Source organism: Humulus lupulus, chromosome 9, assembly GCF_963169125.1.
Source record: "Humulus lupulus chromosome 9, drHumLupu1.1, whole genome shotgun sequence".
NCBI lineage: Eukaryota > Viridiplantae > Streptophyta > Magnoliopsida > Rosales > Cannabaceae > Humulus > Humulus lupulus.
In genome coordinates, this window is record NC_084801.1 from 178869027 (window position 1) to 178941115 (window position 72089).

General features: G+C 30.5%; 2 protein-coding genes, 1 non-coding gene and 1 pseudogene across 5 annotated transcripts; 1 reads left to right on the plus strand and 3 right to left on the minus strand.

Annotated features, from left to right (window-relative positions):
• The first annotated feature begins 7579 nt into the window (after positions 1-7579).
• On the plus strand, positions 7580-14025 carry LOC133801332 (transcription factor LHW-like). Its single transcript, XM_062239500.1, has 11 exons — positions 7580-7826; positions 8118-8652; positions 9355-9552; positions 9898-9991; positions 10086-10127; positions 10242-10298; positions 10483-11679; positions 11792-11893; positions 12609-12755; positions 12856-12981; positions 13197-14025. Exons 2-11 carry the CDS (start codon positions 8552-8554, stop codon positions 13284-13286), a joined length of 2154 nt encoding a protein of 717 aa, XP_062095484.1. The 5' UTR covers positions 7580-7826; positions 8118-8551; the 3' UTR covers positions 13287-14025.
• Positions 11965-21408, minus strand: LOC133801333 (ultraviolet-B receptor UVR8-like). Of its 3 annotated transcripts, XM_062239501.1 has the most exons (11): positions 20999-21406; positions 20317-20390; positions 20137-20224; positions 19805-19936; positions 19434-19664; positions 19018-19257; positions 18855-18898; positions 18380-18562; positions 16381-16471; positions 14088-14131; positions 13071-13782 (listed from the first exon to the last, which is right to left on the minus strand). In XM_062239501.1, exons 1-11 carry the CDS (start codon positions 21201-21203, stop codon positions 13657-13659), a joined length of 1458 nt encoding a protein of 485 aa, XP_062095485.1. In that variant the 5' UTR covers positions 21204-21406; the 3' UTR covers positions 13071-13656. The 3 variants fall into 3 exon arrangements, with proteins under 3 accessions (XP_062095487.1, XP_062095485.1, XP_062095486.1); XM_062239503.1 differs by lacking the exons at positions 13071-13782; positions 14088-14131 and adding an exon at positions 11965-12249 and having other exon boundaries at positions 20999-21408; XM_062239502.1 differs by lacking the exon at positions 14088-14131 and having other exon boundaries at positions 20999-21407.
• An 18212-nt stretch (positions 21409-39620) lies between these two features.
• LOC133801334 (tropinone reductase 1-like) lies at positions 39621-41001 on the minus strand (annotated as a pseudogene).
• A 12786-nt stretch (positions 41002-53787) lies between these two features.
• Positions 53788-53894, minus strand: LOC133802722 (small nucleolar RNA R71). The gene has a single exon (XR_009877467.1). It is a non-coding gene; the product is annotated as a small nucleolar RNA R71 (small nucleolar RNA).
• Between the last annotated feature and the right edge of the window lie 18195 nt (positions 53895-72089).

Below are 72089 nucleotides of genomic sequence, written 5' to 3' on the forward strand. Positions count from 1 at the left end.
GGGATGATCCTTACTTGTTTAAATACTGCCCTGATCAAATAATTAGAAGATGCATTCCAAACTGTGATCAGTCTAAAATCATATCTTTTTGTCATGATCATGCATGTGGAGGACATTTTAGTGGTAAGAAAACAGCTGCTAAAGTTTTACAATGTGGTTTTTATTGGCCTACTATCTTTCATGATACATATGTTTATTGTAAAGCTTGTGAACGTTGCCAAAAGTTAGGAAGTTTAACTAAAAGAAACATGATGCCTTTAAATCCTATTCTTATTATTGACATATTTGATGTTTGGGGCATTGATTTTATGGGACCATTTCCTAACTCTTTTGGTAATCTTTATATTCTTGTTGGAGTCGATTATGTATCTAAATGGGTTGAAGCTATTGCATGCCACACTAATGACCACAAAGTTGTGCTTCGTTTTTTGAAAGAAAATATATTTTCCCGTTTTGGTTCACCACGTGCTATAATTAGTGATAACGGTACTCACTTTTGTAATAAGCCATTTGAACATTTGATGAAACAATATGGCATTACACATAAAGTCTCAACACCATATCACCCACAAACTAGTGGTCAAGTTGAAGTGTCTAATAGGGAAGTTAAGCACATTTTAGAAAAAACTGTGAATCCAACTAGGAAAGATTGGTCCTTAAGACTCATTGATGCATTATGGGCGTATCGTACCGCGTACAAAACGCCCATTGGCATGTCACCCTACAGACTTGTGTATGGGAAGGCGTGCCATTTACCTGTTGAGTTAGAACATAGAGCCTTCTGGGCAATTAAGCAGTTAAATTTTTCTTTAGACAAAGCAGGTGAGAAACGAAAGCTTCAACTCAATGAACTAGACGAAATTAGGAATGATGCATATGACTATTCAAAAAAGTATAAGGATCGCATGAAATTTTACCATGATAAAAATATTTTGAGAAAAGATTTTTATCCAGGTCAGAAAGTCCTTTTATACAACTCTCGTTTGCATTTATTCCCGGGAAAGTTACGCTCTAGGTGGTCTGGTCCTTACATTGTTCGTATTGTTTTTTCACATGGAGCTATTGAAATTGAAAATCCTAAAAATGGTGATATATTTAAAGTTAATGGACAAAAATTAAAACCATTTTTGGAATTAAAAACTGATGAAGTGGATGAGATACTCCTTGAGGACCCTGTTTACCATGCTCTTTGATTCCTGTGTGATCTTGATAACTTGTGTTTTATTTGTATTGTTGTTTTATGTGCGATTTAATTTTTGTTAGTTGTATCCTGTTCTATCTTGTTCTATCTTCGCAATGCACAATATCGAGGTACGACCATTCTAAACTTTACACTCTTGTCAATTTTAATTTATATTTATATTTTGACACATTGAGGACAATGCTTAAATTAAGTTTGGGGGTATCGAGTTTTATTGTGTTTGTTTTGTGTTTTATTTATGTTTGCTTTGCATTGTTTTTAATGTTTTGTGTTTTATTTTATGTATGCTTGTTTGAAAAGAAAAAAAATGTTTGTTTGAATTTTTTTTTATTTATTTATATGTTGTGGTTTTGTTAATTTTTTTTTTTTATTTGTTCATTTTCATAAAAATTCAAAAAAAAACAAAATTAAAAAAATTATTTACAAAAAAAAAAAAAAATTTGGTGATATTTTTCATTTTCAATGATAAAAATTCTGATTGAGTTTGAAATTAATTCTCTTAAAAATATGAATAATTTTTAAGCTTTGTTTTTAATTATAGGGTCAATTTTGCTTGTAACAAAAATTACATTTTTCATAAAAACTCTTATTTCCTATAAGTTTAAGTGAAAAATAATTTTAATAAAAACATATTTTCTAAAAGCAAAATTGACAATTTAATTAATTATATAAGCTTAACTTTTATTCATAATAATTTCTGAGAGTTATTTTCATTGTGCAATTTTTGAGAAAATCATTTTTATATCACCAATAAAAAATATATATATATATGTGTATTTTAATTTTTCTTTTGCTTGAGGACTAGCAAAAATTTAAGTTTGGGGGTGTGATAACTCTACAAAATAGAGTTATTTTACCATGTTTTACATGCTAATTGTTGCTTAGTTCATGAGTTTTTAATTAACTTATTAAGTTTTTATGTAATTTTTAATTTATTAGTCTTATTGTAGTTTTCTAGATTTTTATATGTTTTTATAGATATGTTATTATAATATGTTGTAGTTTAATTATTTAAAATTAGTATTGTTAGTTTGAATGCTAAAAATATGATTTTATTGAAATTAAATGTTATGTAAATTAAATTTTAATTAATGTTTTCATGGGAGTTATATGATATATTTTATTAATGAAAATATTTAATTTTAATTTAGTTTATAATTTATTGTGTAGGAAAATTATTGCCCTTGAAAAGCAAGAAAATCAAAGGAAAGATGGTAATTTTGAAAGAAAGTAACAAGAAAAATGGTGTTTCTCCAAAAGCCCAACCACGTGAGGCCCACTCTAGGCCCAACCCGTGGCCCCCCCTCCAACACCCAACCACCACATTGCTGCCATTTCCCTTATTGAGCCCAACAAAAATGCATTTTGTCCCTTTGTCCCCTATGACAAAAATGCCAACTTTTTACCCTTTTTCCTACACATTTTCACCACAACATCATCATTACACCCTATAATTTACCTCTACATACCATATTTATTTTATTTAATTAATCTAATCAATTTAATTAATTTAAATTGATTATTTTAATAAACTCACTTTGGCTATAAATATGGACTTTCAAGACCATTTTTGGGGTGCTTAATTTTTTGGTTACCATCTTTTTCTCTCATTTTCTCTCTACCATTCTCTCTTCCATTTGGGTTTTTCAAGAGCATTTTGCAAGTATGTATGTCATTTATTTTGTAATTTCTATTCTAGTTATGTGCTTCTAATCTTTTTCATAAGATTATTAAGATCATGATGAAGCAACTTGTAACTAGGTAATATTTATGTTGTATGTTGATTTCCCTTGTAATGCAACAAAGTCTATGGATTTTTCTTCTTCATATATTTCTTTCATCTTAAATATCTTGTATTTTAGATTGTTAGAACATTTTTACACTTTGTTCTTCATTAGTGCATAAACATAATATTCTTTGTGTAAGATGTGTCATTAAATTGTACACATCCATGCTTAGAACAAAAATATTATGTTTTGCCTTATAAATAATGTTCATTGATTTATTTGTTATTTCATTAAATTGATTTACACTAAATGCTTTGAAATTATAATTTTGAAAAGTGAAGAAAAATCCTATCTTTTTATAAGAAAATTGTGCTTAAAATTATAAATATTTTTGGAAAATGATAGTTTAAATTATTTTAACTATCACTAAAACTTGGGAATCAATATACTAATAAATATTATTAAACTTACATTTTGTGGATTCTAGTATCTTAATAATCTTTTCTTTTAATACTTATTTTCAACTCATTATTGGTTTATTTTCATTATCTTAAAAAGCTTTATTTTTCAATATTTCATTTTATGTTCATACTATTAAAACTCATCAATCTTTGGAACTAGGTTAGAATTTATTACTTTTGATTTAAAATAGTTTCATTTTCGATTTTAGACAACTCCTTTGGGTTCGACATCCTTGCTTACGATCACTATTCTATATGGACGATTCGTGCGCTTGCGATATATAAATTTTTAAACATACCCGTTTAGGGTCCATCACCACCAAATCGATGAGCCATTGGTTGTAAATGGGTATTCAAGGTGAAAGAGAATCCTGATGGCTCGGTTCAAAAGCATAAGGCTAGATTGGTGGCTAAGGGTTTCAATCAACAATATGGTTTCGATTTTACTGAGACTTTCAGTCCAGTCATTAAACCAACAACTATTCGGGTCATTTTCTCTTTAGCTCTCTCTTCTGGCTGGCCTATAAAACAATTGGATATCAATAATGCTTTTTTAAATGGCCAGCTCCAAGATGAAGTGTTTATGACCCAACCTCCTGGTTTTGAAACCCAACATACTCCTCCATTGGTTTGCAAGTTGAACAAGGCCCTCTATGGCCTCAAACAAGCCCCTAGAGCATGGTTTGAAAGGCTTCGGGCAACATTGTTTTCTCTGCATTTTCACAACTCTCAAGCTGATCAATCCTTATTTTTGCGGTTTGACAATGGGTCACCTATTTTTGTTCTAGTGTATGTTGATGATATCTTGGTGACAGGTAGATCGGCTACTCAAGTGCATCAATTGATCACTCATCTGAATTCTGTGTTTGCTCTCAAGAACATGGGTGATGTTCATTATTTTCTTGGCATTCAAGTGGCCAAAACATCTCAAGGATATCACTTATCTCAGTCAAAATATATCACAGATTTATTATGCCGATCGAAAATGCAATTTGCTAATGGTCTTCCCACTCCTATGGTTGGTGGTGAGAAACTCTCTGCTTCGGGTAGTGATCCTGTTCAGGATCCAAAGCTCTACCGCAGCTTAGTTGGGGCTCTTCAGTATGCAACTATCACTCGTCCAGAAATCTCCTTTGCTGTTAGCAAAGTTTCACAGTTCATGCACAATCCACTTGAGTCACATTGGAAGACTGTGAAGCGCCTGCTCAGATACCTCAAACAAACTCTGGATTTTGGTCTTCATTTTCAAGCTAGCCCCTCTGTTGATCTAGTTGGCTTCTGTGATGCCGACTGGGCATCGGATCCCGATGATCGTCGATCAACCTCTGGCATGTGTGTTTATCTTGGTCCCAATCTGATATCCTGGTCTTCAAAGAAGCAGCCAACTGTTTCTAGGTCCAGTACCGAGGCAGAGTACCGAAGCTTAGCTACTCTTACTGCAGAAATCACCTGGCTTCAAGCTCTTCTTTTCGAGTTGAAGATTGCCTCACCGCATCCTCTTGTGCTTTGGTGTGATAACCTTAGTACTGTTCTTCTCTCTGCTAATCCCATTCAACATGCACGGACCAAGCATATTGAGCTTGACCTCTATTTTGTCAGGGAGAAAGTTCAGAGAAATCAAATAATTGTTCGACATGTTCCTGCTCTGGATCAAACTGCTGACATTCTTACCAAAGCTCTCTCTCATTCTCGGTTCTTTTTCTTGCGGTCCAAACTAAGAGTTGTCTCTCTATCCACTCTTAGTTTGAGCGGGGGTGTTAAGACTGGTTATACTTGATGTACATATTTGTATATTCTGTTTTTGTACAGCTAGCAGTTAGTTATTTATGTTAGTGTTAGCTGCAATTCTGTTAGTTAGTTAGATCTATTTCTCTTCTGATGTAATCACTATATATACCTCTGTATATTCATTCATTCATTCAATAAGAGAGTGTATATACATTTTTCACAGTCATTGTCAAAACCTTTACATTACCTCGGTAGCTCGTCATAGAACGAAAATAATAGAGATGCTAACAGTAAGAGTGAATCATCATATTATTGGAGCTTCTCACTTTGTTGATTGTTTGAAATTTTTTCATTTTTTGAGAAGTTCCAATCAGGTTGTCCATTGTTGAGCTTAGCATATTTTAAAAAACATTATTGGTTGTTCTTGAGAAGTTACCCCATTGTGCGTATGCTAATGTGTCACTGCTAGAGTTGCCGTGTATTTTCGAAAAAAAAATAATGTCAAACATCTCCATAATATTATTCATTGACATTTTTTTAACAATTATAAATTGTGTTTATTTCCTAAAAGTCAAAAAGAAAAATAAGTAAAGAGTTAATCAAATTAATTTAAGAAGTTATTATCCCTCGTCTCCCTTTGATTTTGTAAACAAAAAAAAAAAGTCATATAACTCCCCATTTAAAATAAACAAATAAATATATATATATATTAAGAAAAAAAAGGTACAAAGTCATTATTAAATTAATAATTTGCACAAACTTCGTAGATAGCACTAACAAAAAAGCGTTTCTAATTTTAATTATTTTGTCTTTTAATTCTCTGTTGATCATGTTGTGTCGTAAACGTAAACGACGACTCTTGCATTAAAAAAACAAATCATTGACGATGTCGTTCTGTTTAGGTAATCATCTTCTATTCATCATTACCAAAAACACATAACAGGAACACGTGTCCGTCTTCACCAGCACACTACTAAAAATAAATAACTCTATTTATTAATTTGCAATTGCAATTCATTAATATTAAAATTAAGAATTAGTTGCTTTCGTATTTAATCAAAGATACTTTTTTAAGAACTTATATATACTAATTCAAATATACAACTTTACTTTAAAATATATATAATGTATGTAGTAGTTAATTATTAGTTTAATTTATAATGAGATTGATAAGTTACTTAATACCACACAAGAATGTGACATACTGTTATTAGTGTAATTTAATATTATGTCTCATACATTTAAATTTAATGAATATTATGGGATATTCTTAACCAATTATAGAGTGTCACCTCATATAGGTTAATTATTAGTTTAATTTATAATGAAGATTGCTAAGGTATCCAATTACACACAAAAATGTGGCGTATTATTATTGATGCAATCTAATATCAAATTTCACATATTTGAATTTAATAAATATTATGAAATATCACTAATTAATTATAGAGTGCCACCTCATTAGATACTTTAAGATATCAACACTCATTTACAATATATATATATATGCTATTTTTAACTCACTCTAGATCATAATGTTGTAATCGTTTACTAAATTTTTTTTGAAGTGTTGTATGATATGGATATATTTAGTTTCAATGTTTATTATTTTGATATTCTAATTACGTATTTTGGAAGATCTATGTTTATCAAACATGTATTAATTATTTATATATTTATTCTAAGATGAAACTTGTTATATGTTTTATTTTTATTAATAAAAACTTTATTGAAAATAATACATACCATAAAAAAGAAGAAAAATCTTCTAACTTAATAAATTTTTTGTTGACTCTAAATATGTGCACAATTAATGCACGAACAACTTTATTAGCTGAACGAACATAAATTAAAAACACTCAAAAAAAAATTAGACAATAAATTTACAATTTCTCTAATAAAGATCCTACTTCATTGAAATATGAAAATTTCTTAAAGAAAACAAAATCAACTTCTAAACAATTAGTTTCAACAATATGGAAATCAGTTTTAAAATTTAAGAAAGTAATAATGACGTATTTTCTTTGGGATGCTTTATATTTAGAAAAAAATTCATTGAAGTTTTAATTGCTACAAAAAAAAAAAATTAAAAAGACATGTGCTTTAAAATTTTAAACATAATTAATTAAGATTAAGTATTTTCTTCATAACCGAAAATAATTTAAATCTGTCTAAAGAAAAAAAAAAAAAAAAGGTTAAAAATATAAAAGGAGTGGTGGGCCCGGAATCCTAGTGCATATACGGGAGTTCTGAAATGTGACTTTGGAAGATTTTGAAATCCGAAGAAGAAAGAGATGTGTGGGAAGGCATTACTGTAGTAGCTACGCTACGACATATTTATTGTTTTTATTTTTATAAAAAAGTAATAGTAATAAAATGGGCCAATGGGGTTCTTCTAAAAATAAAATAAAATAAAATAAAATGGGGCAAATGAGGAGGGAGGGGCGGGTGTGCAGTCGAGTGGTATATATATTATAAAGTGGATAGTAACCAGAGAAAAGCCGTTTTGTGCGCGTATTTTGGACTTTGGAGTGCGAAAAAGGCCGTATTTCTCTCACTACTCACTCCCTCTGATCTCATCTCAATCTCTTTCTCTCTCTCTCCGAACAAATTTTCTCACTTCTTCACAGCTCGGAGATGGAGGCCAACGAATTCGACCACGACGAGAAGTGTTGATGCGAACGAAGCTCTTTTCTTCTTTCAGTAAAGGTATGTGTGGAGTTTTCCAAAGTTTGTCATTGACTTTTGGCTCTGAATGAATGCGTGTTTTAGATTTTCTGTTTGGTTGCCGAGCAAATGAGATACTGCTTGTTTTGTCTATGTGTGTGGTTAGTGGAGCTTACTTACTGTCGAATTTTGATTGTTCTAATTGTATTTTTCGAGTTTCTGTTTGGTTGCCGAGAAAACGAAATGAAAAGCTTCCTTGATTTTTCTTCGGCGACTGATTTTGACGTGCGAGTAAGCTAATTTTTGGTTTGTTTTATGTGATTTATCGAGCAGCGACGCGAGTTTGCAAGTTGGAAAGGCTTGTGATTATAATTTGCATTTTCAAGAAGGATCATCGTTTCGCAGGGATAAAGGAAAATAATCTGATTATTCCGAGTTGCTATTCCTATAAGTTCATGGAAATTTTACTTCATTTGGTCCAGGAAAGAAAGCTCGCGGCATTTACTTACTCTTTTGAACCGATTACAAAGTCTTGTTAGCTTAAGCAGTGTAGTCATAGTAGACCAAGGAGAGAGGTTTCAGCCATGGTGTTTTTGTTGCTTGGTTCGAAGGGGCCACCTATTAAACGGAGAGCGGGACTACGGATTAAACAGGCAGGGAGAGGCTCATATAGGGGTAGTTAGAGAAGGTTTTCTGTTTGCAATTTGGGCTTTGATTTTTTGTTTGTAACTACGAATTTGTGAGTTTGTGACCTCAAAAGTTAGCGAATGGGAACTCATCATCCTTTGAGGCAGTTTCTGATGAGCCTTTGTGATTATTCGCTCTGGAAATATGCTGTTTTCTGGAAACTCAATCACCAGAATCCTCTGTGAGTATTTGTTTAAGATTATGGAGCTATTGATTTACTTATTCATAGATGTTTTGCTTGTACCCAAGGAAAACTGATTGTAATTTTTTTATGCACTTTTCAACTTTCTTAAATCTTGAAAAAGGAACGGTTTCATTGGTGTGTTCAACTTGGTGTGACCGTGTAATAAGCACTCTAGAATGTTATTAGTTACTTTTCACAATTCACATAAACATTTTAATTTTTTGTGTTAAGCTACACGATCAGGTGCATGGATTTTTTTATTATTATTATTTAAAAGAAATTAATGAAGCATAAATATTATTGCTGTATGTAAAAATTGCGTACGGTGTTGCTTTAAGACAGTTCACTTTTCTATGCATTGTGCTGAACAGTGTCACATGACTGAAATATACTTGTATCATTATTTCATCACAGTTGCTTAAGAATACTGTCAACTTTTTTTCTTTTTTATTGTGCCTTTTTTTTATTTTTCCTAATTAATAATTGAGTTTCTAAAATTTGTTCCATTGTTTTTACGAGATGACCAAGTTCTGTTAACTGGTCAAAACTATGTCCCATTTTAAAACAATTTTAAGCATAAGGATTTTTTTTTTTTTGGGAGGGGGGTTTGACATAAGGCAGTTTATAAATCGTCCCCACCTTTTCTCAACCATTGAATTTATTGTCAAACTTTCTGTATGATAATGTTTTTATCTTCAGGATTTTGACTTGGGAGGATGGGTACTGTGATACAACAAAACCAGCAGGAAGGAACTCAGATGACAGTTATTCCAATGAAACAGAGGCATTATCGTTTTCAGGCTGTGAAATGACCACGCGTGATAGTGGATTTGGGGGATGTCCAATTGAACTTGCAGTGGCTAATTTATCATGTCTTCAGTATGCCTTAGGCGAAGGGTAGAGATTTTATTCTTTGACTTTTCGCATACCAATGATTTTATTCCCATGAAATTTTAGGATCTGTTTAAATAATGTGTTCACCATTTAGAAATGAGAAAAAGTAGTTTTTTGATCTGTTGATATTTTTTATGGGAGGTATGAGGATGGAGCCTCAAGGATTTGATCTTGAAGGCAACTTCCTTTAGACTCCATAATCGCCTCAGGCCACCATCATTTATAAAATTATGGTTGGTCACCAGTAATCTGCAGCTATACTGCTAAACAGTGAGTCAGCTAATAAGATTCTTATATTACTTTGAACTATAAGAAGTGGCTGACAATGGACTTTTAAATGATAATCAGATTGGTTGGTGAGGTGGCGTACACAGGGAACCATGCTTGGGTTTTCTTCAACAATTTCTCTACCAGATATTTCTACAGCAAGTTAGTTCCTGATGTAAGAATCTAATCGTGATAGTTACAAACTGTTAAAGTTGGTTCTTTAAGTGACGTACTTTGTATCTAATAAATGCAATTCTTTCTATTGACAGTGGACAGATGAATGGCTTCTCCAGATTTCATTGGGTGTGAAGGTAAAATGATTTTAATGATTCATGTCTATGGTTTTTTATAAAAGTTTTGTATGGTTATTCATTGTAGACATGCATATGTAAAAGTAATCTCTCAAAATTATTTTCTCGATGCAGACAGTCTTGCTTGTACCTGTCCCTGATGGGGTATTGCAACTTGGCTCATTGGAAATGGTGCGTGTTTTGTTGCAACCTAGTCTGATATCACCATAGTGGTGGTTTGTTTTGTTGTCTTTGTGCTTGCCTCCAAACTAAACAGTTGACTTATATGCAATCTGGCTGTCACGATGGTGGCATCTATTGGCACTTGACTATTCATTGTACTTATGTGCGGCATCCATTTTCTTTAATGTTTCAGATTGCTGAAGAGATGGCAGTAGTTGATCTAATCAAGTATAGGTTTGATGCTTTTCATACCATGATGGACGAGAATTTTCCTTGTATGTCAACACGGGATATTCAGGATCAATCATCATTATCACCATTGTCTGGTCCAATGGAGAACACAAGTGAGAGTACAAGTCTTATCATTAGCCAACTGAAAGCTGAGAAAGTGGACAATTTTGACGAAATGAGAATGAAGAAATACAGTTTGTCTGCTTCAAATCAGTATGGGCCCATGCAAACTGTTCAGCATATGCCTATTAGAGGAACAGATGTTATCGAAACTACAACTGAAGATGGGATCCATTTTCCCGAAGACTCAACTTTTCCTTGTCAAACTATCAATGCAAACAATTTGGATATGATGGACACTAAGATGTTTGGATTGTCCTGTCTAGAAGAAGAACTACTGGCTTATTCTTTATCTAGTGGTGACCATGTGGAGGAGCTCTTTGGAAAATCCTTTAGCGGACTTAATTCAGTCTATGATGGAGACATGGCAGCACCATTATTTGGAGACAATAATATTTATGATGGAACTTACGAAGACATGAACAGTTTCTTCAGATTTTCTGAAGATTATGGACTACACAATGCAATTCCACCAACTAGTCGTAAAAGAACTAATGAGCATTTGTGGGACACATCTGTATTGAGTGAGGATCCATGCATTAACAACTCAAGCATGCTCTACAATAAAGATCTCATGGACATCATTGAACCTTCATGGTTCACTGGAGTAAGTGATGCCGGACAAATGTTGGAAGCTGTTGCAACCGAATTATGTACCTTCTCAGATGATGCTTTGTCTAGTCCATCTGACAGTGTACGCTCATGTACAACAAAACAGTCCTCTGCTTTTCTTCACCCACAAGCACGATCAAATGTAGATTCTCGGACGAGCAATCTTTCAATGCAACAGAACCTTACCACACCTGCGTTTCTTGCCAAGGTTGATAGTTCAACTTCTCTCAATGGGACGACCAGCACATTGACCGAAGAAGGTCAGCAAGATAAAGTTCGTGTTCAATCTGGTAAGGGAAAAAGGTCTACTAATTTCAAAACTAACCGTGCAAGAAGTGGTAACAACCAAAAGCCAAGGCCGAGGGACAGACAACTGATCCAGGATCGGGTGAAGGAACTGCGGGAACTCGTCCCAAACGGTTCTAAGGTGGGTTTCTTTTATTAGTATTTTTTGAAGGGAAAAGTTGCTATGTTTTTAAGATGTAGTTTTCAATCGTTTCTCTTCCACTGACAAAGTACGTTTGATATGGTGAGTTCAGTGTAGCATTGATGGCCTTTTAGATCGTACCGTAAAGCATATGCTGTATCTAAGAAGTGTGACCGACCAAGCAGAGAAATTGAAGGGCTCTCCACATCAGGAGGTATAGCAACAATGATTTTATTAACTGAGATTGCTATAGATATCTACTTTGGCCACTCCAAATCAGAGTGCTACAAATAAAAACTTCACAACAACAACAAGGTTTTATAAAATTAGATGCAGAAGTCAGGTCTATTATCCAACTAAAGTATTGAATCACTAAATTAGTAACATTAGACGCTTCTGACAAGATCTAACAATAGTTCTCCATTGACTTGACCTCGGTTTTAGATTCGTTGACTCAATGTTTTTTCTCATAAATTAAGCTTTAAAAGATGCTCTAAATGAATATCTAGTGGTTTGCTTCCATATGGTCTGATCTGAGGTTTAAATCTTTCTTGGATACAATGACTGAACCTACAAAAATTAGTAATTGGGGCAAATTAAAAAGTAATCTTCAGTTGAGGCAAACTAGAAAATAACAATGGCGATATTATTAGAAAAAAGTCCTTCACGAGTACTAAAATAAAATAATATAATTTTTACATGTAGTAGAATTAGAAGCAATTTTCTTATGGTGGCCAACGCCCCTACATGCCTTCCTTTCCTTTGTTTGTACTAAAAAAAATTATTATTGTATTAATCTTAAATATTACAAGATTCGATGAGAAAGATTGTTGCTTTTTTGGGATATAAATGAATTAGGCGATGAGTTAGTTAAATCCTACTAAGTGGGTTATTGTTGCTCTCAGCTGAATCAACTTCTTGTTTTGCAGGTGGTCAGTGACCAAAACCGTAAATTACACAATAAGAGCGAGGGCACACAAAATGGTACAAGCTGGGGTTTTGAATTAGGAAACGAGCTCCAAGCTTGTCCCATAGTCGTGAAAGATCTTGATAAGCAAGGGCAAATGCTCATTGAGGTTTTGACAACTCAAATTTTCTCACTTTTGGTAACCCAACAAAATAGCTTCCATTATAATCAATCAAATCACTTATTTTATCAACTTATTTAAATTGCAGGTACTGTGTGATGACCACGGCCTTTTTCTGGAGATCACTCAACTGATCAAGCGGTTAGATTTGACTATCTTGAAGGGTGTGATGGAAAATCACTTAGGGGACTCGTACGCTCATTTTGTTGTTGAGGTACAGTTTTGCTGATTGCAAGTTTTTATTCAGTTTGGATCGTGGATTTTCTAGAAAGTGTAGAAAGAAAAAGAGAGAATATGATCCAATTTCACAAACAACACTGAGAATCTAATTAATTATCATTATCTCTGTTCTTAAATTCAATAAGTCTAATGCTAATAATACAAATAAGTTACATTTTCTAAAGCTTCTGTTTCATTGGTATTTTTCAGACTACCAAGGGTTTCCACAGAATGGAGGTATTTTTACCTTTGTTGCATCTTCTACAGCATGCAAGAAATCGCATCTCGAGCAAGATTTGATCCATCAGAAGGGTACACGAGTCCGAATTCGAATCGAGGTTAAGCATAAGGAGAGGCGAGAGAGTACACGACCCCGCTCGCTGCTACACTCTTCTTTAGCTGTACTTTTATATGTTTTGTGAGCAAATCAGAGCATATGCAGTGTGCCATTTGAATGAGAGAAGGATTAAAAAAAAAAACAAGAACTAAGCTTTTCTGAGAAGAATAATTAGTATGTACAATATTGTTACACAAGTCCAAATGTGTGCGAGAAAGAGAGAGAGAGAGAGATGACAAACCAATCTGAGTATTGTGTCTTCTAATTCTAGCAAAACTGTCCAGTCGCGTCATTTGTTTTTTTTTTTTTCTCTTTAGCATAATCAGCTGTAGCTCAGTTGGGTGTTTCAGCCAGCATCAAGGTGTGCCACCAACCGCATGCAATGTTCCTCGGCACAACACCGGAGATTCTGGTGACTTGCGATGGGGTTCCCCGGTCTACTGAATCGCCCAGGCCAAGCTACATCCAAATAGAATGACATAGCTTTTTAGAAGTGATCGAACTCGTAGTAGTTTGGTCTCTCGGTAAAACCAGAGATCTCAAAAGTAATAGTTTGGTCTCTCTCGGATAAAATCAATATGAAAAAACCTTCATGTTAGATTTTGATCACACTCCTTGTTATGACTTTATGTTTGCCTTTTTAAAGTTTGGTGTGCCAAAAAATGAGTAATCAAATGTAGGACTATTTGCAATTTCCTCTTATAGACTCGTTTAAATGACTTCATTTAACAATGGTGGGAGAAAGTAAAGTTGAAGGGTCATACTTGGCCATATTTGTTCCAACCCCAGCTAAATAACTCACCATCCTCTGCAACCACCATAGCAATAAGGTCAACATTCATAAAATTTGCTTCGAATTTTTTGTTATTTTATTAAATTGAAACAAAGACATTGAATTTATGTTTAAAGTTTTGCTTGCCAACCTTATTATGTTTCAAAAAATCATAATAAAATTAAAACAAAAAATTATTATTATTATTATTATTATTATTATTATTATTAACATTTACATAAAAACACAGATAGAAAATAGAAAAAAGAATACACGAAAACTTGAGCTAGTTGGGTGTGGTGTGGGAGAGGTCGATGTTCGAACTAATTAATCTAGCTAGGTTTGAACCCATATCTTTTTTCTGATTAGGGCTGAACATTGGTCGGTTTGTACGGTTTTTTTCTATTCTAAAATTCAGATTTCAGTTTTTAATTCAGATTGGTGCAATTCAAAAACTGACCGACTTACTTACAAAAAAAAAAAAAAAAAAAAAATCGACCAATTTAGACCGCAGTTCGGTCGGTTAAAACCACCCAAACCGAACTTGATTTTTTTTTAAAATATTTTTTAAGGAAATTTAAGTTAAAAAAATGTAAATTATTGGAATCTATTTTTTTAAGCTTTTATTTTAATATGAAATTGATTCATTTAATTTGTTAACTTAAAGATTTTAACTTTATGATTTTTAAATCTAAACACATGGTTACATTATTATATCCACAAATTTGGAACCCAAGCATATTCGGTCGGTTTTTTTAGCTTTTTATTTTAATATGAAATTGATTCATTTAATTTGTTAACTTAAAAATTTTAACTTTATGATTTTTAAATCTAAACACATGGTTACATTATTATATCCACAAATTTGAAACCTAAGCATATTCGGTCGGTTTTGGTTTGTACGGTCGGTTTGCGACCAACTTATAAACCGACCAATTTAATATCGGTTTTCGCCAAAGCGGTTTCAGCAGTTTTTAGTTATGGTGGTTTCAATTTTTTCAGTGTTCAGGCAGTCAGTTTGAGCGGTTTATTCAATTTTTTAGATTTTTCACACAACCCTAATTCTGACAACACAAATGTTTACTATTTTAATTTGGGAAATTTGAACATCTATGCTTTAGAAGACTCCTATTACAAAACCATCACCCACATGTGAAACATTTAAAAATTATAAAAAATGTTGGTTTTGGACTAAAATTCTCATTTCATTATTCAAATCTCATTCTCTCTCAAGCTAAACCCCAAATCTCCCACATCTACAAATCTAAAATTCATTTCATCAATATTTATTTTCGTCAAATCACTGCAAAATGACATAAAGATTCAAGTAATCCAGCTAGAAAATATCAACATTTTGAATGCTTAGACTTTTTTTTCAATGGATAAGTACTTCCCACCTAATGTATTGATAGATATAGCTTTAAAGTATGTTAGTACATATTCTGAGTAAATTTTTATTGCATTTTTCTGCATAAATTTTTAATGCAAATTCGATGATAAATTAATTTTGATGTTCTTGGTTGTTGTGTACTCAATTCAATAATTTTCGATATATGAACACCCATTGAACGAAGAATTTTTCTTTAGCACAATCATGCTAATCGTTGAAATGCCATCAAAACTATATCAAAAGTCATCAAATTAAAAACACACCAAGAACATTTAAACTAATTTAGCAATAAATCACCATCAAACACTATCTAACCACCAAACATTCATTGAGTTTGCTTTGAAATTTTTACGCTATAAACGCAATATAAAACCAGAACGAAAAGAATTCAAAAAAATTAGTAAGAGTAACACAAAAATAGAAACAGATTTGCTCAAAATGTATACTGCCATACATTAAATCTATACTCATCAATTCATTAGGTCTGGGCACTTATCCATGAAATTTTCTAGTAAAATATTAGTATTTTTGTGAGTCTAAGTTGCTGAACTTTGAATTCTTAGCTAAGCTACTTGAATATTTATATTATTTTGCTGTAGAAATAGCAAAAATATTGATAAAATGAGTTTCAGACTTGTAGATATGGGAGATTTCGGGTTTAGTTTGAGGGAGAATGAGAAGAGAGAGTGAGATGAGAAAGTATTAGAATAGAGTAATGGAAGTGGTATTTTATTCCAAAACGAACTTTTAACCATATTGTTCAAATGTTTCATGGAACTATTTTGAAAACCTAAAACTATATACATCCACTAAAGTCGTCAAGTGATATTTAACTCGAGGTAGTATTATTCGATTATAATTAAAAAGAAAAAAAAATGATCAACCAAGTGCTTACCTGTGCTTATGATACTGTGACGAGCTCCACAGGATACCAATTTAGCATTCTTCCCTTCCAAGCATGAAGAATCCAAAAGCTTGGGTACACTCTTAAGAAAGTGAAAGATACGTTATGGTCAGTTTCTGCAATTCCTCCTCTCAGAACTAATTTTAACAATAAAATTTTTAGACGAGAGAGAGATGTTAAGCCAAATTTTAAGCACCAAACATTTGATAATAAAACCAGACTAAAAACTATCCCCTAGAAAAGTAAGATTGCATTAAGAAATATAATAGGAAACCCAAGTAAGAAAATAAGTTGATACAAAGTTTTATATATTTTTTTCCTTGCATGAAAATGATAATTAAATAGGATAAAATTATTCCAAATTTTTAATAGGATTAAGTTATCCCATGCTAAGTGGATTAATTAAAGAGTCGTTCGGTACGAAGAGTTCACAATTTTTATATTACCGGGCAAGTTGGAGAAGATAATATGATAATTTGGTTGTGCTCTGTAATTTTTTTTTTTATGATTCCTCATAATATCACTTTCTTTGTTCGATTGTACAATTTTATATTTTCATAAAATTAATATAATAATATAATTTATCAAAATAATAAATAATATAATTATAAATATCAAATGACAATTTAAAAAATTACAAAAATCTTCCTTAGACTATAATTTATAAACAATTTACTAGTGAAATATTTTTTTAACAGAATTAAAAAATATAGTTATTAATATTATATTCAAGTATAATTTTTTGAAATAAAAAAACACATTTATTTTATTTTTTAATAATATTTCATTTGTTATTTTAAACTAAAGTAATGATATAAAAGCTTTATACATCAATTTATTTATATAAACAAACATTATTTATCATTTTATAATTTGATATCTCTTTCACATAAAAAGTATGTAGATAATATAAATTTTTAGTTTTAACGGTTTATTTTGTTCACTTTAACTAAATATTTAATAGAGTATACCTTTAACACTAATTAAAAATCGATAATTATTAATTATATTCAAATTCAAATTCAAATTTAAATGATATAAAATATTACTATTATAATAATATATAATACAATATTAGATATTTAATAATTATTTATATTAATATAAATTTGAATGTTATAAAATATTATTATGATAATAATATATAATCTTAATTTCTTACTAATTATATTAATATAAATTTAAATGATATAATATATTATTATTATAATAATATTTAATAATTATATTAATATAAATTTAAATATTATAAAATATCATTATAATTATAATATATAATATATAATCTTAATTTTTATTAAAAAAATATTATTTATATTTAAAAATATTATCATATTATATATATATATATATTTTTAAAAATCATAAACAATGTTTTGGTTGAATTTTTTATTTAATATGTTTATAACATTTTTTTTATAAATAATGTTTATTTATTTTAAAGTTATATGATAATGATATAAATTAAATAAAAATAATTAATAAATTCTATCAATAAAACTAAACAAATATGTCTAGTCCAATCCTTCTTTTCAAACATGACCTAGGAGTGTAAACAACCATTTGATGATAAAAGCAGAATCATGGAGCTTTTAATAAATGAATAATATGAACTTGGAGTTATCTCATAAGAGTGTAGACAAGGAGCTTGGATTTTTCTTTTCATGCTCTGATCGAGCTAGCCTCTGATACTTCCAATTAACAAATTCGATTAATAATGTTATTGAAGAGCTGATTTTTTTTAATAAACGAACTCAACTAAGACACGTGACTATTTCTCTACAATGAAATGCAAAGAAAGAGGTCTTCTCTGATTCTTCCTTCTTTTTTTTTTTTTTTTTTTTTGCAAAGTTTTATAGCGTTTGACAGGTTTCTGTTATATATATATATAGTGCGCAACTAAACAGGCAATTCAGCGGTTTCATAATTTGAATTATCCCAGCAAATTATCAAAAGAAGAAAATGAAATGGAACAAGTTATTGAAAGTACCTCAATTTGGTCAGTGCCGGTCCCCAACTGTCCAAACTGATTACCCCCAAAAACATATACCCGGCCCTCATCAGATACACACAGAGTATGCCATAGTCCCGCAGCTATCTTTTCCACTCGAACAGTCGATAATGAATGCACATATGTTGGTCTTAGCTGATCATATGTACCACCTTGTCCACACTGAATTAGAGATGCCAATCATAAAATAAGTAATTAAAGGAAAGTACTCATGCTCGTAAAATGAAATTGAAGCCAAGTATAGGTATTTAGCTGGCCCAAATGCCCATGTCTCCATGCATTATGTGTGATGCTGGAAATAACCGTCCACTGGATTGAGTTTCTAATATGCATAAGCTATGTAGAATATAGACAAGTCATATTTTCCCGGCCATGAATTTTATTAGAGAAAAAAAAAATGGAAAAGCTTTTCATCCAATGCAAGCAATAAAATCACCATAATTCTCTGATTTACCTGTCCGTACAGCCCCCAGCCAAAAGTGAGCAGTGCCCCAGCATCTGCATATTTAAAGAAAACAAAACACCTAAAATACAAAAAACCATCCTATAGAACAGAGAGCCATCTCTGTCTAGCTTTTCTAGCTATTTCCACTCAGAGCTAGCCATGAAAAACATACCAGTTATTATTGCACTGTGCCGACCACCACAAGCAATTGCCTTCACAAAACTTCCAGGAATTTTAGAAGCTTGGGCTGAAAAAATCTTGCTATCTTGCGGAAATGCTGGAGATCTATCTTTTCCAGAAAGAGGTGGGTCAATGCAAGGTATGAGATGTGGAGTAGACACCATCTTTACCCGAGAACCCAAGCCTAGCTGTCCTTCGCCTCCATAGCCCCAACCCCACACCTGTCCCATATCTGAAACTTTTATTAATATTATGATATGATTCATCATGTCTTTCCCTACATCAAAAATCTTCCATAGCTTCGTACTTCATACAACCTACAAAACTATATGGGGTGACCACAAAGAAGACGCAACTATCCTGAAACACGGCCTCTGCTGACCCATGAGCCGTGACATTGTGGATTACCTGACAATGCTAAAGTGTGCCTGCCACCAGCAGCAACTGTGATTATCCTTATTCCAGAACCTAGAGTTACAATACTAGGTGAAACTGTGAAGAATTCTTCACTAGATATCAAGTTTTCAGGTTCTTGTTTAGCTTGAGTGATTTTTCTTTTCTTCCCAACTTCTCCAGCCTTTTTGTTTTCATGAGAAACCGCTCCAGCTGTCAAACTAGAGCCTTGAGAGCTTAGGTTACCTGTAAAACGTTAAGTCTTAAACATATTAGTCCCCTACAATTAGCTGGTATTCCTGAATGATTTTCCAAAATAATTAAGGTTTCAGAAAAATAAAAAATTGAAGGGGTAAAATGATTCAATAATTAACATAAAAACCTACCTTGTTCTGGTATCATTGAGCTTTGTTTACCGACTGTATCCTTCTGCAAACATCCTACAGTAGCCAAATCACAGATAATTTTCCCAGATGGAATGCATTCTTTCCAGCCCCATGTGAATACTTCACCAGTCTCTGAAAATTTAAGAGAAATCATTATCTAGGGAAAAAAAATGTCAGAAGTCAATTAGTAGATCTATTCATTACAAAAAAAATAGCACTATGCCAAATCAACATTGTCTAACTTTTCAAATAAAATACAAGTGAAATGCTTCTGGTATCAGGTATGCGAGGCATATAACCAAAATACTACCAACTTAAAAACCAAAAATTACCTGTAACCGAAACACAATGGGCCCAGCCAGCAGCAGCAGCCTTAACTACCGAAGCCTCAGTTGGCAGGGGAAAGGGTTCGGGAGTTTCCTTAACAAATGCGAAGGATATAAAATATCCAAAATCAATTTCACAGACTATAGTTATCAAAAACCTGACAAATTAAAGGGCATCTAAGTTACCGAATGCTTCCCTGAAGTCAGGTAGATTTGGGTTTCGTCCTCCACAGAACCCCACGTCATGAGTTTCCCAGTCACTAAATCCACACACAATCACAGTTCATAAAACCCATGTCAATCACCATTATGCAAGCATTATTTTTAAAGAGAATCAGAAGATAAAAATTGAACTGAATACTCATAAGTCATAAAACGACATGACCAGCAAAATGAAATAAGTAGTACACTCAAAACTGACATGTAAGATACAATAAACCATGGAAATTGTTTATAGCCAAAGAAAAGAAACAAATTTGTTTAATCAGATACTCAAAATTCTACTCAAGCTAACGTCAAATCATATATAAAATCAATTCAGAATTTAAATGTAGATTTTATTATGAACTTTATATCTATCCTTTATTTTTTAAACTTCAACAAGTAGCAGTTTCAAAAGTTTCTTTGCTCTAATTGGTCCTAAATTATTTTTGTCATATGACATGTACTTTTACCCTCGTATTTTGGTAGCGATAGATCCAAATACATCATAATTGTTTACTCATTTCTCAGTACAAATATATCACTGTTCATCAAGGATTGTCGAGATTCAGGAAGAAAAATAAAGTTACTCATACCTAATTAGCTATTTAAAAGAAAATTGAAAATTGCAGTAATCGCAACAGGAAAGTAAAGATCAAGAATCAACCAGAGACAGCCATGGCAAATCCACAGCCTCCACCACAAACGTCTTTCCAAGAATCTCCACCACCAGGTAACCGGACCGGCATCGGTGATAGTATCGGAGATTTATCCGGCGAGGCTCCCGGTAGATAACCCCACATATACACCGCATCTTCCTTACATTCCTCCATTTTCACAACTTCTCCTCCATCTACTTCATTGCCGTTCATCTCGCTCAGACCTCTAATTCGCACAAGCACCGGAAGCTTCTTCTTCTTCTTCTCACTCACTCTCTCTCTCTCTCTCTCTGAGCTCCAAAAGCTGAAAATCAAGCTCTGAAACGAAGCAGAAGCTCCGATCTCTCTCTCTTCTTTTTCTCTCTCTAGAAAAATAAAAAAAATTGAAAAAAATGTTTTCTAGAAACTTATTGGTTTTTACTGGAGAGAATATTTTGGACAAACCATAAATGGGGCCAAGCCGAATCAATTACAGGCAAATAACGGATGCCACGTCATAACCCACGTCGGATACTGTACAGGTGGCGCTATGTTGACCACACAGAAGGATTATTTTTGTGAAGTCACGAGTGAACTAGAACTTTCCGGAAGAAAGACTTCCCGGTAATCGAGGCTGCCTTATTGCTTGCCACGTGGCATTTGTTAAGTTTTAATCAGGTTTTGATGTGACTGCTTATTGATTTATGATTTCTTTAATATTATTTGAGTAACAATATATATATATTAAAATTATAAACTAAAATATTAGAAGCTCTTATAAAATAAATTTAAATGATTAAATAAAATTATTACGTTAATTTTGGGGTAATATTTTTGTGCATAATTTTGGTGCATATATTATTACTCAAATAATATTAGTTGCAGCTGAACCAATCTGGACCATTGTCATTTACATGCTTTGATAGTTGGGTTAGCAAATCGTCATAATGTCGGACTTTAATTAACATTTTCCATCGAAAACAATTATTATTTGCGGCTTATACCATTACAAATAGCTTGACATGTATCATATTTTATGTGTGTTTTTTTTCTAAAGAGAACATTCATTCAATAGTTAAACGAGATAAAGCTCTACAAAACAGGCAGAATGAGAGCTGCACAAATCTCATATAAAGATGACCAAACAAACATCAAATCACGTCGATTATAATAAAAGAGCACGACAACCTAAGAATAGCGACATCCAAACAATGAAAGATAAACGACATGACAGGGTCACGACCTTAGCAACAAACCACACATAACAGAAGTTCTCCTTTGAAACACCTTACAATTAAGCAACAACATTCCAAACCGCCTCAGCGACACTTCACCGGTGAGAGCAAAACTAGGGTCAGACCACATAAAATTGGTACAAAGTCAAAGTCCCAAGGATAGAGTGATACAACACCATTAATACAAAACAAAACTAATAACATACACCTCAAACCAAACTAAAACAAACAAGAAAATAAAAAACCTCAAAACAAGGACACCAAAAAAGTAAAGATGACTATTGTCGTCGTTTTTCGTCAACTTAAAATGTAGAGTACGCAAACAATAAAACTATGGGAAAGATGAATAATACAATAGAATAACGAAGATTTTTTACGTGGTTCAGCAGTTAACTCTGCCTAGTCCACGAGTCTTTCTTATTAGGACTTTAGAGTTTTCTGGAAATCCTTCAGAGATGAATTCTCCAGAGATTCTCTCAAGATCACAAAAATTTGGTCCATTTTTGAGATCTCAGAATCCAATCCCACATGTTTCGGGAAGTTATTATAGAAATTAATAAATTTAATTACTTTAAAGTTTATAACTCCTATATACAAGGAAACGTCCCTGAAGACCAGGAGACATATAACAGATTATTTAATATCCCTTTAATGTAGGGGAGTTACAACAATAAATATCTTTTGAACGCACGGACTACGGCTCATCAGATGACTCACATTGCCGTTCGAGGTCAGCAATCAGCACCATGTCAGTCTAGGCCTTTAAACAAATTACGGGCTGTATAACTTTCCCCAAGACCAGCTTGGAGTAGGTAAATACCACCGAGGTCATTACACTCCGAGCTTACACTCTTGCCAAGCTCGGGCAACGTGATCCAAAGACACCCGACGACGGACATATTTCGATACTATGTCTTTCGAGCTTAGTAATAACTTCGAGGTTACATATCTTCGAGATTGCCACCTTGCTTCAAGGTTTGGCACCTGGACCACGACCCATGCAGTTTAGGTATTGCGAGCTCACACCTGACGAATCCAGCTTTCGAGGTCACAACCTCAGGTCTCGAAATCTAAGTGTAACAATGACAAAAACCATCACTAAGCACCAAGCAACACGAAACAAGAAGCCCTACCCCAGAGATCCACCGTCCCAGACCACAACCCACACCTAAGGCCCAACCCTTGTACTGTCGCTATAGACAACATCACAAGGAAGAGAAACCACTGCACATTAGAGTTGCAAGGAAGAAGGGACAACAAACCAAAGCTAAACAACGCCAGAGAAGAAGATCCACCACCTACGTTGCTCGCGCCAATCTGCAGAGGAGAGAAGGCCTCTCAGCTGAAGCCTACCACAACCTCAAGGACAGCGGCGACACTTCGGCCGAGAAAGCCCAGTCTCTTTAAGAATGAAATCCTAGATCGGGAGGGGAGAGAGAGAGACGAGAGAGAAAAAAGTTTCTATTTTATATTTTGTGTGGTTTAAAGTATATGTTATTACACCTTTAAAAAAATAAGTATATATTTTTTTAACAATAAAAGAAGTGTATATTATTACTTATTTAATTATTAAATTTAATAAATGACACTTAATTATAATTTAATCCATATTAAAATGTTATTTGTTGTGGTGTTGTACACTTTAAGACGCATTATAATATTAATAAATTAATATATATTTTATCGGGCCTCCAACCTTAAACCATCTTCAAAGCAATATATAAAAAATTATGTTAAATTTAGCACAAAAAGTTAATAAATAGCATATTTTGCACAACCTCTACAATTTCACTCCAATACAAATAAAAGTAAAAATAAAATTTCAATTAATGATTATTTAATATTTATTAAAAAAATAAAAAATAATCATTATCTTTTACATTTTTTAAATGTCAATAATAAATAAGATAAAAAAATTAATAGAAAAAATAAATAAAAAATAGATCATTTATTGCTGATCAAATTTGAATAAACTTTTAGTATAGGTCAAATTTGACATAATTTTTAACACACCATTAGAATTTTTTTTTCTAAGTATGTTATATTTTAGTATTGCTTCAGAGATTTGCATTTCCAATGAAAATGCTCTTATTAAGTTCCAAACTATTTTTAAACTATTTTATATATGTAGTATTTCGATCTCTAAATTTATAATTTCGTATCTATTCCCCTTGTTCAAATTACACAGCCCAGATTTAGAGATGTCATTTATTTTTTAGCCACTTTTTTTAAAAAATAATTTTATATCTAATATATATTTGATAATATCAATTATACCATTCAGACATACGTGAGTTATATGATTTTAAGCAAGGGTATGAGAAATATCATTATAATAATGTGTAAAATTTAGCAAATTTTATTTAATAGCTAATTTTAATTAACTAATTCTAAAAATGAGTACTTATTAAGTTATCCCATTTTCCTTAAATAATTTATTCAGCCCAATAATTATAAAATGACATGTGTTATCCAAGAAAATAGGAACCTAATGCATGTATATAACACATAAAGTCCATTGACCCCCTCACTTTTGCTAATAGTATGCTTCTGCCTTATTACTTTTGACTCTGCCTTCAAATGCCCCATAAATTACAAAATTAATATTATTTCACTCTCCCCAGCTAATTATCTTAATATGATTTTGCTCCCAAATATTTTTATAATTTCAATTATTACCTAAATTAGTAAAGTTGTTACACTTTTGCCCTTAAATTTTACTTTTCTTATGAATTTAATTTTTCAGCCTTGATTATATATTATTTATTTTTTTACTCATAACACATGCTATTAGAAAACTATCAAAAATAAAATTTGTTACACGAATATCTATTTGACTTTATGCTACAATATATGAATAAATAAAATTTATTCAAAACACGAAACATAGTAAATTAAATTATAATTTTATTAGTCATCATAAAAGTAATTAATTCACCTTATAAAATTATATCAATAAAGAACCAATCAAACAGTATAAAACTTTGTAAATTCCTCAAAGTCTCAACATTTTTTAAAGAGAGATGATAAAGAGCACCATAGGGTGCCCCATACCTTATAACACTATTGGTGCAAATAAAAATTGAGATCTGGTACTAAATTGTACCAACAACGATATAATATATTTTAAAGTAATATCTTATAATAATGTTCTTTTTTTAAAATCTCTATTTTTGTGTATTACAGGCAATATTTTACAACCCTTAGATGAAAACATGTGATCTAAGGACTAATTTGATACAAAATTATAAGTGCTACAAAATTAGTTGCTATAAAATTGCCAACTTCAAGTGCTATTTACTCATATTTAATTTAAGGTTGGAAGTATGAAAAAATAATAATTTTTTTATTGATTTTTTTGTGTAATTTTTCAAAATAAATCTTTATTCTGCATTATAATTGAAATAACTATTTCATATATTTTTAACACCTAAAAAATGGAGCAAATTGCAGGTGAATACAATGAAATTAAAAAAAAATCTTAATGCTCGAAATTAAACTAAAGGTGAATTAAGAGGAAAAAAAATTATATTTAAATTTGGAATTACTATCATTTAATTTTGTTAGAAAAAAAATTATTTCAATTTCCCGAATTTAATGGTTAATTAGGGATACAAATAATATTTAAAAATTAAAGTTTAACTTGAGATTTGTGAAAACATGTAATGGGATTTTGTTAAAATTATAAAAAATAAATAAACAATTTAGTGTCACCTTATAATATTTTGTCATCATTTAATAAAGGGAAAAATACTATTTGACCCTTATGTTTTTCTCAAATACGCGATCAACTCCTGTGTTTTGTTAAATGACAATTTAGACACTGTGTTTTACAAAAGAATACCTTAGATCTGATTTTTGTTAAAATATTTGCAATTATAAGATCAATTCTCGAGTAGTTGGAAATGAGATGGGTTCAGGGTAGCAGAGAACGTGGTCAAAGAGTTGAGAAAAGAATAATGTATTTGCAAATATTTTGACCAAAATCATGTTTATGATACTATTTTAATCTATTTCATAAAATATAGGATCAAAATTATCATTTAAAAAAATTAGAGACCAATCACGTATTAAAAAAAAATATAGAACAAAATAATTCCCTAGATTTGATTTTGTTAAAATATTTTCAATTATCAAATAATTGGAGATAAGATATGTTCATAGTAGCAGAGAATATAGTTGAGGAGTTGAGAAAAAAAAATTGTATTTGAAAGTATTTTTACCAAAATTAGGTTTATAGTACTATTTTAATTAATTTTATAAAATATAAAATCCGAATTATTATTTAAAAAAATTTAGAAAACAATCACGTATTAAAAAAAAAATAAAGGAGGCAAATTAGTATTTTTCTTTCAATAAACTCTAAAAATGATATATATTTTTTTAATACTAATTATTATGTGGGCATGCATAGGATGGAATTATGATTGGGTGTGTAGATCATTCCAAACAATAAATTAGGTGAGATGCCACCAGACTAAAGCCTCTGATTAATGTGGGCCATATCCCATCAGCTCATCACGGTGGTCCTACTTGAAAAAAACAAAACATTATAATTGTACCTAATAACTGTGTCAGTATTTATATATAGGTCGGCATTCAATTATTATACAAGTCACACCGTTTCTTTTTTTGGAAAACTATTGATCATTATACTTAATAATTGGTGGAACCAGAATCTAGATCTTTTGGTTCAAATTAAAAAATAAATAAAGATATGTCGGTTCTATATGTATTTTAAGAGTAAAATAAATTTTTTTTATATACAAAAATTTAATATTATTTTTATCTTAAGTCCTTCAAGAGTATTTGATATGAGTAGTTAAAAATTTAAGATAAAAGTAATATTAAATTCTTGTGTATAAAATATTTCAAAAAAAAAAAATTTGTGTATAAAAAGTTTCACTTTATCTTTAAAATAGATATAGAACATACATAAATTAATATATAGAAATTGTTTTAGATTTTTATTCCCACTTTTATTTTACCTTATACCAAACACCCTCTCAATATTTTCCAAGATAACTCAAGTATTCCAAACAAACTCCCCTATTTACATAACATTTAAAAAAAAAAATGAGTATTTATATATGTCGGTATGTAATAATTATATAAAATTTAATTTAATAGTTGTGATGTTTGATTATTTTTTTTTAACAAGTCACTAAAAGTATTAATTCAACATTTAAAATTGATAATATGAATAATTGCTGTATAAATATTAAATATTTGTTGGTGTTGTGCTAAATACTCATTTTTTTTAACAAAAAAATATTCAACACTGCTGTAGCTTTCTACCTGGTAATTGTTACCCTTTGTTAGGTAATATGTGTCACGTTGTAATTGGTTTAATTTTTTTTTTTATGTTGTTATTGTGGATGTTTTGGCTTTTAATTTGCAGCAAATTGTAAATTTTTGAGATAGATTAAATTAGACTATTATTATACGGCTAATTTTTTTAACATAATTTTATGCTTGCAAAATAATAATATAAAAAATTAAATTAATAAATATATAAGGGTCTAATTGATTTGTAATTGGAAAACTGTATTTTAAAAAAGTGTGTTTCTGGAATAAAAATCTGAATTTATAGTCTGAAAATATGTTTTTGAAAATATAATTGGTTCAGTATCTAAAATCTATTTTTGAGTTTTAAAAAATTGAATATGTGATTGGTAGAGAATCTGAAAATATAAAAAAATGATAAATTTGTAGGATTTTATGATACAATGATTTAGAATGAGAAAACATGATTTTATTGTTTTTTATTTTAAACTACAAAATTAAAATACTGATTTTAATTTTATTTAAAAAAATATATTATATCAATCAATTATTATTGTAGGTCAAACGATTTTTAATTGAATTTGTATACTATACCAATCATACCATACTACAAACTAAAAAAAATGAGTGGGCCACCAATTTCATTTCAACATAATTAGAGATGGAATTCCTACCTCAACTTCTTCTCCATCATCCACTAAAGAAAAGTTTCATCATTCAAAGAGTCGTCTCTTACTCTTTTATTAGATATTCTCATAAGAATTATCTCTGGGCCATGTTTGGAAAAGTGTATTGGGATTGAGTAGTTTTTATCTTGTGCTTTGATTATGTAATTAGAGAGTGTATTGAAAATAATAGTCCAACCATGCAATTAACCTCTTACAATTTTAAAGGAAAGAAGAAAATGTGTTTGGCAATATCAGGCATACTACTAATTAATCCACTTAGCAGAGAATCTCTTTTCTTCTTATTATCATATCCTAATCCCCAAAAGAGATCATAATATGTAGGGTTGTTTAGAATGATTGTTATACATTTGAGTTATTAACAATATAAATAGGTTAGTTAGTATCTTACAATGACGGAGCTAGAGGGACTGGAGTGACCATGAATCTCCAACTTTTTTATTTATATTTTCGCACAATTTATTTTTGAAATAATTTAGTATAAGTATATGTAAAATGTTATATTATTTCATATAATATAATATTAGATTAAATAATGTGACAAAATGTGATTTGTCACACCTTGTAACATATTATTGAGAGTCACAAAATTAGACACATATGTGTCCAAATGTGACATATTTTGGAGTTACAAAATCAATTACAAATTTGTAACTCCCAAACATTATCCAATAATGTGTATATTATATGTTACACATTTGAGATTGGATTTCACAAAGTCATGATGAAATATGGTTGTTGGAGACATGTTTTTAACTCCCAATAGGTGTTTGGAGGTTACACAATCATGTGGGAAAGGATTTGGGACGTTTTGGAAAAATGACTTTTTTTGTGCTGAAAATAGCCTGTGGCCGTGGCCTGGGGGACAAAAGCCAGTGGCTGCGGCCACTAAAAAGTCTTGGCCGCAACCAGTGAGGCTGACAGCCTATTTGGTTTTTCAGTTTTTTCCAAATTGAAGGGTTTTAACATCCCAAATAACTCTCAAATCTCCATTTTTATTCCATAAACATCCAATTAAACATTGGTAACAGCCATGGGGTTGGTGGAATTTGAAATTCAAATGGGTATCTCAAATTCTATAAATAGGAGTCTAATGCTCACTTGTAAGACACACAATTTTTCATCCACAAAGCACTTGGCTAGAAAATACACCATAGAGGCTTGATAATTTCAGAGAGCTATTTCCTAGAGAGATCCCTTAGTGCTTAGAGAATAGGGGGAAATAAGCTTTTGGACAAAGGTTTTGAACCTTGTTTAAGTTGGTGATCCCCACTACTCTATACTTTGTTTGAGTGTGAGTTTGTGTTTTCCATTGATCTTTTCATTCTGTTGTTTTTCTTGTATTATTAGTGTATTGAGTTTGTAATCCTCTTCTCTTATTCTTATTTACATATTTATTGGTATATTTTGTTTTAGGGTTTTAGTTCTTATAATTCTCTTCCTTCTCTTATTTCTATTTACTTGTATTTTGAATAATTGAGTTGTAATATTTATTTAATCAATTATCTTGTCTATTGTATTCTTTGCATAGAATTATATTTTGGTTTTTCTACTTTTCCATTTAGCAATAAAATATATTCTCTAACATAAAAATATATGTTGGCCCCTCTAAAATTAAAAAAAAAATTATACATTTATATATTTTGTATATATATTAGTATAATCTCCGTTAATTTTTTTTGGCCCCGCTTATATTTTAATCCTGACTCCGTCACTGTGTTGCACAATGTCATCAAGCATAGAAAAAATATTAACCATTCAAAATATTTTTTGTTTTTTGCCATTTAAGATGGGCAATAGGATGATATTTCATAAAGCTTATTGTCAAGCACATATAAGTGCCAAAGAAACATACATGAAATGTTAATTTAGTTTAGAGAGTTACACAGATACAAACATATAATAAAGTTAGTGTTCAACTTGAGATGGGTTTGGGAAGCCATTGACAGTAAATCCACCATCAACACAGATAACTTGGCCTGTCACATATGAAGCAGCAGGCAGACAAAGAAAAGCCACCACAGAGGAAATGTCATTAGGCTCTGCTTTTCGCCTCATGGGAGTTCGATCAATTAATTGGCCTACATGATAACTTTTTTCTTTATTATCATCTTCCTGTGTTGAAAAAAAAAAAAAAAAATTATTATCAAGTATGGGATGTATGATATGAGTTTTAATAGATTTATCAAATCATTTTTGTGTTTAGACTTTGTTCTCACAAAATACACAATCCCTTTAAAATTAATTTCAATGACCAATAAAAATATATTTTTGAAAAGACATAACAAATAATATAAAGTAGTTAGTTAGTGAATATAAAATTTCTCTCTTACTTGTGAGGTTCAAAATTGCATCTCATGGTAATTTTTATTCAAATTCAAATTACTCAATTTTTTTATAGGCATTTGTTTCTTTGAGCTATGCGTGATTTAGAAATTTATATAATAATTTTGGACAAAAAAGATTGTATGGCATTGCCAAAATAGAAAATTAGAGATCTTGCTACTTTGGTAATATTTTTCATAAAAAAATAGTAAATCACATACAAGGATTTAATTGCTAATGTTTGGGGACTTAATTACTACATTTGATAGTTCAGAGACCAAATTGTTAAATCAAGTACAATTCAAATTAAGGACAATCATGCTAAATACCCTTAATTTTTTTCTTTTCCTTTTTGTGACAATTGTTTCAAATGGTAAATAATCATTTGGAATTCTGTGTTTTATCGAAATAAAGATTTAGTACCTTATATTTTCAATAATGCTCATTTGGTACCCTGTAATTTGAAATCGTACACATTTGGTACCCTTACATATAACTGAGGACAATTTGGTCATATTAATAAAATTTTACTGATCAAATTTGAGTCTAGGGTACCAAATATGTACAATTTCAAATTGCACGATACCAGATGAGCATTATTGAAAACATAGGGTACCAAGTATTTATTTCGATAAAACACAAAGTATCGAATAAATATTTACCCTCCAAAATAATATTGCTATGGAGTGGGGGTTTATGAATTTATCTTGCCAGATAATCAAAATTTATTCACTTATTTAATTAAATTATTATGTTTCCTGAAACTTTCAATTTTCATTTTTATTGGTACCATTTTCAAAAAAAAAAATCTGATGTCCCTATTTTCTTGTCCCTTTCATGTCCTACCAATTATTTTAAGATATCTCATTTATTTAATATATATTTAAATTATTTACAACTTTCTCTTTTCCTAACTATATTAACACTATATAAATAAATGAGGTGTCTTACAATAATTGGTGGGACATAGAGGAGATAGAAAACTGGGAACGACAGATTTTTTTTCCCATTTTCATGCAAATTTCTTCGAGGAAGAATGTGCAATATTTTGGGTGTGATTAATTATGGCATATTACATGAAATAATATTGTGTCATCATATTTCCTTATTTCCATTTATCATAATAGAAACCTTCAGTTACCAAAAGTTGTAAATTGTGACCTTGGTTTAATTTCTTATGTCTATTTTGGAAAGATTTGGTTACTCAGTTTAATTGTTTTATTTCTTTATTGGAAGAACTGCAGAAGTGTGAAGAAGATTTGGGTAACCATCTTCCTTGATAGAAGCTTGGGAGTCCATTTTGGTTCACTCTCTCTGTGAACCATGTAAAAAAATTGAGTCTCACTTTTTTCTTTCTCCAGGTTTATATTCTGTACTTGTAACTAATTAAATTTTTAGTAATACCATAAATGTAGATCTTTGTTTATAGAGACATAGTTCTTAGGGGCATGGTGCAAAATGACTTTTAATGTTGTGTGAAAGTAAGTAAATGTCCATGTTTTTAATTTTGTAGTAAAATAGCCTAATCATCTATTTAATATCACATATTACCAAATACACCTTTTAACAAATTACTATTTTATTCTAAATATTTTAATATTATTGTATATGTATATTAGTTTTGTTTAATTAGTTTTTATTTTAAAGTTATTTTGATTTTTTTTTCGTTTTTTATGGGTTGTTGAATGATATACCATACCACAAAATATATATACTGAGTTGAAAAATAATATACCATCAAAACTTACAAAATTATTACTCAAAAATGTATATACTATACTAACAAAGTTATATACTACCATTAAAATGTATATACCATGATATAAAATTATATACTACCACTATGTATAATAAAATAGAAATTAAATATCACAAAAAAAAAATTATATACCATACCACAAAAAATATATACACTAATTGAAAAATAATATACCAACAACCTATAAAAAACTTAAAAAATCAATATAACTTTAAAATAAAAACTAATTAAACAAAACTAATATACATATACCACTATATTAAAGTCATACATTCCTAAATAAATAAATAAATTATAAAAAATGGTAATTTAGGTAATCAACAATGTAAAATGGTCATTTATCTACAATTTAAAAAATGAGAATATTAACTTTTTTATGACTTTATTTTGGACCATTTCTTATAATTTATCTAGTTCTTATTGTGAGTAATATTTATCATGCATATGTTTCTCACGTGTGATTGGTTCCAATCCAAACAGATACTTAAAATATAAATGGGCCTACGTAATAGGCTATTTTAAAAAACAAATGAAAAAAAAATTTTGAAAATCAAATAGCATTTACACTTAAAACTAAGAAACCATACTTTATCGTTATTTATAAATCCACAACTTTTAGACTCAAAACAAATGGGACCCACTTTTATTTTAGATATAAAAAGACAAACCAATAAAAAGTTTGAAATGTCAAAATATTATTTTTAAAATAGGTCTTTTCAAATTAAATTAACAACAAATATATTGTTTTTTAATCCTCAATCAATCAAGCCAACGTATTTCTTAGAATTGGATAGTATTTTTAAAAATAAGAACAAAAACCAAAATTTGTAGTTTTTAAATAATAACAGCTTTTTGGTTAATATTTTTTAAGAAATTTTATTTTATAAACAAATCTTAAATAAAAAAATTAATAAATATATGTATAAAGAGGAAAGTCTTTTAAAAATTTAAATAATGAGATAAAATGTAAAAGAAAAAAATAAAGAAAAATACAAAGTGAGAAAGTAACCAGAGAAGAATTGAGGAGATAAAAATTGAGAAAATATAAGAATAGAAAGCGATGTAAGAAAAAAATAAGAGAGAAAAATTAATGAAAAATTAAATACAAAATTAAATAAGGATATAAAAAATGAACCGATAATAAATAAATGAAAAAAATGAAATTATCATCCACTACATAATTAATAATATAAAAATGGTGGTTGTATGCACACTGGATTCAATTTAGTAATATCTCTTTTATATAATAAGTTCGTAGATAACGAAATTTTTTTGTTTTAATGATCTTTTATTTTTGTAAAGTTAATTTTAACGGAATATTATAATATTTAATGGAATATTTTTATATTTAACAGTAGTTTGTAAACACTTAAACTTAAATAAAATAAAAAAATTAATTAAAAAAATTAAAATATGATATTTTTGAGATATTTTACAATGATAATTATTTAAAAATGATAAAAAAATTAAACAAATTAAAATATGATATTTTTAGATATAAAAAATAATAAATAATTAAATAAATTAAAATAATATATTTTTTTAGATATTTTACAATGATAATTATTTAAAAATAATAAAATTATATGTTTTATAACTTAAATAAAATTTAATTAAACTTAAACTCACTTATTAGAATAATACCATATTAAACATATACTATAATCCACTGTCAATTAGCAACAAAATGTTTTTTTTTTTTAAAACTAGCAAGAAATTTAAATTTAAAATTCACATATATTATTTAATATTACATTAAATATATAATATATAATCTTTTGTTGTCATTCACAAATTCAAAAACTAAAACAAACATAAACTTAAACAAAAAAAAGTAAATTATTTTATTAAAATAAGATATATATTTTAAATTTATATGGCATTACTATAAATTTAATAAAAATAATTAATGAATTCTATAAATAAAACTAATTAAGTATGTTCCTTGTATCTAGTATATATATATATGACAATTCTTTTATAGGGACTTCACTTTAAGCCCTACCGGTAGGGTTCTCACTGTTCTCGATCTGTGAATAGTTTTTGGCAATATTTTTTTTTCTAACCGTGTATATTGTAGCTATTTGGAGCTTCCTGTAAATTTTCAGAAAATTCCGAATAGTTTACAGTACCGAGAATTAGGTTCAAAAATGTTGTTTTCTATGCGCATAAAAAAATTAGTCACGCGTGCAACAACATGTTTGAGCTTAGTTTTCGGTAATGTAAACTATTCGGAATTTTCTGAAAATTTACATGATGCTCTAAATAATTACAATATACACCGTTATAAAAAAAATCGCGTCGACAAACTGTTCACGAATCAAAAACACTGAGAGTCCAATTGATGGGAGTTAAAGTGAAGTTCATTACCCTATATATAAATTATTTATTAAATAAATTGTTACTTTCCCTAGATCACATTAATACAAGCCCTGAGATCATACTGGGTGTAGATTTAGTTTTTGCAGAAGAAAAAAAGTGGCCAAATTTTTACTATTCACTACTGAAGTTAGCCGCTATGTAAATCTAATAGAAAAGACCGAAAATTCGAAATATTACGACTACGAGGCATCATTTGTTGTGATGTGGAAAGCATAGTTACCATAGTTAGATATGTATAATTTTAATAATGATTGAGAAATAAAAATATAACAAAAGAAAAAGAAAAAGAAAGAAAGTAGAAGAATACTTACTGGAAATCCATCCAACATGGTGGTTCTAGTAAATCCAGGAGCAACTGTGTTCACACGAATGTTGTCCTTTGCCCATTCGCAGGCTAAGTTCTTTGTAATTTGATTCAATGCTCCTACAAATTGTTAAAATAAATTATGTTGAAATAATAAAAATATAAATGAAATAAAATAAAATAAAATAGGGAATTTGTATGTTTAGTAACTTGTTTTTAAGTAAAGTATCGTTATGATACCCTTTATTACTTATATTACTAATTCGTTATCATCAATTTTGAAAATCAGTTAAAAATGATACATTCACCTCGAATTTGGTCAACATATTTTTCATTATGCCCATAATACTCTTGATTATAATAAGTTTATTAATTTTAATTATTTTTTGTTGATTATAAGTATATTTAATTAATAAAAGACACATAATTAGATTTAACAAAAAAAATTATAAGCCTATACACAAATTTTATTCTATAAATTACATCCTTCAACATGATTTGAAATTTATTTTAAAAAATCACCTACAAATAATTATTTATAAGTTTTTTAATCTGTATCTTATAACAAGTTTTTTTACTATTTTTTTATTTCTTCAAATCTATCACTTTCTAGTTTCTCTTTTTTCTTTATACCATCTTCCCCAAAACTTAAAAATAAAATTCTAGCAACATCGCTAGTGGTTTGGGCTCACGAGTGGTATCATCGCGACCTACTATTCAATATTGTCATTTTGATATGTGGGGAGCAAAAATTTTTAGCCGTTACCGGAGAAGATGACCGGAATTAAAAGTAACCTTTTAGTTTCTTTTATATATTGTTAACCAATTTTTCTTTATTGTATTTAAAAAATCACTATGTAGTTGCTTTCTAATTTGGTTAAACAAAAATTCATAATAAAAAACCAAAATGTGTAATTTTTTTTATAATACGAAATTAACTTTTAAGTTTATTTTTTGTTTGATTAATAAAAGAAATACTATTATTTACATATAAATTATATTAGTGACTAAAACGTGAATTACAACTTTTCATTTAAAAAAAGAATATATAGTATACTAAAAATAATTTTTGATAATAAACTATATAACAATTTGTTATACTTTATTGTAATTCATTAGTTCCTAAAACAAAATTGAAAGTATTGTAAAAATATCTTAAATAATAAGACACTATAATATAACCTAAAAAAACTAAACAATATTTTAAGATAAAAAAATTTCAGCAAATAAATTTTTGAAGTAACCAAAATGTATATAAAATAATATACTTTTGAAAATAAATATTTTTGTGAAAAAATAACTAATTTGCAACTTATCATAATTATAAGTAACCAAAATATTATTTTTGAAAACACAAAAAAATGGAAAATTCAGAATTTCGAAAATGTTCCCAATTCAAGTATATTATTTTTTAAATATGGTATTTTTAGAAGATGGGGTAATGTATTTTTGTAAATAAAATTATGCATGTGATTTAAGTGATTATTTTATGTTATAAGTAATATAATTGTAAAGATCTCAATTTCATTTTTCAAAATTGGTAACAAAACAGATCTAGAATTGAGATTTTTTTTCTATACCAAAACTAGAAAGTGAGGATTTGATTGTCCCCCATCTCCTCACCATCCCTGTGCCACCTCCATAGTTGACCAACTAAGAATATCAACAAATTTAGAAACAAAATCCAGAAATTAAAGCGCAGCATACCCTACATGCAGGTATAAAGCTGCAACTTTACTTTTTCTTTTCTATTATTTTCTACTTTTCTTATTTCATTTAGTTTTTTTTTCAAACACTACACTACGTAAAATATTAAAATTAATAAATAAAAAAAGCCTCCAATTCTTACTTTTCACTAATCAATTTATTAGTATTAAAAAAGAAAACAAAAAAACCCCAAGAAAAATGGATAGATAGAAAAAGTAGGAGAGAGATATGATAGAAAGAAAATGTATTTTTCTTATTTGGTATAAAGAAAGATAAAGAAAATAATATAAAAGTGATATTGCAATAATAATTTTATAGGAGTTTATTTTGAATTAAAAATAAAAATAAATAAGTAATCTAATTCAGACACATATTGTAAAAAAAAATTCTATACTTTTTTCTTTAAGTGAGTGGTTGAAATTTTTTGGTGGGATTCACTTATTCTTTTTCTATCTATTTTTATCTTTTATTTTTTTTTTCTTTCCAACCAAACTAGCAGAATTTTCTTTTTCCCTCTACTTTTTTCTCCTTTTTTTTTCTCTTCGACCAAACATAGGAGCTAGCTCTCAGCCACATCTCCCCATATCTCTCTTTCTCTCTCAAACTCATCTCTTCATCATTAATGACATTAGATGTACAGCTGAGTGACAACATTTGTAGAACTGTAGGAGTTAGGCCAACAGCAACCGAACAGAATCACCAAATTTTTTGTGATTTTACACCAATTGTCTTCCAACCAACCGAAGGTATATTACACAATATATATGCTAATATATACACTAACCCCTCAAATTTGAAGTGGCACTATAAACCAGGACAAAAAATTATTTAGTATATTTTTTTACTTTTTAAATATAATACTAATAAAACTTGTTAAATGTACATGTATTATAATTATATGTTTTTAAAAAATAATATAATAATAAAGAATATATATTTTGGTGTAAGTTTTGGTGTTGTAGTTGGAATAGAAAAAAAATATGATGCTAAAATTCTTTATAGTTTTGGTATTGGTGTAACACCATATATAGTGTTATGAGTTGGATATGCTCTTAATCTCTGCATGTGGTAACATTCAGTTGCTGGCGTCATCTGTGTTTGGTGTAGTACAAGACTAAGGGTATGTCCAACCCATAACACCATATATAGTGTTACACCAACACCAAAACTAAAAATTTTAGCATTATATTTTTTTCCATTCCAACCACAATACCAAAAATTAAACAAAAAAATATATTCTTTATTATTATATTATTTTTTAATAAAATAATATTTATAAGATATAAATATATTTATTTTTTAAAAAAGAGATGTGATATATATATTAAAATAAGGAAAAAACAATCTTTTGCTGTGTGAATAGTGCACACAACATATATGCCGTGTCATTGTTCAGATACAACTAAATGGTGTATAATATGAGGTTGGGTTGGAGACTATTTAAAGGAATATCAACATATATATATATATGTAGTTTTGGAGTTGAACTAAAATAATTCTTTTTGATAAATTTGTAATTTTATTAAATTAATTTTTTACTAAAAGAAATAGTATAAATAAATATTTTAAAATAAATTTAAAAAAAAAAATTCTTGAAACTAAATAATATTTTAAAAAATTTAATGGTAAATATAATATAAATTTAAATATTTAAAAAAACAATCAAAATAGATAAAAAAAATAAAAATTTATTTCAATAAAATTTGATGGTAGACAGAATTTATTATTTTTAAAACTAACTTTAAAATTTATCATTTTTAAATAATATATATATATATTAAACAAACTAGTTATAAGAATAAAAAAAAACAAGCCATCGCATGAGACTAAAAAAAGCAAGTTAATGTAGTCCCCCTTTTAAGGGACTCAATTGTTGCTTGGACATAAATGTCCAGTCCAATAAAACTTTAAAAATTGTGCAAATATAAAACAAATTTGAACGGCCCATCAAAATGATTATTTGAATATTCAGTTCCTCAGTTATTTAATAGTTACTTGTTTTAAGGGTATATACCTTTTTGTACACATTATTTTTTTTATTATTTGTTTGAATTTTATATTTTCAAAAATTAATTTTTAGTTCTTATATTTTGTAAAATTGTTCAAATAGAGATTTAAACTCAATTTTGATAAAGAAAAAAAATTAAATATAATAACATAATTTTAAAGCAGAATAATTTTATTTTTGTTCTGAATTATTTGTGAATTCAGTTAAGAAAATTTTGACCAAAATTAGATTTAGGGTTCTATTTCAACCAATTTATAAAACATAAAATCCAAAAAATAATTTATCAAAACACAGAGTTCAAATAAGTAATGAGACAAAACAAAATGTTCAAAAAGTATAAACCCTTATTTTAACTCTTAGATTATGATCTTCAATTTTAAAGTTACATTTCCTGTCCCAATTTGAAAAAAAGATTTAGGTCTTTTTGATTATATTCAGGGCAATATTTCCTTTTAGCTATTGTGGATTAGTACAATGTGATTGTAATATCATTTGGCGTTGTTGGATTAGTAGAACCGCTATTGTGATGATATTGCTTTTAGCTTTTTGTGTTTGTTTCTCCTTCTTGCATGGAATACTTTCACGTAATAACTCCTATCTAAAACTTAATGACATAATAACTTTTGACATCTTTCTAATTTATGTCAGAATCTAATATGGCCTTTACGTAAAAGTTTTTTTCTTTTAAGATATTAATTTTTATTAGATAAGTTTTATCTAATTTGATAGTATACAATTAGTATATACATGTGTGTAAAAATATGTTTTTATGAAACCTATTCCAAATATGTACATATTTATTATATGAATAATGATATCTGCACTCAAAATATGCACAAAAATATTACACATAGTAACGTGTTACTACTTTTTAAAATAACAGGTCACAGTTTTAATAAATATGATTGGCTAGACTAAACTGCCATATCACTGTATGTAATATTTATGTGTATATTTTGGGTACACATATCATTACTCTTATTATATACCTTTGGTTGCCCCGTAGATAGAACAAGCTGGAAGAGCCGTCACTCCAGCGATGGAAGAATTGAAGACAATGCTTCCATTTCAGAAGCTTTAAAAAGAGGATAACTCAATTGTGAAAAATGGAAACCAGACTCAAAGTTGGTTCCCATTACAGTCGAAATATCTTCAGCAGTGAAGTCTGTGGAATTCTTTTGTATTAAAACCCCTGCATTATTTACCTGAAACTCAAGAAAATAAATTGACAAGAACAAAGATAATTGCGTTTTTATTTTGAGTCAAACTTGACATTCAAATTTTAATAAAATTCCAAAATGATCTCTATGCCCAACTCTAGAGGTTTCTTGCCAAAAAAAAAAAAAAAGCCTCTATAGGTGTAGGCATTAATTTTTTGACACATTAATAGAAATGTTATAATAAACAAATTTATATATGGCTTTTATTTTAAAAAGGACAAAATTATTGAATTTTTTTAGTAAGGATATATGTCTTTTCCATTAATTTTTTTTTTTTGAAATAGTCTTTTCCATTAATTAATTTTGATTAAAAGTAAATGAAGTTGTCATGTCATTAAAAAAACAAATGTAGGAAATGTACAGCCAATAGTTATTGTAAATTATATTAGGAAAGTAATAGTATGTTTCAACCGTTATATATTAATCAAAATTTGAAATTATTCAATTAATCAAATTTTTAAATCATTATTTGTTGTGATATATAGTAGGGGAGTATTCTTTGGGAGTAATATGATTAATGGTGACACATCCTATATAACATTATTTTTTTCTTGTATGGTTTGCAATAATTATGGATCACACTTACAAGGATGTTGAGCTTTCCTTGGAAAATAGAAGACACAGTTTCCATAAGTTTCTCTCTTTGGTCTCTGTATAAGACATCACACACTGAACCAGTTACTTTGAAACCCTTCTTTTTCCACTCTTCCAAACACTGCTCCAACTCACTTTCCTTGCGACAACACGTGTGAACTATGGCTCCAAATCTTGCTAGTTCTTCCACTATGGCATGCCTAAAACACAAGTTTTGTATTTATATTAGTTCAGCACTAATATATACTATAGCCAAATTAATCATATATATATATATAAATGTATATACATATTAAGTTACATACCCTATGCCACGAGATCCACCGGTGACCAGAGCTGTTTTCCCCTGAAGACTCCATCTCTCACTGGCACAAATGTTCTTTGCTTCAACTTCGGCCATGGTCTATATCTTCTCAAGTTTCCAGCTTTGCCTTTCTTTCCCTATCGGGTGTGTATTTATTTAGCTATCTATATAGAAAATAATTAATATACCTGTTAAGAGAAAGAGAAAATAGCAGAGGAGTTAGACAGAAAGATGGAGACGGCTGCACCAGAGGAGATCTGGGAATGAATAGGGTTTTATGAATAGGGTATTCTATGTTTTTTAAAATATCATTTTATTATTTGAAATAGTAGATTTTATTTTAAAATCATACATATTTAATACTTTAAACTCAGATTTGATAAATAAAATTTTATCAATATAACCAAATAATCATCATTTATATGTAATTAAGTAGTTAAATTTAATTTTAGAACTAGGGATGTAAATGGGGCGGGTCGGTTCTGCCCCGTTAAAGATCCACCCCGACCCGCTAAGCTTATGCCCCGACCTAACCCGCCCTATTAAGGCATTTGATGCGGGTCGGGTCAGACCCGCCCTGGATGTGATGGAGCGGGTCAGACCTGACCCAGTAAGGTTTTTTTTTTCTTTAATAGAAGAAAGACTAATTTTTTAAATATATTTTGTCTTATTTATATATATATTTGGATCATGAATCACCCTAAATAGTGGTAGTAATTAGATTTAAAAAAAACTCTTTATTACAAAAAAAAAAAAACAACAACAACCGACTCGGGTCGTGATCCGATCCGCTTCAATTGCTAGCGGGTCGGGTCGGATCTCGACCCATCCCGTTATTACCCCAGTTATATTCGGATCAGGGGCGCCCCGTCGGGTTAGGGCTCCGACCTGCCGGATTTTTTTTCCATCTCCATTTAGAACTCATATAATTAAGAGCAACTTGATTAAATTGACAAAATTAATTAACTAAATTTGAATTTAAGATATCAAATATGTACGATTTCAAAATAAAATGTATCAAATATGTATGCTTTTAAAATATATGATATCAAATGAGCATTATTGATAAACATATGGTACTAAAATAATACTTTACAAAAATACAAGGTACTTACCTACCCTTAATTTATTTATTTATGAGAGAGGGTTGTAAAAGAAAAACCTATAGAGGAGGGAGTGAGATATTTTTGGGCAATTGGCTAGTGCATCTTATGTTTTTTTTTAATACGCAAATATCTCACGTCTCCCATAGGGAGATTATGAGAGACATGGCCGGGTTCTAATATCTTCTTCTCAGAGACTGAGAGAGGTTCATATAACAACTTCCATTCTTTTGTCTATATTATATTACTAGTCATTAACATAAATTTACCAAAAAATATAAGATATTGTAGGAAATCATTAAAAAAAAATTAGTTTGTTAAAGGAAAAAAACATTATCTCGATAAAATAAGCTAAAAATTAAGAAAAGATATTATCGGTAGGTTCAATTTTAACAAGATAATATTCATATATTGACATACGTGTAGTAGTTAATTGAAAGACACGAAACTTACTATTATTATTTCCTTGTTCTAGAAAAGAATTGTTGTTTTTGTTGTGTACAATTGAGGAAAATGTACACTATCAAGTCAACTTTTGTCTTATTTGAGTATGGTGGTGTGTTTACTTATAGAATTGGGGAAGGGTTTATATTAGCAAAAGTCCCTAATTTTTTTTTAAAGTATAAGTTAGGTCCCAAACTTTATTTTGTATCTATTAAGTTCACAAACTTACTAAATGTGTATCATATAGATTACATCTGTTGGAAAATAATTTTTCAGAATGTACATCGAAAAATGATTTATGACTTAGTACAGAGTAATTTATGATCTAGTTAGTTTTTTTGTGATTAACTGGGTCATAAATCATTTTTTGTTGCACATTATATAAATTGTTTTCCAAAAAAAAGAATCTATGTGATACACATTTATTAAGTTTGGAGACCTAAGTGATACAAAATAAAATGTAGGGACTTAAGTGATACTTTTAAGAAATATTGGGGAACTCTGCTAATATAAACCCATTCAAGAATGGAGATAGGTAACGAGAACAAAGACCTCGACACTCCTTCAATCTTTGCAGAAAATGGCACCGTAGGCGGCCGACTGAACATCGTATTTGTGTAAAAATATAACCGACAACGTAAAAAAGAAAAAAAAACTTTGTTAGTTCGTATAAATGAAAAAAAAAAAAACTAATATGGTGTACTATGTAATTTTCTCAATTATATATTGTCACTTATACCCTTATATAATTTAAAAAATTAAAATTAAAATATTATATATATTTTTTTTATACAACAACATATTTGGCTAAGCTTCTATAAGCTCTTTTTTTGCTTCTACAATTAAACAAGTCATTTTGGAAGTGTGGGTAAAAAATAAAAGTCATTTCCAAAAGTATTTTTGAAAAGTTATTTTTTAAATTAGAATAATTTTCATAATTCTTAATTTACTCATAAAAGATATTTTTTCTTATGCTTTTAGTTACAAGCAAAATCATAAACTTAGTCAAACAATGTCATAATCTAATAAATTAATAACTGAAATATTTAATATTTATCATATTCTTTTTTTATTCTACTCAATAAAAAAAAATATAATCATTAATTAAATATATGTCATTTGAAATTAGTATTTTTTTATTTAATATTCCAAACACTATAAAAAAAATTAGCATCATTACAGCTGTATTTTAACCTATCCAAATTTTAAACCTATAAATAATACGCAAAATTTTAGGAGGGGCTTAAGCCTAACTTCTTTATTGGCTCCGTTCTTCTCAAGTCACTTGTACGGATCAATATATTCATCGTTTAAAGAAGGCAATTCTGTATGACAAGTGAGGATTGTAATTTTTTTAATAGTATGGCTTGGGCCACGTGATTTTGTCAACATAACCTTTTTTTTTTTTTTTTGAAATATTGATAAGCAATAATACAACATTGTGAATTATTGATTGGAAGAGACCAATCTCTCTTTGCAACATATGCTGATTTTCATAGTAGATGGATAGAGTCGAAAGAAGAAACTGTGGTGGGAGTATGTATAGTGGTTGATTTAGTTTATTTCTTAATGTTTTGTTTGTTGTTATTTGTCTATAGGATTGATTAGGTTAATTTTATTACTCTTTGATTAAGTTGCTTTTGTTATTTATTTTGGTTTGTTAGGTTGATTTTTTGATTGTTTAATTTTGTGTTTGCATAAAAAAAAAAAGATTTTGTGTTTGATGTTTTAGGTTGCTAAACTAAATCAACACCAAACTTTATTTTTTATTTTTAAAAAAAATATAGAATGGTATAAATTAAAAACTATATTTTTGAAAAAAATTATGTTATACCCGTTTTTGGGCATGGTAACTTATCAAAGAGTATCAATGACTAGAGTTGCCAACGTGGTCGTTATTTCCTTCAGAGAAAAGATGAATAGAACTTATAACAATCTTGTTCTCACAAAGCAAACTACCACGTGCTAAGAAAAGAAGCTTGATCGCTTCTTTCACCTTTATATCCTTGTTCGCATAATAAAACTTGTAGTATGCAAACAGAGATACCTGATCGTGAATCCTTGTTAGCTTATTTATGTTCGTTCATGATAGGCTACCAAACGCTAATGATAACTCTACAAAATAGAGTTATTTTACCATATTTTATATGCTAATTGTTGCTTAGTTCTTGAGTTTTTAATTAACTTATTAAGTTTTTATGTAATTTTTAATTTATTAGTCTTAGTGTAGTTTTATAGATTTTTATATGTTTTTATAGATATTATATTATAATATGTTGTAATTTAATTATATGAAATTTGTATTGTTAAGTTAGAAGTTAAAAATGTAATTCTTTTGAACTTAAATGCTTTATTAAATTAAGTTATAATCAATATTTTCAAATAATTAATATGATTTATTTATAATTGAAAATATTTGATTGTTATTTAATTTATTTTTATCTTGTAGGAATTATATTGCATGCTTGAAAGAAAGAAGAGAAAAGAAAACAAAAGTGACATTTATGTAGAGAAAATAGCAAATTGTGGCAGCCATATCCTTCAGCAGGCCCGCCAGGCCCACTGCCACCTTCGGCCCAGTCCAGGCCCGAAGCCTCCATTTCTCCCCCATGCAACTCTCCTTCAGCACCCCACTCGGTTCAGCCTCAACATCAATGCTTCAGCTGCCTCAAGCTTCGCCAGCTGTCCTCAAACTCCTCCACGGCCAGCTGTGATCAGATGCCATTTCCTCCTCCACGCCAGCCCAGATTTTGGGCCCAACTCCACCTGCGCCTGCCCAAGGCCCAATCCAAAAGACACTCTCCAACCGTGTGCTTGCCACCAGCCCCTTTATTTTTCTTGAGCCCATAAATAACTCAAGTGTACCATTTGTCCCATTGTCTAAAAATACTACATTTTTACCCACTTTTCTACACATTTTTCACCCAAAATCATCATCACTCCTATAATTTACCCCTATTTACCATATTATTATTAATTTAATCAATTTACTTAATTTAAATTGATTATTTTAATAATCTCATTTTGGCTATAAATAAGGGTTTTGAAGACCATTTTTGGGTGCTTAATGTTTTGGTTACCATCTTTTTCTCTCATTTTCTCTCTACCATTCTCTCTTCCATTTGGGTTTTTCAAGAGCATTTTGCAAGTATGTATGTCATTTATTTTGTAATTTCTACTCTAGTTATGTGCTTCTAATCTTTTTCATAAGATTATTAAGATCATGATGAAGCAACTTGTAACTAGGTAATATTTATGTTGTATGTTGATTTCCCTTGTAATGCAACAAAGTCTATGGATTTTTCTTCTTCATATATTTCTTTCATCTTAAATATCTTGTATTTTAGATTGTTAGAACATATTTACACTTTGTTCTTCATTAGTGCATAAACATAATATTCTTTGTGTAAGATGTGTCATTAAATTGTACACATCCATGCTTAGAACAAAAATATTATGTTTTGCCTTATAAATAATGTTAATTGATTTATTTGTTATTTCATTAGATTGATTTACACTAAATGCTTTGAAATTATAATTTTGAAAAGTGAAGAAAAATCCTATCTTTTTATAAGAAATTTGTGTTTGAAATTATAAATCTTTTTGAAAAAGGATAGTTTAAATTATTTTAACTATCACTAACACTTGGGAATCAATATACTAATAAATATTATTAAACTTACATTTTGTGGATTCTAGTATCTTAATAATCTTTTCTTTTAACACTTATTTTCAACTCATTATTGGTTTATTTTCATTATCTTAAATAGCTTTATTTTTCAATCTTTTATTTTATGTTCATAATATTAAAACTTATCAATCTTTGGAACTAGGTTAGAATTTATTACTTTTGATTTAAAATAGTTTCATTTTCGATTTTAGACAACTCCTTTGGGTTCGACATCCTTGCTTACGATCACTATTCTATATGGACGATTCGTGCGCTTGCGATATATAAATTTTTAAACATACCCGTTTTGGGTCAATCAAGTTTTTGGCGTCGTTGCCGGGGAGTTGCAAGAAAAAAAGAAACGAAAATTATCTCAAGGTTAGTAAATTCTTCTACTAGTTATTTTAATTTTTGCACTTAAAAAAAAAAAAAAAGCTAAAAAAAATATATATCTATAAAATGATATTCCACAATAGAAAAATAAAATGGAACGAATTTACCGAACAAATTTTTCTGGCTGAGTCGCGGACAAAGTCGCTCTCTTTAAGACGTTTCGCGGCTCTGCCCTAAGTGTGCACGGCAGTCTATCAACCACGCCGTCCCCAGGATAAAACAGCCTATGTACGAATCCTCCCTGCACCGAGAGGATCGTTCTTGTACACCCTTTATAATATTGCTCTCTGAGAAATTTCGTAGAACCAAGAACTCTGTGTTTCTGTTTTATATTTTCCAAAATGGTTCTATCTTATTTATACACAGAGAAATCCTCAAAACGGTCATAAACGTTTTTTTTCTTTAATAAATCAGAGGATTAAAACGGCTAAAAAACGTTTATATTCAATTAATAAAAATAAAACCGTTTTTGGTATTATTAAAAAGAATGTTTTTAAAATCAATTTAATTAATAAGATGATATAAACGTTTAGATACCTTTGTTTTAAAAAAAAAATAAAACGTTAATATGACACCACACCACCCACCCGCCAGCCAGCTCGGCTCGGTCGGACGGACGGCGGCGCGCGCGCGCGTGTGGTGGTCAAGTGTGTGAGTCCTCACCCATTCGCACAAAACTGGGTACCCCTTGGGGCACACCCCAAGTCATTGCACTTGCAATATATATACACTCCATGAAAAGTGTTCCAAATCCATGTGGGATTTTTCCCATATCACACACAAATGTATCAATTTTTTAATAATTCAAAAGAAAAGGTTCCAACAATCCCCCACTTGAATTTTTAAAAATATTTTCTTGAGAAATTTCAGAATCTATAAGATTGTGCATAAACAAATGTATCTTTCGATTTGAACATTTGCGTAGTGAATACGATTTAGATTATACTAGAGTGACACGTAGTCTTGAACTCTATTTCTAACATCGTACCACGCACCAACCTTTCAAGGGTGTAATCAAAACAGCCCGTGCGTTAATGGCCATGCACGTCTATCCCAGTATAGAGAATGCTCTAGAAATTTTGCCCAAATTCCATAGGAAGCGGCCCCACTTCCACATTCACGTAGGTGAGTCTATCAAGAGTACTCCTGTAGCTCGGTACTCCACTCCACATAGAGTATAGATCTCATTAAGAGTTTCTATTAACTCATCCTCTCATCGCTTCAGGAATTCATGCTTCTATTTGCTTTAATGGAAATAGCATGATTCAACTCATATCACTTCACAACTTGTTATTACCCATTGAACCTAGTTCTTGGGATCTCCAGTCTTTAGGTTGGGTTACCATCATGAGTGATTCATCATTCTAAGGGCAATAGTCCCATTCCCTTCGATGTTTTATGGACTTTCTCTCTAGCTAATCCTTTCGTCAAAGGATCTGCTAGGTTATCATCAGTGCGTACATGATCCACTCTAATAGCTCCTGTTGAGAGAAACTCTCTAACAGTACTATGCTTACGACGTATCTGTTGTCTCTTACCATTGTAATAACGGTTCTGAATTTTTGCAATAGCCGCGGTACTATCGCAGTGGATCAACACAGTTGGTATCGGTTTTTCCCATAAAGGGATCTCAGCTAGCAGGCTTCTCAGCCAACCTGCTTCTTCACTAGCTGTAGCTAGTGCTATCATTTCTGACTCCATGGTGGACTGTGCCAAAATAGTCTGTTTCTTTGATTTCCAAGAAACAGCTCCACCAGCTATACTAAAGATATAGCCACTTGTTGCTTTGGAGTCATCAGACAGAGAGTTCCAGTCTGCATCACTATAACCTTCGAGAACAGCTGGAAATTTCTGATAATGTAATCCAAGGTTCATGGTTCTCTTTAGGTATCTCATGACCCTTTCAATAGCATGCCAATGCTCTATACTAGGTCTGCTAGTAAACCTGCACAATAATCCCACGACATAGGCAATGTCGGGTCTCGTACAATCAGTGGCATATCGAAGACTGCCAATGATGCTCGCATAGTCAGATTGTCTTACACCGTCACCAGTGTTCTTAAATAACTTTACACTTGGATCATAAGGTGTGCAAGCAGGTTTACAATCAAAGTAATTATATTTCTTTAGAATCTTCTCAATATAGTGAGATTGATCCAGAGAAATTCCCTTTTCGGACCTAGTAATCTTAATACCAAGGATTACATTCGCTTCTCCGAGGTCCTTCATATCAAAGTTAGCACACAACAGAGATTTCACAACATTAACAGCATGGATATTCGAACCAAATATGAGCAAGTCATCCACATATAGACATACAATAGTGCAAATGTCATTATCAGATTTATAATAAATGCATTTGTCACTTTCATTCACTTTAAATCCATGTGAGATAACTAAATTGTCAAATTTCTCATGCCATTGCTTAGGTGCCTGCTTAAGACCATACAGAGATTTATCTAACTTGCAAACCTTATGTTCCTGGCCATGGATCACAAACCCTTCCGGTTGATCCATATAGATTTCTTCTTCTAATTCACCATTCAAAAAAGCAGTCTTAACATCCATTTGGTGTACAACTAGATTGTGTATTGCAGCTAGGGAAATCAAAACTCTAATGGATGTTATCCTCGTAACAGGTGAAAAGGTGTCAAAGAAATCTATGTTTTCTCTCTGCCTAAAACCCTTGGCTACCAAACGAGCCTTGTATTTTTCAACAGTACCATCGGGTTTCAATTTCTTTTTCAAAATCCACTTACAACCTATAGGCTTACAACCAGGAGGTAAATCAACTAAGTGCCACGTTTTGTTAGACTCAAGAGACTCCATCTCATCATTTATTGCTTCTTGCCAGAGGTCAGCATCTAGAGAGCACAAGGCTTCTTGGAGGTTAGCAGGATCCTCCTCTAATGTATAGACACAGAAATCAGAACCATAATCTTTAGCAACTCTAGTTCTTTTACCTCTCCTAGGTTCTGATTCTCTATCCTCAATATGTTCATTATTCCTAATCACAGGAATGTTGCTAGTAGATGCGCCCCCACTATTTCTCAATTTAAAAGGGAATCTATGTTCATAAAAATCAGCATCATTTGATTCCACAATAACATGCGCATTTAGATCATAGAACCTATATGCTTTACTATTCATTGCATATCCGATAAATACACATTCATAGGCTTTACTTGCTAGTTTAATTCTCTTAGGATCAGGAATACGAACATAAGCCAGACAACCCCAAGTTCTAAAATAAGACAGGTTAGGTTGCCTATTTTTCAAGATCTCATAAGGTGAAACTTTACTTTTAGACTTAGGAACTCTATTCAGCACATAACAAACAGTCAAAAGAATTTCACCCCACCAATGAGATGCAGCACCAGAATTCAATAAAATAGCCACAACAGATTCAGTAAAAGTTCGATTCTTCCTTTCAGCTTTACCGTTCATTTCAGGTGAATATGGTGCAGTGGTTTCGTGTACAATGCCATGTGAATTATAAAACTCAACAAACATGTTTGAATCATATTCAGTTCCTCTATCACTACGAAACCTTTTAATTTTCTTATTGAATTGATTCTCAATTTCAGTCACAAATAATTTGAACATGTCAAGTGCATCACTTTTATTTTTCATCAAGTACACATAAGTAAAGTCAGAACAATCATCAATAAAAGTGATAAAATAACGTTTACCATTCCTAGTTAACATTCCGTCAAGTTCACAAATATCTGAATGAATTAAATCTAGTGGCTCAGATTCTCTAGTAACAGACTTATGAGGAGTCTTAGTTATTTTTGCTTGACTACAAAAATCACATTTTTCAAAATCATTTTCTGACACTTTAGGAATCAGTCCTATGTTACTCATGTTCTTAATAATACGCTTATTCACATGACAAAGTCTAGCATGCCAACCATTAAAATCACACAACATATAAGCAGAAGGAGAAACTTTATTGGATTCAACATTTAACTTAAACATACCATCAGTAGCATAACCCTTCCCAACAAAAATACCATTCTTAGTGATGGTGTACAAATCAGCCCCAATAGTTTGAGTAAACCCAGCCTTATTAAGCAGAAAACCAGAAACCAGATTCTTTCTCATCTCAGGAGTATGCATTACATCTTTCAGTAATAAAGTCTTTCCTGAGGTAAACTTAAGCTCCACATTTCCCATCCCAGCAACAATAGTGGTGTGGGAATCTCCCAACAGCACTTTCTTATCATCAGCAGCAGTGTATGTTTTAAACATAGCACGGTCATAGCAGACATGGCGAGAAGCGCCAGTGTCTACCCACCACCCATTTGATCCACCAATAAGGTTGATCTCGGAAATCATAGCTATAAAAGCTTCTTCAGTCAAGTTAGCCTGCGGAGCAGTGCTTGGCTTGTTCCTACACTTACGTGCCATATGACCTGGCTTGTTACAAACGTAACAAAGGAATTGTCCAGAGTCATTCTGTTTAGGTGGAGGCTGCTGCCTTCCATGTTGGTTCCTGTTATGGTTCCAATTCTGATTGTTGTTTCGAGGATTGTGCTGGTTGTTGCGGTTGGGATTTGAATTCGCGTTGCGGTTGGTATTTGAATTCGAGTTGCGGTTCTGATTCTTAAAGGTTTTGCCATTTGGCTTCAGAACCGCAGGTGTGGGCTTCTTAGGGATGTTGTTAGAGACAACAAGCACCTCTTCTTTCTGGTCTTGTTTCCTTGCTTCCTCCTCGATTCGAAGGCGGGTGATCAAACTCTCTAAGGAAAATTCCTTAGTCTTATGCCTGAGAACATTTTTAAAGTCCTTCCAGGAAGGAGGTAATTTGTCAATTAAAACAGCAACTTGAAACTGTTCATCAAGGGCCATACCTTCCGAGATAATCTCATGAGCAATTTTCTGAATTTCGTGAGATTGGGCCTCCACAGATTTGTCATCAACCATCTGATACTTCAGGTAGCGACTAACAGCGTATTTTTTTGTCCCCGCCTCCTCTGTATCGTATTTCTTTTGCAGCGCCTCCCAAATCTCCTTTGCTGACTTGTCTGAGTTATAATAGTCATATAGATCATCAGATAAACCGTTAAGAATAAAATTCTTACATAGGAAATCGTTTTCCACCCATGAGTCCAAGTCCTTCTGTTGCTTCTCACGTTCAGTCTGATTGTCCTTGTCGGTCGAGGCTTCAGGGACAACCGGCTTCAGAGCAGTGAGCACAAACGCCACCTTCTTCATGGTCAGATAAAAAAGCATCTTCTGTTTCCAACGCTTAAAGTGTAAACCCTCAAAGCGAAATGGTTTGTTAATATCAACAGAGGTAGAACCAGAAAATTCATCGGTCGCAGCCATAGCAGAACAGAAAACGTCTTAAAATTGATATTCCACAATAGAAAAATAAAATGGAACGAATTTACCGAACAAATTTTTCTGGCTGAGTCGCGGACAAAGTCGCTCTCTTTAAGACGTTTCGCGGCTCTGCCCCAAGTGTGCACGGCAGTCTATCAACCACGCCGTCCCCAGGATAAAACAGCCTATGTACGAATCCTCCCTGCACCGAGAGGATCGTTCTTGTACACCCTTTATAATATTGCTCTCTGAGAAATTTCGTAGAACCAAGAACTCTGTGTTTCTGTTTTATATTTTCCAAAATGGTTCTATCTTATTTATACACAGAGAAATCCCCAAAACGGTCATAAACGTTTTTTTTCTTTAATAAATCAGAGGAGCAAAACGGCTAAAAAACGTTTATATTCAATTAATAAAAATAAAACCGTTTTTGGTATTATTAAAAAGAATGTTTTTAAAATCAATTTAATTAATAAGATGATATAAACGTTTAGATACCTTTGTTTTAAAAAAAAAATAAAACGTTAATATGACACCACACCACCCACCCGCCAGCCAGCTCGGCTCGGTCGGACGGACGGCGGCGCGCGCGCGTGTGTGGTGGTCAAGTGTGTGAGTCCTCACCCATTCGCACAAAACTGGGTACCCCTTGGGGCACACCCCAAGTCATTGCACTTGCAATATATATACACTCCATGAAAAGTGTTCCAAATCCATGTGAGATTTTTCCCATATCACACACAAATGTATCAATTTTTTAATAATTCAAAAGAAAAGGTTCCAACATAAAAAACTAAAAAAAAAAAAAGATAAAAAGAAATTTGGGACGGTTCAACCACCCATAAAAAAAATATACTTATATTTCTATATTTATTGTTTTTTTTTAGTGACGGCACTTGTGCCTCCTAGTTTTGTTATAATTTTGTTGTAATTTCATTTCTTTTATATCTTTGTTAGTTGACGGCACTTGTGCCTCCTAACATTTGTTGTAATTTTCTTTATTTATATTGTTGTAATTTTTATTTTATTTAATTTCCGCAAATTACTAGTTGATGGCAATTTTGCCTCCTAGCTAGTTGATGGCAATTTTTGCCTCCTAGTCCTCTTTCTTATGTTTAAGTTGATGGCACTTGTGCCTCCTAGTTTTTACCTTAATTTTGTTATGGTTGATGGCATGCTATGCCTCCCTACTCTTGCCTAAATTTTAGTCTTATTTAATTTTTGCCTTATTTTTCTTTGTCTTCTTTAATATTTTAGTGTAATATTGTGAAAAATACTTGAAAAAAAAAAAAAGAGAAACCTAAATCTTGTCCTTTCACCATAAGCAATTCTTGCTTAAAGGAAATTTGACCAAAATTCCCATCCGCCTCTACTAATTAACCTCGGGGAGTTGTTAGTAGTGCGCGAGTAAGTGGAATCAAATAGGCCTGGAGACAAGTAAACCATAAGAATTATTGTTGTGAAATCTCTAAAAATTCTAAGTATGCTCTGTGGTTGCGGTTTTAACTGATCTTCCACATCAAAAAATTGCTTGTTTGAGATTATCATTGTTGCCTTGTTTGTGAAAATTGTATGCATCATTGGGAACGTAATTCGAAAAAACGATTAGTAAAAAGACGTTTATCTCTATTTGAAATTGAAAGTGTTAGTAAAAATTTGAGCATCATGGAACCTATTGCTAATATTGTTGATGAAACTGTTGTGCCTGAAAAAACTTTGCTTGAATATTTTGCACCTATTTCATCTAATGCTCCTTCAGGCATTGTTTTACCTACTACTTGTGCTACTCATTTTGAGCTTAAACCCGCAATCATTCAATTATTGCCATCTTTTTATGGGTTAGATAGAGAGGATCCTTACATGCATGTCAAAGATTTCTTAGAAATTTGCTCAACATTTAAATTTCAAAATTTTTCTGATGAGTCGGTCAAACTAAGATTGTTCCCTTTTTCATTAAAAGACAAATCAAAAGCCTGGTTAAATTCCCTTCCCACGGGGTCTATAACTACATGGGATCAACTTTATAATAAATTCTTACTGAAATTTTTTCCTATGTCTAAAACTGATAGTCTAAGGAGAGAAATCTCCGAGTTTTTTCAAAAAGATAATGAAGAGTTTTATGAATGTTGGGAAAGATTTAAAGATTTATTATTAAAATGTCCTCATCATGGTTTTGAAAAATGGAGACTTGTAAAATATTTTTATGATGGTTTGATTCCCTCTAATCGTCAAATGATTCAATCTATGGATACTGGAAAATTTTTAAAATTTCAAGGACAAGAGGCGTGGGATGCCCTTGAAGATTTATCTGTCAATTCACAACAATGGAATTATTTTGATCCTAGGTCTAGGTCAACTAATTCACCAAAAAGAGGAGGAAGGTATGAAGTAAAAGAAGAATTAGACTTAAGAACGTCCTTAGACAAATTAGCGAGAAAAGTAGAAGCTTTAGCCATAAGCCAAACTATAAACTCTCCAATTCAACCTAGAAAAGATGTTTGTTCTATATGTTCTAGTCCTTGCCATAATGCCCAATCATGCCCTTCCTACCAAGAAGCCTTTTCTGAGGAGGCCAATGCTCTTCATTCTTATGGGAAACCAAATGAAAGCCTATTTTCGTCCACCTACAATCCAAATTGGAGAAACCATCCGAACTTTTCATGGAGACAAAACCAACCCCAAATGAATCAAGGGCACCAATACAACACACAAAACCAAGCTCATGCCCCACAAAATCAACCATATCCGCAACAAAGAAAACCTTCCTTAGAAGATACTTTACAACAATTTATGCAATCCACCCAACAAATCCTACAAAATCAATCTCAATCTATTACCAAACTCGAGACACAAGTAGGACAACTCGCCACTGCTTTAGCTGATAGAGAGAAAGGAACATTCCCTAGTCAACCTATCCCTAATCCAAAAGGTCAATATGAGATAGGAAAGTCTAGTCATAATGGAGAAATCAAATCAATCTCAACTCTTAGGTCTGGAAAGAAAATTGTCAAACCCGATTACATACCCGAGGTTGAAAATGAAAAAGAAAAAGAAAATAGTCAGTCTTCTAGTTCTAATGCCAATGACTTTTCAAACAAAGAAATTCCAATCCATCCTTTCATTCCAAAAGCCCCATTCCCATAAAGATTACTTCCAATTAAAAAAGGTGGCCAATATAATGACATCTTAGAAGTTTTTAAACAAGTTAGTATCAACATCCCTTTCTTAGATGCCATTAAACAAATTCCTGCCTACTCCAAATTTTTAAAGGATCTTTGTACTGTTAAGAGAAACACTAATGTTCCTAAAAAGGCGTTTTTAACTGAACAAGCTAGTTCCATTATCCAATATAAAAGTCTTGTTAAATATAAAGATCCTGGGTGTCCCACAATTTCATGCATTATTGGTGATCATTTTATTAACAAAGCTTTACTTGATTTGGGTGCTAGTGTGAATTTATTGCCTTATTCTGTTTATAAGCAACTTGGTCTTGGTGAGCTAAAACCTACCTCTATAACTCTTCAATTAGCCGATCGTTCTGTGAAAATTCCTAGAGGCATTATAGAGGATGTTTTGATAAAAGTTGATAAATTTTATTTTCCTGTTGACTTCATTGTTCTTGATACTCAACCTGTGGAAAATATGCATGCTCAAATTCCTATCATTTTAGGTAGACCATTCTTAGCGACATCTAATGCAATCATAAATTGTCGTAATGGTGTTTTGAAATTATCTTTTGGAAATATGACTGTTGAATTGAATGTTTTTAATGTTGCTAAATCTGTTGAGTGTGAGGAAATACATGAAGTTAACATGATAGATAGTATTTGTGAAGATGATGGAAATGACTTACTTGATTTTTGTGAAAAATACTTTGGTATAAACTTGCATGTTGTTGACTCTAATGATGATGTGAATTCTTTGGTAGAGCCTATACCCTTAAATGAAACCAAAGTTGAACCTTTTTCACCCTTAGATCATGTTCGATTAATCTCCGAGTCTCCAAAGTTAGACCTTAAACCTTTACCAGAAAATTTAAAATATGCTTTTCTAGGAGAATCTGAAACCTTACCTGTTATCATAGCATCTGCTTTAGATAAAGAACAAGAAAATAAGTTGTTAGATGTCCTTAGAAAACATAAAGAAGCCATAGGTTGGACCATTGGAGACATTAAAGGAATTAGCCCATCCATATGTATGCATAGAATCCATCTAGAAGAGAATGCTAAAACCTCTCGGGAATGTCAAAGAAGATTAAACCCAAATATGAAAGAAGTAGTTAGAGAAGAGGTCATAAAATTGTTAGACGTAGGTATCATTTACCCTATTTCTGATAGTCAATGGGTTAGTCCAGTTCAAGTTGTGCCTAAGAAGTCTGGGATCACAGTTGTTGAAAATGAGAAAAATGAATTAATCCCTACTAGAGTACAAACGGGGTGGAGAGTGTGCATAGATTATAGAAAGTTGAATAATGTTACTAGAAAAGACCATTTTCCATTACCTTTTATTGATCAAATGCTTGAACGATTAGCTGGCCATGCATATTATTGTTTTCTTGATGGGTATTCGGGATATAACCAAATCCCCATTGCCCCAGAAGATCAAGAAAAGACTACTTTTACATGCCCTTTTGGGACTTTTGCCTATCGTCGCATGCCTTTTGGATTATGTAATGCGCATGCGACTTTTCAAAGGTGTATGATTTCGATTTTTTCTGACATGGTTGAAAGATTTCTTGAAGTATTTATGGATGATTTTTCTGTGTTTGGTTCTTTCTTTGATGAATGTTTGCATCATCTTTCACTTGTTTTAATTCGTTGCAAAGAGAAAAACCTTGTGCTTAATTGGGAAAAATGTCATTTTATGGTTAAAAAAGGAATTGTTTTAGGTCATATAATATCTTCTGAGGGAATAGAAGTTGATAAAGCTAAAGTTGATCTTATTTCAAAACTTCCCCCACCTAAAACTGTGAAAGAAATTAGATCATTTTTAGGCCATGCCGGTTTTTATAGAAGATTTATAAAAGACTTTAGCAAAATTTCTCGGCCTTTATGCCATTTACTTGGAAAAGAAAATGCTTTTGTCTTTGATAATAATTGTCATGTTGCCTTTGAAAAATTGAAAAAATTGTTGACTACTGCACCCATTATTCGACCTCCTGATTGGAAAATACCTTTTGAAATAATGTGTGATGCTTCTGATTATGCTATAGGTGCTGTCTTAGGACAAAGACTTGAAAAAATACCTCATGTAATTTACTATGCTAGCAAAACTTTAAATGATGGTCAATTAAATTATTCCACAACCGAAAAAGAATTGCTTGCTGTTGTTTTTGCATTGGAGAAATTTAGATCGTATTTGTTAGGATCTAAAATTATTGTTTATTCTAATCATGCTGCATTAAAATATCTCTTGTCGAAAAAAGATGCTAAGTCTCGTTTAATCCGTTGGATCTTGCTTTTACAAGAATTCGACTTAGAAATACGTGATAAAAAGGATCTGAAAATGTTGTTGCTGATCATTTATCTAGACTAGTTGTTGAAACTATACATGATTCCACTCCTATCACCGAAAATTTTCCTGATGAACAATTAATGCATATTTCTTCATTGCCTTGGTATGCTGATATTGTTAATTATTTGGTCACTAAAGAAATACCATCTCATTGGTCTAAGCATGATAAATCTAAATTTTATTCTGAGGTGAAAAACTTTATTTGGGATGATCCTTACTTGTTTAAATACTGCCCTGATCAAATAATTAGAAGATGCATTCCAAACTGTGATCAATCTAAAATCATATCTTTCTGTCATGATCATGCATGTGGAGGACATTTTAGTGGTAAGAAAACAGCTGCTAAAGTCTTACAATGTGGTTTTTATTGGCCTACTATCTTTCATGATACATATGTTTATTGTAAAGCTTGTGAACGTTGCCAAAAGTTAGGAAGTTTAACTAAAAGAAACATGATGCCTTTAAATCATATTCTTATTATTGACATATTTGATGTTTGGGGCATTGATTTTATGGGACCATTTCCTAACTCTTTTGGTAATCTTTATATTCTTGTTGGAGTCGATTATGTATCTAAATGGGTTGAAGCTATTGCATGCCACACTAATGACCACAAAGTTGTGCTTCGGTTTTTAAAAGAAAATATATTTTCCCGTTTTGGTTCACCACGTGCTATCATTAGTGATAACGGTACACACATTTGTAATAGGCCATTTGAACATTTGATGAAACAATATGGCATTACACATAAAGTCTCAACACCATATCACCCACAAACTAGTGGTCAAGTTGAAGTGTCTAATAGGGAAGTTAAGCACATTTTAGAAAAAACTGTGAATCCAACTAGGAAAGATTGGTCCTTACGACTCACTGATGCATTATGGGCGTATCGTACCGCGTACAAAACACCCATTGGCATGTCACCCTACAGACTTGTGTATGGGAAGGCGTGCCATTTACCTGTTGAGTTAGAACATAGAGCCTTTTGGGCAATTAAGCAGTTAAATTTTTCTTTAGACAAGGCAGGTGAGAAACGAAAACTTCAACTAAATGAACTAGACGAAATTAGGAATGATGCATATGACTATTCAAAAAAGTATAAGGATCGCATGAAATTTTACCATGATAAAAATATTTTGAGAAAAGATTTTTATCCAGGTCAGAAAGTCCTTTTATACAACTCTCGTTTGCATTTATTCCCGGGAAAGTTACGCTCTCGGTGGTCCGGTCCTTACATTGTTCATATTGTTTTTCCACATGGAGCTATTGAAATTGAAAATCCTAAAAATGGTGATATATTTAAAGTTAATGGACAAAAATTAAAACCATTTTTAGAATTAAAATCTGATGAAGTGGATGAGATACTCCTTGAGGACCCTGTTTACCATGCTCTTTGATTCCTATGTGATCTTGATAACTTGTGTTGTGTTGTTTTATGTGTGATTTAATTTTTGTTAGTTGTATCTTGTTCTCTCTTCGCAATGCACAATATCGAGGTACGGCCATTCTAAACTTTACACTCTTGTCAATTTTAATTTATATTTATATTTTAACACATTGATGACAATGCTTAAATTAAGTTTGGGGGTATCGAGTTTTATTGTGTTTTATTTATGTTTGTTTAAAAATATATATATATTTATTTATATGTTGTTGTTTTGTTAATTTTTTTTTTTTTAAAAAAAAAATTTCAAAAAAAAATAAATAAATTTATATTTAAAAAAAAAAAAATTGGTGATATTTTTCATTTTCAATGATAAAAATTCTGATTGAGTTTGAAATTAAATCTCTTAAAAATATGAATAATTTTTAAGCTTTGTTTTTAATTATAGGGTCAATTTTGCTTGTAACAAAAATTACATTTTTCATAAACACTTTTATCTCCTATAAGTTTAAGTGAAAAATAACTTTAATGAAAACCTATTTTCTAAAAGCAAAATTGACAATTTAATTAATTACATAAGCTTAACTTTTATTCATAATAATTTCTGAGAGTTATTTTCATTGTGCAATTTTTGAGAAAATCATTTTTATATCACCAATAAAAAAATATATATATATATATGTGTATTTTAATTTTTCTTTTGCTTGAGGACTAGCAAAACTTTAAGTTTGGGGGTGTGATAACTCTACAAAATAGAGTTATTTTACCATATTTTATATGCTAATTGTTGCTTAGTTCTTGAGTTTTTAATTAACTTATTAAGTTTTTATGTAATTTTTAATTTATTAGTCTTAGTGTAGTTTTATAGATTTTTATATGTTTTTATAGATATTTTATTATAATATGTTGTAATTTAATTATATGAAATTTGTATTGTTAAGTTAGAAGTTAAAAATGTAATTCTTTTGAACTTAAATGCTTTATTAAATTAAGTTATAATCAATATTTTCAAATAATTAATATGATTTATTTATAATTGAAAATATTTGATTGTTATTTAATTTATTTTTATCTTGTAGGAATTATATTGCATGCTTGAAAGAAAGAAGAGAAAAGAAAACAAAAGTGGCATTTATGTAGAGAAAATAGCAAATTGTGGCAGCCATATCCTTCAGCAGGCCCGCCAGGCCCACTGCCACCTTCGGCCCAGTCCAGGCCCGCCAGGCCCGAAGCCTCCATTTCTCCCCCATGCAACTCTCCTTCAGCACCCCACTCGGTTCAGCCTCAACATCAATGCTCCAGCTGCCTCAAGCTTCGCCAGCTGTCCTCAAACTCCTCCACGGCCAGCTGTGATCAGATGCCATTTCCTCCTCCACGCCAGCCCAGATTTTGGGCCCAACTCCACCTGCGCCTGCCCAAGGCCCAATCCGAAAGACACTCTCCAACCGTGTGCCTGCCACCAGCCCCTTTATTTTTCTTGAGCCCATAAATAACTCAAGTGTACCATTTGTCCCCTTGTCTAAAAATACCACATTTTTACCCACTTTTCTACACATTTTTCACCCAAAATCATCATCACTCCTATAATTTACCCCTATTTACCATATTATTATTAATTTAATCAATTTACTTAATTTAAATTGATTATTTTAATAATCTCATTTTGGCTATAAATAAGGGTTTTGAAGACCATTTTTGGGTGCTTAATGTTTTGGTTACCATCTTTTTCTCTCATTTTCTCTCTACCATTCTCTCTTCCATTTGGGTTTTTCAAGAGCATTTTGCAAGTATGTATGTCATTTATTTTGTAATTTCTACTCTAGTTATGTGCTTCTAATCTTTTTCATAAGATTATTAAGATCATGATGAAGCAACTTGTAACTAGGTAATATTTATGTTGTATGTTGATTTCCCTTGTAATGCAACAAAGTCTATGGATTTTTCTTCTTCATATATTTCTTTCATCTTAAATATCTTGTATTTTAGATTGTTAGAACATATTTACACTTTGTTCTTCATTAGTGCATAAACATAATATTTTTTGTGTAAGATGTGTCATTAAATTGTACACATCCATGCTTAGAACAAAAATATTATGTTTTGCCTTATAAATAATGTTCATTGATTTATTTGTTATTTCATTAGATTGATTTACACTAAATGCTTTGAAATTATAATTTTGAAAAGTGAAGAAAAATCCCATCTTTTTATAAGAAATTTGTGTTTGAAATTATAAATCTTTTTGAAAAAGGATAGTTTAAATTATTTTAACTATCACTAACACTTGGGAATCAATATACTAATAAATATTATTAAACTTACATTTTGTGGATTCTAGTATCTTAGTAATCTTTTCTTTTAACACTTATTTTCAACTCATTATTGGTTTATTTTCATTATCTTAAATAGCTTTATTTTTCAATCTTTTATTTTATGTTCATAATATTAAAACTTATCAATCTTTGGAACTAGGTTAGAATTTATTACTTTTGATTTAAAATAGTTTCATTTTCGATTTTAGACAACTCCTTTGGGTTCGACATCCTTGCTTACGATCACTATTCTACATGGACGATTCGTGCGCTTGCGATATATAAATTTTTAAACATACCCGTTTTGGGTCAATCAGCTAACATGATTGAAAGTAGAAAAATGAATGTTATTTACTTAAGATACAACCAAATCAACTTGGTTACAACTTGTAATGTATTATTTTTTAGCCAAGCTGTAACACTCTGGATAGCCAATATCGTTACATTGTGTATTTGAAATAGTGCTAGGCTTGCTAATCTAGTCATTTGGACATAAACATGCACTAAATGCGATTAATGGTGTATGGTTAAAAATTTCGGTCAAAAGGAATTATTATTTTGTTAAAACGTTAAGTTGTACATGAGATCCAATAATAAACATTTACAAAGTTGTTTACCGTTCCAAAAAGGGTAATTACCACTCAAAGGTTACAACCAACTGACCTAAGCAGCAAAAATAGGGTTTAACCCTAGTTCCTCTAAGAAACCTCAGCCGTGGTGGTCAAGCAGCCGCATATGTACATGTCGCCACCGAAACTCTCCAACTCATAGCTAGTCCAGCTTTCCTTTCCCTTTACCTGCAACACATAGCACCCGTGAGCCAATGCTCAGCAAGAAAACTTAAACATGCTCATAAGCAGTTAATAACACATTTCCAAATCATAATAAGCATGTTTAGCAGTAATAACTCTACTCATGCATGAATATCATTCATATAAATGAATACAGTGTCATATGGGGTCATTTGCCCTAATTAAATGATTAATGAATCATACCAGGGCCGTTGCCCAAAATACATGATTGATGAATCATACTGTGGCCCAGCCCTAGGATATAGGACTAATAATTCACCCCGAGGCCCATTGCCTTACCCTCTGTATAACCAGCCTTGAGCTACCCCAGCGTACCTGACACTTAATTTCTCACGACCATTGGGTCAGACAAGCGTATGATGAGCTCCTGATTAGGCCTAACCATATCGATCAGCGCTCAGTGCACTATTGCTGCTCTTGACTTATAAGTCAATGCTTTCGACCAACACTCAACGCAATATTGTCGTTCTTGACTTATAAGTCAAGTCTTTTCAATCAAACAATGCAGTCAAGCATATATCATATAGCAAATATCCAAATACAAAGCATTCAACATGCTTGATCAAATAATCTCAGGCATAACCATAATCATGCACATTTATAGGGGCCCATGCCCTAATCAAGACTATAGTCGACAACCGGGCCAAGCCCTAATCATGTACATCACGTATTAGGTGCAGTTTTCTTACCTCAGGTTCGAATGTAATGAATATTAAGAACGAGCATCGAGCACGATCCTGATTCTGAGACCCTAGCAATAACCTAGTCATAACCAAGTATAAAATCTTGTTAAAAACAAGCAAATAAAGGCTTCCGGACCGAATCCTAACCTCTGGGTCGTCGAATTCTACTAAACCGGGTAGTAGGATCGATCCCGAGCCCTTAGGTTTGAGTTCCCACACTCAAAACCTCCCCAGGGCTCAAAAACCCCTCAAGCACCGCGACCCAACCAAAAGAGCCGCAACTCGCCCCAAGTCAGAGAACCCAACGCTCTCCCTTGTTTCTACCCGCGTCGCGGTGCACCTCAACAGGCGCTACGACTCAAATGGCCTGAAGGCACGTGCTTCTTCCTATGTCGAATAGAGCCGCACTACCCCAAGAACAAGGTCACGACTCGACATGAAAACTCTATTTTTTTCTCCATTTTCCTCAAGCCAAATCCCTCCAAAAACCCAACCAAACATAGTTAAATTCCAAAATTAAAGTTTCCAATCAACTCAGTACCTCAAAACCATCAAAACCCAAGTTACAAACGAATCAAAAACTCATCAAAACCATAAAATCCAATTAAAGCTTAAGAACTCGGAAACTTAAAGCTTAAATTACCTCTGATTAAGTCGTTTTCCACTTAAATCCTCAGGCCATCAAGCTTCTATTCTTCTTTAGAATCGTTATGACTCTAACCTCGCTTGAATCCGAGCTCTAAAACTCGAATTTCATTCGAAAACACCAACGAGCGTAAAGTGAGAGAACGAGAGAGTTGAACATGTTTATGTTTATATCAGGTTACTTAGGATTCAATTAACCTTAAGCAAATCTCAAGGCTCGGGGTACCTAAAAACATCCCCTAGGGTAAAATGATCAAAATCATCAGAACTCCCTCCTAATCTCACTAACTCCGAATATATCATCGAATATTTATTCGCATTGCCCAATATCCCAGTAATGTATTAAATACCCCTTAACTCACCCCAAGTCGAGTATTGATCTCGTTGTGACTTTCCCGCTAATTTACTCTCTAGGATCGCCTTGTGTCGAATAGCCCAAATATATCCACATAATAATGTGATCTCAAACATATATGCACATATACTCCAAATATACCCGTAACATGCCAAATTACGAAAATTGTCATTATGATAAGAAACGGACCCACATGCCTATTTAATACACCTAAACATGCATATCAAGTCATATTATAATATAACTCACGTAATCATACAATGATACACACATATATCACACAAACACATAATTTTTCATAGTTTGCCATCCTGACCCCTTAATCAAGGTCATAAGCCTTATTAGGTAATTTGAGACGTTACACAATCCCAATAGCTTAGGCCTACAACTCAAATGTAACCCAAAAACTCCTTACTATAAATAAGAGGAGATTAGATCCAAAAGGGGGAGGCAACTGATAGTGTCGATAGACATGGAAACTTCATTGTATGTACACACTAGTCCTTATGTAATCAAAGCAAAGGAAGACTTTAGAACTAGTGATGTAAGTTAGTTGGAAACTATGATTCTTCAAGTTTAAATATCAATAAAAGTACCAAAGTAGACGTAATACATCTTTTTTGGATTGAACTACTATAATATAATATGTTATTTATATTTTCATATTTCTATTCTTGAATCTATGCTCTAATCTTTTAAATTAATAAAAAAGAGTGTCAACAATTTTTATATATTATATTTGATTAAAATATAAAAATAATAAGACAAAAAAAATTAATAAAGAAAGGAAATTCAAACTAACTTAATAACCTTTTTTATTCAATATCTTCCCTTAATAAATGAAAGAAATTATTCGCCGTTGAAATCTTATCGATTAGATAAAGACAACACAATACAGATTTTTCCTTTAAGAACATTTATATCTATATAATGTATATGTGTGAAAGTAACCGAACGTTGAACGGGCACAAAAACTTGCTCATTGAATCATTGATGAATATCTTTATCTATAAAAAGTGTATTTAACTGTTTTTTTTAACAGTTTTATTTTATTAACTTTAATTAAATATACTTTTAAAATGAATTCAAAATAAATATTTGTTAATTATATTAATATAAATTCAAATATTATAAAATATAATAATTATAATAATATTTGATAAGTATGGAATTTTCTATTTTTAATTTATTATTCTTCTATGATTATGCACTTGATTATTTATTTATATATATTTAATAAGTTTATTTTGTGTTTTTAGGACTTCCAAGACATTTGTGTGAAAAATAATGAATTTTGGATGTTTTACAAGTAATTGTTAAACTCAAAATTATAAGTTTGAAACTTTACACTTGATTTTAATAATTTTCTAATACTCTTTCGGAAATATTTCTGGAAATATAAGTTTTAGATATTTTTCTTATCTTTCCATATCTTTTTCAATCGTCCAATTCTAAGCTATATCGATAAAGTTATGGTTCAAATACCATCAGTAGCTGCAATTGAAGAAAAACGAAAAAAAAATGCTACGACCACACCAACAAAGCCCAGCGACCACGGCCAGAAATGTTCCAGACCGCGTCCAGCGCCCGCTTTTTTAGAAAATTCATGTTCCGGCAACTGCGACCACCAGCAACACTAGTCGCCGCCGACAACTGATTTTTTTTTTTAACTTTTGAATTTTAAATGTATTTTCAAAGGGCTATAAAATGGATTAGGGTTAACTCTTAGAATAACTTTGGATTGTGAATTTTAGAGTCTAGAGCGGCAGATGAGAAGAAAAAATATCGTCATCTACATTCTTCAATATAATTTTTCTTCCTTCTCTAAAACTTCTTTATTTTCTAAAAGTGATTTACTACCTAAGTATTGTAAACTTAATGAATTTGTAAACCAAGATTCAATGAAAGCTTAAAGAACATGTAAAAAGAATCACACAAAGTAATTTTTACAAGGTTCACCATTACCCAAAGTAATGGCTAATTCTTGGGACCTAGCCAGAGAAAGAAATTCATTAAGATCAAAAATGCAAGTTCTACAAAGTATCTCTAATTTTACATTAACAACAAGAAAATCTTCTATACTTGTCTCTCTTGCAAATTTCCTTAGATTGAACACTTTAAGTCTTCTCACTTGAGCTTCAAAGATCTGATCTTCTTTCAATATTTCATCTGAAGAACACTACTGTCTGCCATGAATGAACATTCTTTGAAACACAGAGTTCTTCAACCTGTCAAAACAACAAACCATAAAGAAAACCAAATAGAAACCCTAGCAGAGCTAAGTTTCTCACAAAAACATCAATGATAGTTCTAACCGACTCACAGAATTAAAAACTCACACATATATCTTCATAGACCTCACTATAACATAAAACCGTTAGGAATTTAACACAGCATAAAACCCAAAAAAAATAAAGTCAACTAAACATAACAAAAAGTTTAATACATGCCACGTAAACGACAAGAAGACGTTAGGACAATATCGAACATCCAGATGTAACTGGAAAAACAACAGATGAATCATAATATTGCCAAAATACAAACAACAGAAAGTATGACACTTACATTTTCAATTCATGTTTATGTTTATGAACATTTTATGAGATTATGGAGTAGTTTTCTCTTTAGGTTAAGAGTTATTTCAAAACCTTAGACATGAGATCTTGAATGCATTGTTGAATTTTATTCCTTCTATTCCCTTATATCAAATTGTTTCTATTTTTCTATTTGAATGTTATGAATATTGTAAGATCTTATTTAGATAGCCACTAATTAGGGTTTTGTATTATTCTATTGTCGTCTTAGGATTTCTATTCACCTAATAATTTAGGATTCTAAGTAAAGTGATAGATTGCAATTAAGTATTGTGACGGGTATGTTAATTGTGATGAAGAATAGAACTTAGGTTAATTGAATTGCATACTTAATGAATTTGTTGTCTGATAACTCTACAAAATAGAGTTATTTTACTACTTTTTATGTGCTAATTGTTGCTTAATTCTTGAGTTTTTAAGTAATTTATTAAGTTTTTAAGTAATTTTGAATTTATTAGTCTTATCATGATTTTATATACTTTTGTGTGTTTTTATAGTTATTTTGTTGTAAAATGTTGTAGTTAATTATTTGAATTATTATTGTTAAGTTAGTGGTAAAAAAATGTTGTATTATTGAACTTAAGTATAAAATATAAATTAAGTTATAATTAATATTTTCAAAGAATTAAATTGATTTATTTTATAGTTGAAAATATTGTATTATGATTTATTTTGTAGAGAATTTATGCTCTTGAGAAGAAAGAAAAATGAAGGACAATATGGCATTTTGAAGAGTAAAGAAAAGAAAGAAAAAATGGCAAATGTCAAAGAAATTGGCATTTTTGATAAGCCCAATTGAGCCCAAGCCCATGCGCAGTACCAGTCCATGCTCCTCCCAGCTGCACCTTACACCTCACGTTCAACACTTTCCTTCCTTCAGCAATCAAACCACTTCATCCACACGCCAGCACACTCCAGCTCCAAGGCCGAGGCCCACGCCTGCCATCCTCCAGCCAGCACCCAACGCTCAGCAACCTCCCAGCCGTACGGGCCCAAGCGTGTTCCAGCTGAAGCAATTCCCAGCACCTGCCACAGCCCACAACCATTTTCTTCTTTATTTTTCTTGAGCCCATAAATAACTTAAGTGTATCCTTTGTCCCCTTGTCTAAAAATACCACATTTTTACTCCACTTTCTACACTTTTTGCCCCAAAACATCATTATTACACTCTATATTTTACCCTTATTTGCCATATTATAATTAATTAAATTAATTTAATCAATTTAATACCTCATTTTGGCTATAAATATGGAGTTTTGAAGATCATTTAGGGTGTCCATTTTGAGGAGAGGTTACTATACCATAATTTCTACACATTCAAAACCTCTCTATTATCTTCATCTTCTTCTTCATTTTGGTTAGTTTCTATGTATTTTTAGAGGAACAATTTGGGGGTTTCTCCTCCAAATTTTCCTATTTATGTTTGTAATTTCCATTCTAGTTATGAGTTTATAATCTTTTTAAGATTATTAAGGTGATGATGAAACATTATGTAACTAGATAATATTTATTTTGTATGTTGATTTCCCATTTTGTGCAACAAATTTTATGGAATTTTCTTCTTCAAATATCTTCTTTCATCTTAAATATCATGTATTTTGGATTGTTAGCATATATTTACACTTTGTTCTTCATTAGTGCTAAAACATAATATTATTTGTGTAAGATGTGTCATTAAATTGTACACATCCATGCTTAGAACAAAAATATTATGTTTTGCCTTATAAATAATGTTCATTGATTTATTTGTTATTTCATTAGATTGATTTACACTAAATGCTTTGAAATTATAATTTTGAAAAGTGAAGAAAAATCTTATCTTTTTAGAAGTAATTTGTGCTTAAAATTATAAATCTCTTTAGAAAATGATAATTTGATTTATTTTAACTACCACTAAAACTTGGGAATCAATGTACTTTTAAATATTATTGAACTTATATTTTGTGGATTCTAATCCTTAATAATCTTATTTTATCATCTTGTTTACAATTATTAATTTATGTTTATATATTGTCTTTAATTTCTTTATTATTATCTTTTATTTTATTTTTATTGTTACAAATTCTCATCAATCTTTGGAGCTAGGTTAGAATTTATTAATTTTGGTTTAAAATAGTTTTCTTTTCGATTTTAGACAACTCCTTTGGGTTCGATCTCGTGCTTACACGAATACTATATTCCATATACGATTCGTGTGCTTGTGAGTTATAAATATTTAAAACATACCCATTTTGGGTCCATCATTGCCTATATTAGCTTGTTTCCATTGAATGAAATACTTTTCCTGGATTAAATAGATCGCATGCTTAATAGGTTTATTTCTTGGTAAAAAAGATTAATTAAGAGCGCTTAGCTTTAATTAATTATAATAGGGAAATTGGAATAATTGATTGCTTAAGTGTTATCTGCGGGGTTAATAGTTTAATTGGAAATAGGGAATAATATTTGTCATTGTTGATCGATTGATTGTTGAAGGTGGAGAGTAATTTCTAACTGTTTTCTAAAATCGTATTATCCATTGTTCTTTGATTATTACTTTATTTTATGTTATTAAATCTTTAAACAAAATCTCTTTTTATTTCGTGTTTGCACTTTGAATAATAAATTGAATTATATTCTTCGTAGGTTCGACCTTTATTTGCCATTATACTGAAGTAGTTGGTAGAATTAAGAAATAATAAATAATTAAATTTAGTATGACATACGACATGCATCAATATTTAATAATTATATTAATATAAATTTAAATATTATTATAAAATATCATCATTATAATAATATATTATACACGGCTAGATATTTAATAACTATATTAATATAAATTTAAATATTGTAAAATATCATTATTATAATAATATATAATACATAATCTTAATTTTTATTAACTTGTTTATTATTTATATTTAAAAAGAAAATATGTTATTTTTTTATTACTTAATCTAGCTTATATAAATATATATTTATATTAAATAACAGCAAATATTAAAAATACATTATATGTAAGTGTCGTGTGTATACAAATAATATGACAATCATAAAATCTTAATAAAACTAAGCAAACGTATATTGCTTGTTGCCTATATCTAGTGTATATATATACTAGATACAAACAACGTGCAATATGCACGTTTGCTTAGTTTTATTTATAGAATTTATTAATTATTTTTATTAAATTTATATTAATGTCATATAAATTTCTAAATAAATATCTTATTTTAATTAAATAATTTATTTATTTTTGTTTAAGTTTATGTTTCTAATTTTTGAATTTGGGAGTGACAACAAGAGATTATATATTATATGTTTAATGTAATATTAAATATTATACGTGTATTTTAAATTTAAGTTTTTTGCTAGTTTTAAAAAAAAACAAGTTGTTGCTAATTGACGGTAAATTATATTATATGTTTAATATGATATTGTTGACCTTGATTTTAGCCAACTGACACAGAGTCAAATATGCTTGATGCGGAAAGATATGTTGAAATGAATGTGATGACGAAAACAATAAAGAACACAAGAGTTTATAGTGGTTCGGCCCCAAAGTCTGGTAATGACCTACGTCCACTTGAACTGTTATTGATATAAGGTTCAAATGAGTGATCAAAGAATTAGGGTTCAATGAGTTTCATCAACCTCTGAAGAACAAAATACAATTTTTCGAATATGATAGCTCTAATATACTTATAAAATTATAATCTCAGGTAATTAGAAAGCCAAAAGTCTCTTCCTTGAGCTATCTTTCTCTATTTATAGGCTCAAGGAAGATTACAATAACTATTACAGATATTATTTCGTAAACAATCGGATATTCAGGAAATTATGGGAGACAATCTCGGGATTGACTAAGATCTTCATAAAACTTCCTTTAAATATGCGGACTGTACGACCATACTGGTCGTAGGGAAACTAAACCGTTACTCATGCAATCATCTTGCTGGTCGATAGCCGATCAGTATTCTGCCAGGTATCAGCCACGTGTTAGAAATATTTTTCCACGTCATCTTCATCTATTTTTTGGATAACAGATATCATTCAAATAAGTGAGTTTACGTTTAATTAAATTTTATTTAAGTTATAAAACATATGATTTTATTATTTTTAAATAATTATCATTGTAAAATATCTCAAAAATATTTTATTTTAATTTATTTAATTGTTTATCATTTTTAATATCTAAAAAATATCATATTTTAATTTGTTTAATGATTTATTATTTTTAAATAATTATCATTGTAAAATATCTCAAAAATATCATATTTTAATTTTTTTAATTAATTATTTTATTTTATTTAAGTTTAAAGTGTTTACAAATTACTGTTAAATTTAAGAATATTCCGTTAAAGTTAATATTAAAAAAATAAAAAACTGTTGAAACCAATAATTTTCGTTATCTACACACTTATAAAAGAGATATATTTCCAATTTGATGGCAAAAGAGGTAATAATTATCTTTGTGATGTATTTTGAAAAATGGAGAAAAGAAACTCTTACAACAATTGTTTTAAACAACCTTCTTTTTTTATTTTAGAGAAGGAAGTATTAAAATGAGTCAAAAATAGTATACATCAAATGTCTACTTTACATAATTTTTATAGAAAAAAATTGTAACGGCCCAATATGTAGGGCAGCACTATATATTGCGTTGAATTTATTTTATTTATTTTTAATTATTTTTTATATGTGCAATATGTGTATATTAAAAAAGGGTTTTTTTTTTTTTTTTTTTGGCAAAATGTCTTATTTTTTAAAGTTATTTTGCACTTTAACCTAGTTTTAATAATTTTTTATAAAATAACTTCTTATAATTTAGACAACTAGTTGAAAATTTAGATATGTGGTCGAAAAATTTAGACAGTTGGTTGCAAATTTTAGACAACTGGTCGAATTTTAGATAGATACCATTTTGCAAAAAATTATCAAAAGTAGACCAAAGTACAAAACTATTAAAAAAAATTATTTTTACTAATTTTTATATTTAAAATAAATCAAATATATTAAAATATAATATTTAAATAATGTATTAAAAAATAGAAAAACTATTGTATAGTGTCTTGATAATAAATGCATTTTAAATGATGGAGAAAAATTGCTGAAAAAAAAAATAATACGACAAAAAAGAGAATGAGAAAGAATCAAAAGTACACATATCAATGTCATCCACGTTTCAGATATATAGCACATCTATTTCAGTGTCCACGATGAGATCATGAGGGTGTGATACTTGACTTTCATGATATGATATGCAAGTTGATAAGATCAATAATGTGAGAAATTCTTCCTTATTCGATGGCTTGATGAAAACTTGTTTTTTATTTAAAAGGAAAATTAATTATGCCCTTTGATGTAGTGTAATTCTTATATATGAAAGTTACTAATTATTTTCTTTTTTGTCAAAAATACCCTTTTTATTAACTCATTTCTCTCTCTCAAACTCTCTCAATCCCCACTTTCTCTACTACCACGACACCACCACCTCCTATCCACAGCGACAACCACCCCCATGCTACCACCGTCAATGACGCCTCCACTTCTCACTACCATTGAAGTCTCCACCTCCTACAACCATTGAGGTCTTTCTTCATTTTTTTTAATTAACAATGAAAAATTCAATTTGAAACTTAAATCGAAGAAAAGATTAACATAGTACATTAATTTTTGGATTTTGAACACTTATGAATAATATTTTTTGGTTTTGATTGTGTTTTTTTTCAGATCTAAAACTTAAAAATTTGCAACAAAAAAAAAATGATGTCTAACAAGTAAGAAGGTGTACGCCCTGATTTTCCCACGGGCTGATTAACGAGCTGAGATACGACATAATCATGACTACCACGTGGACATCCCCAAGACCGGAGCTGCCATCACAAGATCCTACCTCTTTAGCTCGAGGTATCCCAAGGGTTCGCTAAGATTGCTTAAGGACTGAGTCTGGACTCTGTAGGCCGCAAGTCGAGGGAAGCATCCAGCTCGTGGTACGAGCTAGAGTTGGAGGTTGTGACCCTTTATAAAGTCAACCACGCAAGGTAAACGTACATATATCAGACATCACGTGTCTGATATATCCCTG

Excerpts from the sequence above, each read along its gene's own strand:
- LOC133801332 (XM_062239500.1), top strand. The coding sequence starts at position 8,552 with ATGGGAACTCATCATCCTTTGAGGCAGTTTCTGATGAGCCTTTGTGAT. Across the intron at positions 10,128-10,241 it reads AGATTTCATTGGGTGTGAAG|ACAGTCTTGCTTGTACCTGT; the intron begins GTAAAATGATTT and ends TTCTCGATGCAG. Across the intron at positions 12,756-12,855 it reads AAGGGCAAATGCTCATTGAG|GTACTGTGTGATGACCACGG; the intron begins GTTTTGACAACT and ends TTTAAATTGCAG.
- LOC133801333 (XM_062239501.1), bottom strand. The coding sequence starts at position 21,203 with ATGAACGGCAATGAAGTAGATGGAGGAGAAGTTGTGAAAATGGAGGAA. Across the intron at positions 19,937-20,136 it reads CCATTGTGTTTCGGTTACAG|AGACTGGTGAAGTATTCACA; the intron begins GTAATTTTTGGT and ends TTAAATTTTCAG. Across the intron at positions 19,258-19,433 it reads GCACACTTTAGCATTGTCAG|ATATGGGACAGGTGTGGGGT; the intron begins GTAATCCACAAT and ends TAAAAGTTTCAG.